This window comes from Lytechinus variegatus, chromosome 15, assembly GCF_018143015.1.
Source record: "Lytechinus variegatus isolate NC3 chromosome 15, Lvar_3.0, whole genome shotgun sequence".
NCBI lineage: Eukaryota > Metazoa > Echinodermata > Echinoidea > Temnopleuroida > Toxopneustidae > Lytechinus > Lytechinus variegatus.
Window position 1 is genome coordinate 23,895,095 of NC_054754.1, and position 60,948 is coordinate 23,956,042.

The 60,948-nt window shown below is 37.0% G+C and overlaps 1 protein-coding gene across 1 annotated transcript; it reads left to right on the forward strand.

Annotated features, from left to right (window-relative positions):
• The first annotated feature begins 25,499 nt into the window (after window positions 1–25,499).
• On the forward strand, window positions 25,500–59,333 carry LOC121428861 (ADAMTS-like protein 2). The gene is made up of 17 exons (XM_041625731.1): window positions 25,500–26,133; window positions 43,486–43,595; window positions 45,019–45,085; window positions 45,278–45,374; window positions 46,148–46,302; window positions 47,720–47,843; window positions 48,174–48,254; window positions 48,828–49,018; window positions 49,939–50,656; window positions 50,956–51,489; window positions 52,381–52,507; window positions 53,415–53,622; window positions 54,780–54,923; window positions 55,370–55,537; window positions 57,508–57,705; window positions 58,242–58,398; window positions 58,773–59,333. Exons 1-17 carry the CDS (start codon window positions 25,918–25,920, stop codon window positions 58,925–58,927), a joined length of 3,450 nt encoding a protein of 1,149 aa, XP_041481665.1. The 5' UTR covers window positions 25,500–25,917; the 3' UTR covers window positions 58,928–59,333.
• The last annotated feature ends 1,615 nt before the right edge of the window (window positions 59,334–60,948 follow it).

Genomic DNA, 60,948 nt, shown 5'->3' on the forward strand with positions numbered 1-60,948 from the left:
CAAAAGGAAGAGCTTAAAAATTTGCGAAATTACACATTTTGAAAAGATACATCACAGAGGTTTCCGTGGTTCATAGGAAGGAAAGCTATTTTTTCTTTCGAAACCATTTTTCTTAACCCAGCAATTAAGTCAATTCGAATTCGAGCTGATAGGGGTACTAGAGACGTCTTCTCTTGATTTGAATTTGATGAGACATCGAAATTCGCTCCTCATGCGGGATTCCACCCCCGGCCCCCTCCCGACCTGGAAATGTTGGCACGCTTCGCGTGTACTTACCACCTCCTCAACGCGGTCGTCATAATGTCCAGACCCACATAAGAGTCCTATAGCATGAACTGCCTTTCATGTCCTCCATAAAAAACATAAGGGGATTTAAAATGAAAACAACAAAGCAGTGGGTGATGGTCCTTCTGTTCAACCCCCCCCCCCCCGATCAATGCACTAAAATTACAGAGACCAGGGGCCCGTCTTACAAAGAGTTTGATCGATCCGATCAATCGCAAGTATGGAAAGCCAGCAAGGTCAACATCTTAAATGCATGTTTGTTTAAAAAATATTTTCCAGATGTGATGTATATATTCATAAATTCATTGTTTTCTTGGTAATTCAGTGTGTCCCCTTTTGTAAACACAAATAAGCATAGTGAATTTTCAAGAAATAACGAATGCATGAATTCAAAATCATAGTTAGAAAATATTTTGAACAAACATTCGTAGTAGATGTTGACGTTGCTGGCCGTCCATAGTCGCGATCGATCGGATCAATCGCAACTCTTTGTAAGACGGGGCCCAGCTCCAGATCTCGAATACACTGTGCAGGCCTACCTCGACACCATCCTAATTGCGCGAGCACAGACTTTTCTCATGACTCTCTCAAAAAGAGAGAAAATGATTGTCAAATATACCTTTCAGGACAAAGAAAATCCAACATTTCCTTCTCAGAAACTGGGGAATCAAAGCAGGTTCTCGTTCTTGACCCTTGACAAACGACATATTTGAAATTTTTAGTCAGCTTCGAAACTTAGGGCGAAATTGCTGGTCCGATTCACCAATTTTTACAAAACCTCCTAGCTGTTCTTTGTCATCTTACGGACATTGTCAATAAATTTACTGTGTTCTTAAATTCGTTCATGCGTCGCGCTTGCGAAAACTCGCCACTATACGCAATCCGACATCTTGCTTTCCATGATATTACTCAAATCGTGTCGGTTTTGTGAAAGAGGCGAGCCATGTAATAACAGGCGCGGATCCAGGAGGGGGCCGAGCCGGCCCCGCCCCCCCCCTATTTTTTGACAACCTGCAGAAAAAGTGTACTCTTTACCTTGATAGAAACTACGAAAAACAGAAAGAAAAGTAAGAAAGAGGTATCATACCCATGATGTGTAATTTGCAGCCGCGTATTGACCGTCCCGTCCCCGAAAGGAAACCAGAAAAAGGCGAGGGGAAGAATTGGAAAATAGACTTTATATTAAAATTTTCGCTCGCGCTTCGCGCTCGCATTGCCTGTGTAATGAATCCCAATAATATGTCCAGTTTTGATATCAATTTGCAAACAATATTTCCAGTTCGCACATCAAGCTTTCATTATTTAGTTTGATTTACATAAATTGTTAATGTCTATCATAATGTTCAGCTCGCGCTGCGCGCTTGAATTTTTTGATGTGTGAGATACCTATCCTCTTTTGAAATTCCTACCAAAATTTTTCAAAATGCTCTTTTATCATGTAAGTATATCAAAAAATTAAGCTCATGCTTCGTGCTCGCATTTAATTGTTTTAGACACACAGCTTGTTTATTTGAATAAAAACATGCTTAGACTGTCCATTTTTCAGGTCGGAAGATCAGAAATTTTGAGTTCGCGCTTCGCACTCTAATTATTTATTTGATGATACTTGTATCTTCTTCATTAATCACTAAAAACAGTCCTAATTGAGTCACTTTTCACGTTACTGTGATAAAATGTCGGCTCGCATTCTTTACTTGGATACTTATCTTTGTTCATGATTATAAAAACTGCTCTAAATCTTCAGTTCTAAGGACATAAAATATCAAAGATTTTTAGCTCGCGCTTTGCGCTCGCATTATATATTAAGATCACATGAGATTTACCTTATATTGTTTATAGCAATAAAAACTAACAATACTTAAAACTTCAGTCTTTAGTTAGGACTACCCCCTGAAAAAAAAAAAACAGATTGTAGCGGCCAATCGAGAAAAATGTTGATCAAAATATTTTTCGCCCCCCCCCCCCTCCTATTGGCGAAAGCTGGATCCGCCCCTGAATAAGGAGAACCTAGACGCGCAGGCGTTGTGTGGCACAGTGCTGTTGGGAATATTTTCATATTGTTTACATGGTCAAAACAAATCTTTTGACTGCTCTCCGACGTTGCATGCATCAATCTCTGCCTATTTTCTGTAACACGAAAGTCAAACCAACGAGCCCTACGCCAAACCGAACGATGGTGTGTGATTTGAATTAACACATTTCTTTGGTCGTTCTGGAGTTTTTTCCCCGTATGACTGGAGCATAAGGGTGACGAAAATCGATGTCTTTCCTGTTTCCACTATCGTGACAATTGAAAGTTAAATTTGCTCTAGTTCTCGTGGGTTTTTTTTCCCGGCTCGTCCAGTTGGCGTGTTGATCGCTGCTTCACAACTTAATTACACATTTAACGTTGCTTCCCGATTGGCCAAAAGTCCCACCAAAAGTGAATCATGTGATAATGGCAGGTGATTGTTGCCTGGATATAGCTACATTCAAATAGCCTTTGAAATAGTCTGTGTCATCAATGTCACCGTAATTAATAATTCAAAACTGTATTTTCTATCAAATTGTTCTTTTCAGGGAAGACCAGAGACAAACTTCCTACTGCGTGCATGTTATTTGACCGCTGTCTGCAGTGCATTGTCTGTGGCCATTCAACGCTTCATCGTCCTTCGTTTCGACCCGTTCAACACCCGAAACCTTGTGACAGCACGTAAATGTATCATCGTCTGTTTCCTGTTCTGGACGTGTACAATAATGGCTATGTATTTCAACGATTTGTTTAGACCTGTTGGAAAGGATGGTCCTGGGCTAGGAGGTCCAGGTGGATCTCCTGTGCGTAGTGGGCTGGATGGACCGGATAGGGCGGTTGGCACGGCTAGACCAGACACTAAGTTAAGACCGGGTGGTCCGCCTGACTCAGATGGATCTGATTTTGCTAATAAAGGTCTAAATAAGGGTACCGGTTTACTGCAATTACTATTCCCAACAGTAATATTTTCTGCGCACTTAGTCAGTAGCGTCTTTTATGCGGTCGTGTACTCGGCAATAGCCAACGCAGCGCGCAAGGCCGGCCTGTCCGGAAATGTGTTAGAACAGCGCATCAAGCAAAATAAAAAGATCTTAATCACCTTTGGGATCGTAGTGCTAACTAATTTGTCTTGTTGGCTCCCATTCTGTACGCTCTGGTTCCTTCAAACTACTATTAAAGATCTGACCATTTTCTCCGGAGGACCATACTCCATATCTGGGTCAATGTGGATCGGGTTAGCTAGAAATCTTGCAATGACCCTAATTGGCTTGAATGCTTGTTTGAATCCAATTATCTACTGGACACGGATAACAGAGTTCCGTCGGACGCTATTTGAGATACTTCACGGTTGTCGTAAATGCTACCAGAAAAGCGGATCGGGTAACCTAGACGCGGTGAATGTTCGAAAGAATTCACTGACCAAGAAGCGTTCCGCAACAATCCCAAATGCTGAAGTCGCAAACAAATCAAGTGTTTACACAATCACAACGTGAATTATTTCGAAGACAACAATTTGGCGTGGCTGTACAGTTGCATTTTGTTAAATATATTCGCCCAAAGCGCATATTTATTCAAGACATAAACCTAGATTTCCTTGCAATTAAGGAAACTCTGAAACCACAGCTACACAGTGACTTACGATGAGTTACGTCCGCCGCGGATACATGCGGATTAGTGGACGCAGACATCCGCAGGGTCGTAAGTAGACGTTTATCTTTGTTACTTGCCACCTTTCGCAAACCTCAGAAATGGTATACGTTGGGGTCCACTAACACAATAGATAACAATTAATCATACACTTGATTTATATGATTGATTGTACATTATAGTCAATAGAATCAAACGTAGATAATCATTGCTAAGCTTTGTGTTTAAGGCCCTTATAAATATGCTTTTCCTGTGCAAATTTCTTTCACAAGACATCCGCACCATACGTGAATCTACATTACGACTGATGGTTATCATCGTATATGCCCCGTGAGCCGGCTGCGAGCCTCTACTATGACAGCTGGCTGGAGATATTCGAAATTTTGGGCCCCACAATAGATTATGACATTAATAAGAAAGTGGTTTTTCAAACAAATCGAGTATATATTGAGTGAGGAAAAACTTACTGAATTAAGGCTTAGATATATATCATTACAGTCCATCGAATCGACATTGCATTTAATGTTGATTATTGTTGGATCACTGGCAATTGATTCCATGGATCGGATCACCTCTCCAGCCGAAACGATTTCGCACTGGCATGCGTTGATATGCATGTACACAGCATGCAGTAGGCAAAATTCGTCTGAACTTCAGTGGATTTTGTGGGGTTTTTTTTCTTTTGTTTACTCATTCTACACAAACGATATGCCTCTAATGGGCATTATGTTTACTTTCCCCAGAAATAGGGATTAGATTAAAATTCCCGGGGAACCACTTCCATTGATAAGTGGATACCAGGCACGACCATGGGGTTTCGAAAAGCACCCTAAACAAGGGAAGCAAGTCTTTTCCAGATCACGAAAAATACATCTCTTACCAAGTATTTGGCTTGTGAAACCCTACAAGTATTGAAAATATATCCCTTTTTCAGTATTTTAAACATTGACACCCTTATAACGTTATATAGGCCTATACGTAACGTACCTGCCATCTCTGTCCTCTTTTCTGGTATCCACTCATCAATGGAAGTGGGCCCTCGGGGCGGCCTCTCAAACTCTCGGAGGAACCAAATGTGGCTTTGGAAAGTCGTCCTAAATCGGATATACCGCTGTAACCATAGTAGCAACCAGAATTATGCACACGAAACGCATATTGAATGTTTCCGTTGGAGATGCTAAACGAAAAAAATCTCTTGTCACACAATTTATTTGCATTGCAGAACAGAGTTTTACGACCATGACGACGGGCCCAAAAGTCTCTTCCAAAATCAAGTAACGTCGTAAATAAGCATTCGCGATCTCCATAACGAAAGGTCCGGAGTCGTGCCAAGCCCGCAAAATTTTCAAATGTTCAAAATTTCGCAGGGTGTCGCTGCGGATGCTGACTAACGCAAGTAACCGTTAATATACGCAGCTATTCGTATGTAACAATCCGTAGCTGAGACGCAGATCATCAGTGAAAATTTTTACATCGCGTCCATTTGCGTTCATTTGTGTCCATCGTAAGGATCCGCAAGTACTCGTATCCAAGCGCTTACATCCGTTTGAAACTGAACTGAAAAAAACCCGGCATGTTTACTTTAAAACCTTTGATTATAGCTCTCAAAAGGGGGTGCATGGGCCGGCTGTGCCCCCTGGATCGGCCAGTGTTCCTATTGATAGATAGGCATATCACTTACACCTTTTATATCGAATTTTGTGATTGTTTCTATAAATGTTCCTAGCTACTGATCACATTCACTCTCTAGATGAAAAGGGTGAATAAGGAATGGCGTACGACCCTAGTTGCAGTCGAAAATTTAGAGCGTTTTGGCCCAGTGGATTAGACTAACTTTGAAACAAAGGGACGTGGGTTCGAATCCCAGGCATGGTGTAATTTCTTTCGGCAAGAAATTGATCTATATTGTGGTGCACTCAACCCATGAGAGGTGGATGGGTATCTGGAAAGAATTTATTTCCTCGAAATGCTCCCGCGCTCTTAAAGGCTGCGGAGCTCAAGCCAGTGTGACAATATCCTAGTCTTTTGGAAGCACATAGGACGTTATGTCATAATGTGATGTGCGCTATACAAAAACGCCGAAGTTATTTTTATTGTTATTATTATCATAATTTTTTTTTGAAATTGAAATGGTTTATTCAGAAAACTTCATCGCAGCCAAAGGCTGAATTGCGAAATTCTGTACAAGGTGAAATACAAAATATATACAATAACAATTGCAATAACAAAATGACATGTAAAAGTAAGTAATAAATGAATGAATGTTATATGTTGAAAATCATTATCATCATTATTATTATCATTATTTGTGAAATGAAACCCCGCTTCCAAAAATTAGTAGTCCCGCTGGTGTCTCCCCTTTCAGAATTGCCTCTAAATAGCGCGCCCTGGCGTAATCATACGGTCATAATGACTTTACATTAAAATTATGTGTGACTTCAATAAGTTGATGAGTCATCATGAAGGAAGATTCTGATCTTCATCAGTTTTTGGTATGGTAATTGTGACGTTTTTATGATAAGTCGTACTTGATACCAGTATTGGGATGTTGCCATTCTCTCCACCCCAACACACACATGCGCTCACTTACATGTGTTATCATTTACAAATCCAATGTTTATTTGATTGATTTATTGATTGATTGATTGTTAAACTGTTACATCATTGCTTCTTGTGAGTGTTTCAACTTTTCATGATTCCGACTTCGTATGCCTTTTGTAATCTAACATGCATGTATAATGTATTTACTTTGTTTATTTTTACCATTTGTATATACTTGTTTTACGCTTTTAGGGACTCTTTTAATACCAGCTTTTGCTGAAATGGCACCCTATTGAAATATTGTTCAAATAAATAAAATCAATAAATTGATTGATTTTAGATATACAACTTTTCATGATTCCAACTTCGTATGCCTTTTGTAATCTAACATGCATGTATAATCTATTTACTTTGTTTATTTTTACCATTTGTATATACTTGTTTTACGCTTTTAGGGACTCTTTTAATACCAGCTTTTGCTGAAATGGCACCCTATTGAAATATTGTTCAAATAAATAAAATCAATAAATTGATTGATTTTAGATATACAATTATTATACAATGTATTCTTCTTTTTATCAATTTCTTTCACAATGTTTTGAATGATATCGAGTTGTCATAGCTGTTGTAAAATAGAATATAAAGTAATATATTTATCTACCTATTTATGCACTTACTTTATGGAGTATATTTTTATGTCTAATTAATCGTCGTAATGATGGTTTCACTTTCGTTGTTCTATTCCCTGGATATACTATATATTCTTCTTTCTTTTTTTTCTTTCCTTGGCACTTTGAAACTTTTGTATAAAGTGCTTTATAATTTTTGTATATCATCATTATTACTATCAACTTGTCCGTGAAAGTATGAAAATGTGCAAATACAATGTAATTTCTCAATATGTATGTTTTTTCGAGGCGATCAGACGAAGTTAGCACTTGTTATAAGAAATACAGCCCACCCCTCCCCAACCTCACCCCCACCCTTCCCCCGTACTTCCGGAGTGAATGAAGGATAATTAACATCATTGTTCTTCCCAAAGGCTTAAATAATCATATTTCCAAATTTTCCACCGCTAGTTATGAATTTGTATACAACTCACGCTTATTCAATAATTGTATTGATCTAAATTAGTAGTTCGACTAGACTGTACAAAATATGAGTGTACTCAACCGAAAGAAGAATAAGAAAAGGTGGGGAGAGGAGGAGAAAGAGGGAGAGAGAGAGAATGTTTCATACACGTCATTGGTTGCCAGTAGATAATTAATGTAATTTATTGTTAAAAATTATTAATTGATTGATTGATTGCTTGATTAATTGCTGAATTTATTGATTGTCGTGCTTAGTATATACAATAAAGTAACATATTGAACAAAACGGTACTGTAATTACGTGTACAGTTGTTCAGAAGTAAAAAAAAAATAGTGATCTTTTTTTATATTTCTCACCGTTTGCGCGTCTATTGATATTACTTTAAATGGCCTTTTATACGCCCGTCCTACAAGACGTATTATAGTATCACGCTCGGTGTCCGTCCGATAGTCCAGGATAGGCCCCATAGAAAATTGACCAAACCTTGTTTTTTTATATATACAATATTTTTTTATGGTTTCTTGTCAATTCGAGGGTGCTGATTACGAATCTGGATGATGCCACTCGTGTAACCTTGAGCATTTTCCGCAAATTGGCAAAATCCAATATGGCCGCCAAAATATGCAAATTACCCATGAAAATCATAAAATTGTCCACACATTGGCTGTGAAATGCATGAAATTGCATGGCAGGAGTGAAATACAATCTTAAGAAATAATTTTGAAAGAAATATTTATCTTCCTGATATTCAAAATGGCCACCATAGGCCATTGTATACACTATCATGTACAATACGAATAGGGAAAACTAATTTTCACAAAAATTAGCACTAAACTGCAAAAATCGCGATGTATGAACGAAGTAATATATGCAAATCATCATTACTAATGAGATATATTATTTATTATGTCAAATATGGGAACATTGCTGTATTTTGATATCTAAAATAGCCGCCACTGGCCCAAAGACTATTATGTACAATGGCAATGGCCGGGCCAAAAAAATGACAAGATTGAGCATTAAAATGCATATTTTGAAGATAAACGAGTGGAATACTGACTAAAAACATTATTGTAAATATGCCGTTTGTGTGATAAATGGTGTATTTGAAATTCAAAATGGCCGCCATAGCCCCTATATTCATCATGTACAATGCGAATGGAGAAACTAATTTTCACACGAGTAAGAAACATAAAATGCATGTAATTGTGATCTATGAGTAAAATATTGCCTGCCAACATGTTTTATAGCAAGATATATCATTTCTTTAGTCATACATGTGATAAATACTGTATTATGAAATTCAAAATGGCCCATATATGCCCTAACAGTATTATTTAAAATGTGAATTGGGACATATAATTTGGATTATGCTAGACTATGACATCCATATAATCCTGTTGTATGAGTAACACGTTATTTGAAAACCTTTTTTTTAATCATCGCATTTCTTCTTCCATATAGATGATAAATACTTTTTTTGACATTAAAAATAACCTCTACTAGCCCTAACTAAATTACGTAACATGCGAACAGGGAAACTAATTTTCACAAGAGTGAGAATCATTAAATGCATATAACTGTGATGTACGAGTAAAGATATTGTCTTAAACATTATTTCTAACTAAAAACATCACATATGGGTCATGGACATGGTGGAGGTATGATAAATGCTGTACTTTGAAATCCAAAATGGCTGCCATAGGTCCTAAAAGTATTGTGTACATTGTAACATGGGACATATAATTTTGACAGAATTTGGCTTTGCTCGACTCTAAATATTGCATATAATTGTTTATTGTGATGTAGGGGTGAATTATTGTCTAAAACCATGGTTTCTAATGAGATATATCATAATGTTGTGTAATTAAGGTGATAAATGCTGCATTTTTTAAATTGAAAATGGCCACCATAGGCACTTATCGTATAATATACAATTTGGGTGGAGACAAATAATGTTCACAAAATGGGCATATGGCAGCCATTTTGAATGTTGAAATACAGTATTTAATCACCTAAATTACACAAGATATGATATATTTTGTTATAAATCATGTTTTCAGACAACATTCCAATCATACATCACCATTTGACCAAGCAAAGCTAAATTCTGTTGAAATGATTTGTTCCCTTCATATTGTGCATAATACCGTAAGGGACTGTAGCAGCCATTTTGACTTTAAAATAACCGTATTTATCAGCTAACTGGCAGAATAAATGATATATCTTAATAGAAATTATGCTTTCAGACAATATTTTACTCATAGATCACTATTACGTGCATTTATGGTGCTCACTCCTGTGAATATTGGTTTCCCACTTTGCATTGTACATAATACAGTTAATGTTGATGGCGGCCATTTTGAAAATCGAACTACAGTATTTTACACAAACTTGAAACCTGAAAGATATATTTCGATAGAAAATACGTTTTTAGACAGTATCCAGTTAATTTATCACATATATATGCATTTTAGCGCTCACTCTTGTGATTTCCTTTCTACCATTTCTCATTGTGCATTATACTTTTAGGGCCTATGGCAGCCATTTTGAATATCAAAATACAACATTCACCACATACATGGCATATAAATAATATATTTCGTTAATAATTATGTTTATAGTCAGTATTCCACCTGTTTAATCTTTATAATAAGCATTTCAGTGATCACTCTTGTGAATTTTTGGCCCCCATCGCCATTGTGCGCAATACTGTTTGGGCCAGTGGCGGCTATTTTAGATATCAAAATACAGCAATGTTCTCATATATGACATTATAAATGATATATCTCGTTAGTAATAATGATTTGCATATATTACTTCGTTCATACATCGCGATTTTTGCAGTTTAGTGCTAATTTTTGTGAAAATTAGTTTTCCCTATTCGTATTGTACATGATAGTGTATACAATGGCCTATGGCGGCCATTTTGAATATCAGGAAAATAAATATTTCTTCAAAAATTATTTCTTAAGATTGTATTTCACTCCTGCCATGCAATTTCATGCATTTCACAGCCAATGTGTGGACAATTTTATGATTTTCATGGGTAATTTGCATATTTTGGCGGCCATATTGGATTTTGCCAATTTGCGGAAAATGCTCAAGGTTACACGAGTGGCATCATCCAGATTCGTAATCAGCACCCTCGAATTGACAAGAAACCATCAAAAAATATTGTATATATAATAAAACAAGGTTATGCCTCTTCTATCCTGGACTCCGATAATTGATAAATAAATGATCAAATGAATAAATGAATAAATAAATGCTAAGCAATCAAGTAACCACTATGTCTAGCTCCCCTCAGACAGCGATCCATCTATTGGCACCCACACATCCATGCACGCGCACACAAGTAAACCAGTCTTGATCACGTCTACATTTAATTAGAGTAATTATCGAACTAGATTTATTAGCATATTAAAATACTGAAACTGACCATACAATCAACCTCTCCCTCACATTCACTCACCACTCCACCTCTATCTTTTCTATAGTCGTCAGTGATTTTACCAACCGGCACAAATCTAATTTTCGGTCAAATTTTCGAAATTTATTTTTTGGATATTCTGAAAGCCCGTGATTTACTCAATTGATTTCCCAAATTTCAGGTGACATTTCGTTTTATTTAAAGAAAAGAGAAAGAGCATATTCAGATTTCTTACGAACCAGCTCAAACCCCTCCTTTGATTTAAAGGCCTAGTCACACCGCCCGAACGTTGTTGGAGCGGTCGTGGAGCGGAGAAAAAAAAATCATCACCACTCGCTACCGTTCACCATTTTCGATTTCGATTGTTTATTTTGTTTTCGATTTTTGTTTATGATTTTTCCCCCAATTTTTGAGCGAAATTCGACCCTCTCTCCCTACCGCTCCAACAACGCTCGGGCGGTGTGACCAGGCCTTTACGAACTGGCTTAAACCACTTTTTTGTAGGTGAGCGGCCAGAAGTCCAAAAGTGGCTTATTTCTTGACTTTAATCGTCCCGGTTGGATCAAAGCAAAATCGTACATCAAATCAAAAGAAATTTTCAGATTTTTTGGAAATTGGGCATAAAAATGCCGAAATGTTTAGCATCACCATGGAAAGCAGCCTTGAATAAGCCTCGTTCATTTTAAATACTTCATGAATATTTATCATGAATATTGATTTTTTTGTACTCATTCAATTGAATTATCAGGTACTCAAAAAACATTTTCAAAGGATAAAGCCACTTTATATTGTGAGAAGAATTACTGGAAAACAACTTAGCATAAATTTTTTGAACAGTTTCTCAGAAATTGTTTCCTAGCAACATAACTTTCCTTAGCAACCATTTAGCTTCTTCAGTCAACCACTTATTTTTTTTCCATTTCAACCGAATATTTTTTAACTTAGGTGAAATTAAACCAAATAAGTTACACCAATAAAATCATAAATGATGTTATTGAAAAATAATAAAAAGAACTGAAAAAGCCATTTTATCTATATATTACAAACCTCACATAGATTTTCTAGGCTCTATATTGTTACACATATCCTGATTATGTCACATACTCTATACTAATTTGTGGTGAAAATCTTAAGGTTCATATAATGATATTTGATCAACTTGTCTTCAACAAATTGGCCATTTCATATTATCCATGGATACCAATTTGTTGCTTAGCAACACTCTTTTCCATATAGTAATGACAATTCTGACACTCTTCCCTGTGCAAATCTGTGGAATAAATAATCCATTATGAGCAATTGTACTGACACAATTATCATATATATGACCTCGTTTTCATATAATCATCCATCAAGCTTACTAATCTATTACTTCCATGGAGACAAGTGTGTAGTAACGACTATGTCGCCATCCTTCATCTCGGCCAAATTTGCTGAGAAAGTAGAGTTTCATAAAGTGAAATTACTGTAGCTGAACCGACTTTCTTTTCTGTCGAAAATTAGAATTTCCACAATATTTTCATCACAAGCACTATTTTTTGGCATCTTTTGCAAAGGGTTTTGCGCTTCGTTTATATTCTTCCTTTTCACCCGACAATGCTGACTGTGTGTGCATTTTCATCAATGTTTACTTTTTTGTTCTTTTCAACTTTATTACAAGTCCCTAGGCGGATCCAGGGTTTTTCAAGGGGGATGGGCATTTTGTTCAGGAAAATTTTAAACAACAAAAAAGTGGCTATTTTTCCTGCAAAATCGATGTCATTTGTTCAAGGAAAATTTGACAACCAAAAAAAAGGTCCCAATTGCCTATGCATGACACATTCCGTAAAAAAAAGTTTATTCAATTTCATGGGTCATCCTCTGTATAAGCATGGTGGATTTGGAAGTGTTAACTTTTAGTTTATTTATTTATCGGAAAAAAAATCCATTTACATTTTATAACATTTCAAAATATAACCAACAGGAAAAGTAGGCCTACATAATATAAAATTGCCTAATAGTCAACATATTTTAAGTGAGTTCTTGCTTAACATCTTAAATCAAATGCACTACTTCAAAACATGCCTGCCTATATACGAGAATTTGTTTGACTAATGACTATCTCATATTACCCATGGATACCAATTTGTTGCCTAGCAACACTCTTTTCCATAGCAATGACTATGCTAACACTCTTTTCCCTGTACAAATATGCGGCATAAATAATCCATTATGAGCACTTGTGCTGACACAATTATCATTATGACCCCGTTTTCATATAATCATCCAACATTCTGACTATTGTATAACTTCCATGGAGACAAGTGTATTGTCACACTATTCTCTAGCAACGACTTTGTTACCACTCTACATCTCGGCCGAATGTGCTGAAAAATAGTGTCATAAAGTGAAAATACTATAGCAGAACAGACTTTCTTTCCTGTTGAAAATTTGAATTTCCACAATTTATTGAGTTTTCATCTCAAACACAATTTTATGCAAAGGGTTTTGCGTTTCGTTCGCAAAGGCGTTGAGGACAACTATGTTTTTCCTTTTCATCTGACAATGCTGACTGTGTGGGTATTTTCATTAATGTTTGCTTTCTTCTATTTGTTCTTTTCAACTTTATAACAATTCCTTAGGGCAGATCCAGGATTTTTCAATGGGGGGGACATTTTGTTCAGGAACATTTTAAACCACCAAAAAAGTGAGATTTTTATTGGGAAATCGAGGTCATTTGTTCAAGGAAAATTTGACAAGCAAAAAAAAGGGTTTCCAATTGCCTATGCATGGCACATTCCCGTAAAAAAATATGTGCCTCTCAAAAGTGAATTGAATTAAATTTATTACAACGTCACTGGCATTCGCCAATATTTTGTTCAAAACAAGAAGTACAAAATGATACAAAACAAATATACAATTAAAGGAATATAAGCAGATAAACAAAAACAAAATTGTATTTAGTCAAAAAGAGAAACAACTGATGTTTACTTATAAACAATAAATGCCTCATGACGTAAATAATATAAGGGATTGATAAGCATCCAGGCGACATATATACAGTGCGTCCCATAAAAAAACGAAACCGAGATTGATCGATGATTTATCATAACTTATTCTTAATCAAATTTCATAAATGGCCCACCATTTTAAAGCTTAGGGTCTCTTCATGTGGGGAAACCAATGTGACCCGTACGTCAGGCATGAGTAAGTAAAAACAATTTGAAGAGAGGAAACCAAAAAGTCGTTTGACGAGCGGCATCTACAGTTTTCTTTAAAATTTACATATTCAGAAAGTTCATTTCCTGCCCTTTCATATGATACCACAACCAATAAAGATGCCTCAGAAATAAGAAATTTATGTTCATTTTAACAAGTGCTTGCAATTCAATAATTTCATTCCACAAACTCGTCTGTTAGCTAGCTTGATTAACATCGACCAACCACTTCCTTTCATTACCGATCATCCATGCATAAATTCTTTTTCTACTTCTGTCTAGTGCGAGGAAAGGCAACAGTCAAACAAATGAAATTATTGAAATGCAAGCACTCATTCAAACGAACATAACTTTCCTATTTCTGAAGCATTTTTATTGGTTGTGGTGTCATATGAAAGGGCAGGAAATGAACTTATCGAATATGAAAATTTTAAAGAGAATGTCAGAATGTCAGATATCGCTCGCCAAATGACTTTTTGGGTTCCTCTCTTTAAATTGTTTTTACGTATTCACGCGTGGCGTATGGGTTATATTGATATCTTCAAATGAATGAGGAGACGCTAAGCTTTAAAATGATGGGTCATTTATGGAATTTGATTGAGAATAAGTTATGATAAATCATCGATCAATCTCGGTTTCGTTTATTCTGGGACGCACTGTATACATAGATACATACATATAATTATACATACATACACACATACACACACACCCACACACACCCTCATTCATAATAATAATAATAATAATAATAAAGGTATATTTACCCAGGGTAGCCACTTCAGTTCCGAAAACTGTTCTCCCAGCGGGCCCTGCTATTATTACCCGGCTAAGCTAGGCTACCTTCTCGGTGCACACAGCTTTTTGAGGAATTACTTCCTGCCGGTACCCATTTACCTCACCTGGGTCGAGTGCAGCACAATGTGGATAAACTTCTTGCTGAAGGAAATTACGCCATGGCTGGGATTCGAACCCACGACCCTCTGTTTCAAAGTCCGAAGACTAATCCACTGGGCCACAACGCTCCAACGCTCCACAACGCTTCATACATACACACACACCCCCACGCATACAGACAAACACTCGAACTCACTTTTCCGATATGTATTTTTTTATTGCATTAAGCTTGACACCTTGTTACGGCACATCTTGGTTAAGGTGCACATTTCAAGATAATTAAAAAAGAAAATGCTACCAAGATGTTCCGATAGTGCACCTGTGCCTTGATGGGATATTTTATTGCCACAATGTGCAACTATAACGTCTTGTGTCTGCATATTTTGGCAACATTACTTAACAAGTAGAACGTCTCTGACAGTCTCGCCTGCATTTCGCGAGTCAATATAGCAGCAGTGCTGACTTTGAAAACGACTATTGAATGATTATTCATAAAAACACTATTCAAATGATAAAACACTATATTCATTTACCCTAAATGACCTGATCATGTTACCCAAGTCTCATGCAAAATAAGTGATACTTGATTACTCTGTCATCCTTGTTCCATTAAATAGATCCATAAACTTTCAAAATATGATAGCAATTCAACAAAAACTCTCAACATGGCCGAAGTTCGTTGACCTTATATGACCTTTGACCTTGGTTATGTGACCTGAAACTCGAAACGGGATGTTAAGTGATACTTGATTGCTCTTTTGTCCATGTTTCATGAAGTAGATCTATCAACTTTCAAAGATATGACGAAATTTCAAAAACTTATCCCTAGTTAAGATGTCGATTCCCCAACATGGTAACGTCCATTGAACCTAAATGACCTTTGACCGTCATGTGAACTCAAACTCAGACAAGAAGTTAAATACTTGATTACCGTTATGTCCGAATTTCATGAACTAGGTCCATATACTTTCTAATTTATGATGAAATTTCAAAAACTTGACCTTGGCTAAGATTTCATGTTGACGACGCCGCGCCGCGCCGCGCCGCCGTCATCAGAAAAGCGGCGCCTATAGTCTCACACGTGAGACAAAAACCAAACATGGCGGTTATTATGAAGTAAAATGTGATAATAGTGGTGCTGGGTTAGAGGAAAACAAGAAAGAATAGAGTGTTTCTGGCACTTCGTTGTCATGGTTACGACTTAATAAAGAATAAAAGAAATATTTGATGTAATTTCATGTCATTTCATATAGGATGTCGCAATACGGCGTGGCTCTATCTCGCCGGTGAGAATGAATCCTCGAATCGTCAGGGGTAGGATTTGTCTGTCTGTCTGTCTGTGGGGGTGATTTGCCTCTACGTCCAATGCCATTTCGTCCAATAGCCACTTTCCAAAAGCCACTTCGTCTAAGAGCAATTTCGTCCAAAAGTGACTTCCTCATGTCCTTAAGAGCCACTTCATCCAAATATCACTTCGTTTGATAGACAGTGTCTTCGTCCAATAGCTAGTTGGACCAAAAACCACTTCGTCCAATAGCTAGTTCGCCTAACTTCGTTGCTAGATGGTCCAGTTTTCATTTGGTCCAATTCCCAGTTAGCCCAATTGACTGTTGTTCAAATACCCACTTAATCCAGTTTACAGTCGCTCCAATACCCACTTGGTCCAATAACCATTTGGTCCAATTCTCACTAATCTATTTATTTATTCATTTATTTATTTTGTATCTATTTATGAGAAAATATTTATACAGGATAAAAACATCCGATAGATTACTGTTTTACATCAATGTCCTGATTATTTTTTTTAAACCCCATAAATTTACTATATCATGATGCAAAATAAAAATAAATATTTTTTAAAGCAGTATCCTCACTCGGATAATAAAGTGCCAATTCAACACTGTAGGAACTTCCACAGCAACGGCACCCCGAGCAGCCGATTCAAGTTAAAATTTCAATGATAAAAAACAGCTCTCCAAAGGGCTGCCATTCCACAAGCACCCAAAGCGCTAAGCTAGCACCCTATCCTCCAGAGTGTATGACACAAAATTTGCAGGTAGGGCTTATCAATTACCTTTTTTTGTTTCTTCTTTTTTGGAGGGGGAGGGGGTCCAGTCGATTGGGGGGTACATGCCCCCACCCGTAGCCACTAGATTTGGACATGAAGGTATAAGTATTAATGTGTTTGAAAATCCATGAAATTGTAACCTTTTTTTGCATTTGAAACAAATGGCAAGTAAGAAATTATTTAAGATCTGAAGAGAAAATTATTGTACAATGTATATCTGATATAAGGAAATTCAATTATGTTCACAAATGGGTCGAATGTGTAAGGGTGTGTGTGTGTTGGTGTGTACATATCGCATATAAAACAAACAAGGAAAAGAGAGAAAAGCTCGTCCGGTCTTTGTTTTCTTTCTTATGTAAAAAAAATTAGTTAATTTATCAAAAGATATAGATATTAAATTTCCAGTATTTTCATAAGTATGAAATATATACATACGTAATAAACAATAATGCGATAACCATATACAAGAATAAACGGAGAATGTCGAATTTCCGGCTCTAAAACAGGATAATCTAAAATAGCCTTTGCTCACCACCAACTGCCAAGGAGTAGCGGTAAAAGTACCTGAATAAAATTTAAATTCAGTCGCTTGTCATTTAAGGAATAGAAGAATTACAATTGGTACATGCCATAACTAATAAAATCAAAGATTTTTACGAAGACGGAGCACGGCTCTCACAGACAAACGAAAAGTCAAGAGTCACAACCTTTAATTTCACAGAGTGTGAAACTGAGTTTCATAATAAGAAAGTTACAATGTATGAAAAATGCACTGTACTTAAAAAGGCACATCGTTACACATTTAAAGGGTCCCAAACTCAATGTTGTAATGAGAGTGCCTTTAAAAGAGAAACCAACCAGCAGCCTAACGCCAGCTCAACTCACATCTGGCCAGCAAAATGAAACCTTACGGAGCTGTGTATTCTAATAGGTCATTTTCAACGATGTTACACTAATTCACCACTCAATACATGCGTACCAAACTGATTATGTTACTAAGTAGCAAAACAATTACTTTCCTCTCAAAAAATTTTAGTTTCTTTGTATGAATAAAATTATAGTCTAATTAATTCTTTGTATTGTTTAAGGTTATATTAAAACTAGTCATTTATAACACAGAGTCAATGAAAGACTACAGAACGAGTTGGCATATTTCTCGTCCTAGAGAGACTGGATAGGTCAGGCATGGTGCTACCAATATGGCAATGACATACGCTCGCTATGGAAAAAAAATGAAAACCGAAATGCTGAGGTTTTTTAACCCTCTACTTCAAGCAATACTTATAGCGCATGTGACTACAAAACTCTAATATTTATTTATTTTTGTTGTGAAAAGTATAAAAAAAATCAATAATTCATGAAAACAAAGTTTATCTGCTTCATTTTTTCTTCATATTTTGCCGATGTACGTACTTGTTTACAAACGTGTCTGCTTATCTCATGAGGAAATCGAGTTTGTGTGCACAAGTTTTAAAAGCGTGATGTCCCAGTTCTGGTTTAAGACGATGTATGACTAAGAACAACAACAACAACAAATGTTGTGAAGAGGATCAACGTGATCGACCATCATAATTGTTTCCATTTTTATCGTGAACTTTTAACCCATGAAGCATGATATGAGTTGCCCATTAGATCAGAGGATTTGGGTAACAATTATGATAAGCTGAAGAGGTCCACGCTGACAGTGGCATCGATGATACTCAGTAGATAGACCGCCTTTTCACAAAAAAAATCGTAATGTGAATGATGATTCCAGTGAAAAATAAGGCGAATGACGAATATTTAGCACATGTGGGTCCAAACTAGAACGTGATTAAAATCAGCTTGTCATTTATGTTTCTGTACATGATTTCGCATTTCAAATTCGTATAACCTTCCACTCTTATTTTCATTCGAATATGTATCGTCTATTAAAACACGAGCTCTTTCCATTAATAGAAAAATCGTAAACCAATATAGAGTATAATGCACTTACATTATAAACAGAAAATGGGCAGCTTGTTGAATCAATTTGTTGCTCAGGATCCTGGTTGTCATTATGAGACTCGAGCTCATAAGTTATGTGTTCTCATTATACAACATGCTTAGAATGGTCCATCATTTGATCTGTTTATCAAAACGTCTTGCGCTTCGCGCTCGCATTATTTGTATAGTAAATGCACAGTGCTTGTAATATCCCGTCGTGGAATAAGAAATAAAATAAATAAGAAGTTATATCAATATCAGTTATTATGACAGGCCTATACAACTTCGCGTTAAAAGCAATTAAAAAGCTGTGAATTCTGGCATAGCGCAGATAAATCAGAATTAGATTATTATTTAGTCGAAAGTGATATCATTCGAAGAATAAATATGAGCACATGAGCAGAAATACTTTGGAGTAAAGGGAGAATGGCCAAACATATTTTTATTGTTATTTATATTCTTCGAATCTCATTTTATACGCATAAACCTATGCGAGAAATAATTAGAGGTGTGCGGACTGTCCTGTTACCTTTCCTCATGTGATCCCTAGATGGCACTGTTCTACAATTGGGACATCAGCAGTTCGAGTAGAGTCGATGTTCAAAACTAATGCAACGTCACAATAACGAGGGAGACGATAGGGGGCAAGATTATTGCCAGAAAGTTCTAAAATTTATCGGAAAATCAAGGAGAGGAGAGAAAAAAGGGAGGGAGAATTCAAAGGAAAAGGGAAGGGAGCGGAAAGGAAATGGAGGAGAGGGAAGATAGAGCAATGAAATATAGAAAAAAGAAATAGGAAAGAAATAAGAAAGACAATGATTAGAGAAGAAGGGGAAGGATAAAGACAACGGAAATTGAGGAAATACGAAAGAAAAATGCGTACATGTAAGAAAGAACAAATTATCCACGAATATTAGGAAATAAGGAGCGGTAGTAAAAGAAAAAGAATGACAAAATAAAGTGGGAGATATGACGGCAAAGGAGGAACAAAACTGTGCAAGAGAAATAAGAAATGCTGGAGGTAAAAATAAATTGGCGAAATGCTGAGGGAACGGCTGAAATGAAAAATGAAAACAAAAAATCTAAACTGCATCTCAAAACTTTGTAATTGACAAACCTGAAAAATATGGAAATCAGCCAAATCCCAAGTTCAAATACTTAATAAGGAAAATTTGGAGAGCACATAATCTTATTTGCAATCTACGGAAATATCAACTATTTCCCACAACAAAGGCCAAGATAGTGTCTGTTTCATTTTAATAATCTGAAATAATCAAGAGATTGATAAACAGATATAATGATGAATACATGAACTAATATCATAACGTAATGAGAGTTTGAGTATTGGAGATGTGTGGGTGCTGTTCGCGCCCATGTGTGTGAAAAAGAGTGTGTGCGATCGTTGTAAGGGGGCGTGTGCGTGTTGGTTGTGCGATCGCGTGTGCAAGGGGTGGGTAAGGGACATAGAGACATCTCTATGGTAAGGGATGTGTGTACACAGGTTTACCACATATGGGGATGTTGAATGGGTATATTAATTGCAATGTTTCAGACGATAAATATTCAATTAACCGCCTCGATATCTGATGTGATCATGAACAAAACTCTGGTTTCAACTCTGGTCTAAAATAATGTGGTTTAGGATGTCATGGCAAATACCCAAAGATGGCGTGCTTCTCCTTCCGAGCAACTTCATGAGAAATTGCAAGACGTTTTTACTTTAAAGTTGATAGGGAAGGATTTTGTGTCCTCTTGAAATTTTGTAGGAATCGGCAATTTAAAAAAAATAGTAACACCAAATATTATTGGCTCATTACGGTGTTTAAGTTTAAAATGGTTTGTGTAATTTCTAGTGAGTGGCACATGATCTTTACAAAAAGGTGGTTTTTCTAAATGTGTTTTATACCTGCTCAGCTCTCTAAACGATTTCCACTCTCTTACACGTAGAGGGTGCATGACATGTATTCATTCAGATACTTACTGCTTTCCATGAATTTTTAGTCTTTCTAAGTCTCCCTTTGTGTACCTTCAGACACCAAGGAATTCGTTGAGAATAATATCAATTCCTCCAAGACTCAATTATTTTTTTTTTCTTCATGGTTATCTTGTCTAATCAAGTTTTATGATTACTGTTTTGACCTTCTGTTCATTAAAACCCATCCAGTTAAAAGTAGCCTAATGCTTTGGATCGAAAAGTCCCCTTTCGTAAACACACAAGTAGAAAGTATACTTTTTTCTAAGTGCTTTGCCATCTCAGGGTTGGCATCAACTGAACTTCCAAGTTCCACTAGGATTCTCTAATCCTCTTATTGTCCTTTTCATTTTTTTTACACTAAACATTATTTCCAGAGCACTTTGAGGTTCAAAATCAGTTCATAAGTCCATAATACACATTAAAAGAGGGTTCTGTTGTATTTAGAGCCTAAAACTAAAACCATGGACCTATAGGTCCATGCTAAAACTAGCGTTCTTGTCATGGTAATTTATAGAGGTTATAACTGTTTGATTGGAGAGAACTGCAATCGGATATTTGTCAGCAAATTTCCAATCTCACCAACGGAAGGTGATCGGAACCATGGATGGGTTTAGAGATTCGGAAACTGCAAAAGCGATATTATGAAGCGGAAGTTAGGTGACATGATACCCAAAAGCACAAATCAAGCTTACAGACAGTCGATCGATATTAGTTATACCAATATCATGAATATTATACACGAGACGAGGGGAACAACCACACAGAATCAGTGATCTATACACTCTAAAATTCAAATAGTGTACATAATAGGCTCATCATTATCTTGCTTTTATGGATTTCTGTAGTCTGAAACTGGTTGAGATAGGCTCTTTTCAATTCTTTGTGATTTTTTTTAAATATCCATGTTATCATTATTATTAATATTGATATAGTAATGTCGACATTATCGGCGTGACTGATCAGATTCTGCAGGGGGAATAATGTTTTTCGTTTGTCGAGTGATTACGAGATCGTTAACGCAGCCAGATCGAGACTTCCGTACAGGCAGAACGGGCAACATTTATGGAAATTTACCTGAATAGCATATAAGAAAGGTAATGGACTGATAACTTTAATCTTAATGCTTATAAGCAAAACATCGTCATTCATGGATTATGAATATTCAGTGTTCAACTGAACGATGGAAGGGAGTTGTCGATGATACTAAAAGCGTTTCAGTCTGACAATAGTATGATGTGAACAGAAAGTAAAATCAGACAAACAAAACATTCAAAGTTTCATCGAAGTCGGACACGGGATAAAAAGTTGTATCATTTTATATAGTTACGCTTTATTTCGGAGAAAAATATCTAAGCATTTATTAAGTAACATGCTATGAGCAAACTGACGACGTCATATCACCTACTTATTCTTTTCTATTTTATTATATAAATGACATGATTTATTTTTCAAATTTCGTCCACAAGAATGGAAAAATTAGGTTGATCCAAAATGATATTCGGGAAGGTGGGGTAAGTTGGGCATAGGGGTAAGTTGGGCCATCCCGCAGGCCAATAATGAATGAGTAAGACATTATGGTGGTGGTGTCATATATTGATGACCCATTACATTACCACATTGTTGTCAACGTTGAAACAAAAAATAATTTTTCAGTTGAAATATACAGATTATTTTTTTAAAGGCGTGAAATAGATAAGCGCTTTTTACCCACATGGATCTTTAAATATATTAAAGGCATAAGAACAATCTTGTTAGTCCAGGTATGGATCTTCATTCTTGTTATAGTCGTTTACATGAAGGATGAATAAGAAATGTGTTGATGTGAAAAAAAAGTTCGGACTGGGGTAGGTTGAGCCAGCCAACATGGGGTAAGTTGAGCCATGGTAATTCATATGGTAGTGTATACATTAAAAAAAAATGAAAAGCCATTGATATTCAGGCAGAAAGGACCAAATTCACAAGATAGTTGTTTTACTTTTAGGCGTTTTTTTAATTCTGTTTTTATAATAACAAATTTAAATAAATCACAAAATTTGCAAATGATTGTTAGGGACCTTTAGGGGATGTTACAGTATTTTTCATGTTTATAGAGAATTAGCAAGTGAAAAAAGACTTTAGATGAAAATTTTCATGCTTGTTCTTGTCCCATACATTTTTGTACATAATTTTTTGTGGCTCACCTATCCTAAGTGTAGGGCAGGTTGAGCCATTTTGAAATCTTTTTTTCAAAGGTGAAAGTGACTTTCAGTGTGGGGTACACTGTTACATAAAAGTAAAATAAAATGTTTCCAAAGTACTTATTTCTACAAGATTATGAATCATGTAAATTCCAACATGAACAAAAAATGGCTCAACTTACCCCGCCCTCCCCTACTCTTTAAAATGCTTTCTTACATCAACAACAGCAAAATCTTCCAAAATTTTAAGAGATCTTGTCAAATGGGCGCTTAATAGAATTTTTATTAAAAATACAAATTATGATCTTTATGATATTTATAACGGCACATGCATTCTCTGCTGAACTGAAATCACACACACTCGCAAAGTCTTTGTCGAAAGTTGGTGAATCAAAAAGTCAGTTTCTTCCTTTATTTTCAATTTTTCGTCAGCTTCGAAATTTAGGACGAAACTGCTCTCCCGGTTCAACCAATTTTCGACAAAGACCTCCCAGCTGTTCATTTTCATTGACGGTTATTTTCAATACATTGCTCTTGAATCCGTCATGCCTCGTGGAACGAAAACTTTTTTTATTGAACTTAACCTGATTGAATGAAGTAAAATTGAACAAACATTGACAAATTCAGAAAATTGAATGATTTTGACTTCTTCCTGGATGAATCAAAACATATAGACCTACATCAATTTAAATTCTTATGATATTTACTTAACTACAACGTGTGTGATAATCAAAATGAGAAAGTGATTCGTATGTCATTGTCACATGTATTTTTTTTTCTTATAAGATACAAATATCGAATAATAGTCTTGCAGATTTTGATAAAGTTGCCATTAATTTACAATGAGTTTCAGTAAAGGCAATTCACAAAAATCATATTCTGTTGGAGGCAAACAATGTTTGCATTAACGTATGAGGCATTCAAAAATTTCATATTTTATAACCATGATAATTAGATACAAAAGAAATATCGATTTTAATCTGCCATCAATTTATTTGTCTACATAGGCCTACCAACCGTGGCGTTCGTGTAACTGCATTGTGGAGTTTGAGAATGTCGTAACTTGCTCATTTGACATCCAGTTTTAAATGAAACTTGCATTATTACATTTTATTACATCGAATTTCTATTTAAAATGGACTTGGCCTGTAAACATTATTCTCACTATGAAGTCGTTAACATTCCTTTGCCCTCTTGATGTATGGTAACTTTATTTATTTGTTTTAAATTATATACAGGTCCTGTATTGTTATATATTTTGCATCGTTCTACCTACACGATCTTACGTATTTGCATAATATAATGTCAATCCTTGTAATAATAGACCAGTTCATGGGCAATTTTGGTCAAATGACCTTTCATTTCTTTCATCATGATAGGCAGATTTCAAAGCAAGATATAACGTAAGCTTGCCTTACATAGCAGGATGAAGAAATTGAATAGACCAGGTGACCAGAATAGCACACCAATGAACACTTAATGAAGGTATTTGTTGCATTCCTATACTTTGAATGCATATTACAGCATGTTGCACAATGTACTTGACAATACCAGTCGTTCGTGGAAGCATTGTTGTTTTTTGTGGATGTAAATGAAAACGACAATTCAAAAGAATAAATGAATAATCAAACATCGAGGTTGGTGCTTATCTCATTAGATTTTAAACCACCATGTCACTTTAGTACAAATGACCTTCTTCTGATTATGCGTAGAATCTTTTGATCATGCGCAGAAAGGAACTACGAACTGGCTTATTGTTTGTGAACAAAATGTTGCCTGTGTATCAATGATGTTCATATTTGGTTAAATTCCATTTGTCGCCCATCATACAGTGGCGTACCCAGGATTTTCCAAGGGGGGGGGGCAAATTCGTCCGCCAAAAAAAATCGACATTCAAGCCCCCCAAAAAGGGCTTCAACCACAAATGAAGAATTTCGTACCAGAAAAAAATTTGACAAGCAAAAAAATAAAATAAAAAAGGTCTTCAAGTTAAAAAGAGGGGGCCAGGGATCAGTTTTGACTCGTCAGGGGGGGGGGGCAGGGGTACGTCCCTTGCATGAGTACGCTATAGCGTACTTCATATATATTTTTTCCATTTTCAACTCAATAGGATAAAGGAGTAGAAAGCTAAGGTGAACATCGAACGAAACTTGTAATTATCAAAGTTTTACCTTCAAGAGCTTGCTGACTGAGTGCATTTCTTCCCAAGAAGGTACGTGAAAGACACGTGGAACCGCTTTAAACCTGTCAATCTTAGGGTCTAAAATTAATACCAGGACTGCGTGCTTGAACCCTGTTGATAAGGGCTCCCATGATGCTATTTTTCACTCGGCTGGTATCGGATGCAGAATTCCACACAACGAGAACGTCGGTCTGGAATGTTGGCATTCGGATGTAGGTTTCTCTCATCGTCCGGTAAGAGTGCGACCGGGCGCTCATTGTTTTATCATCGTCTGCCTCACAACAATGTATTTTCTCCTCACGCAGCAGACAGACAGCCCGCGCCTCTGTACTGGATATGCACGTAGTGCGTTCACTAACAACAGTTGATTGTAGGAAAGTTCGTGCCGGGTTTATTTCGTTCAACATCTCCAACGAATAGAGGATTTCTGGACTTAACTGAGGAAATATGTTACTGGGACTGTGGGCTTGGTGTGTTTTGACTGTGTTCAACTTCCGTAGACGGTATGTGAGTTGTCTCTATGTAGGTATTACTATCATCGTCCTGTTTCAGCCGGGCCAACGTCACCATCATGCCTACGCTCTGTCGTGGGGAAAGCTGTGGGGGAGAAGTGAGAGAGGACTCGCTGATAGGGATACGGTGCTACATCGCCACGTACGAGAGGTAAGTTGTATATAAAGTTATATCTATCATGATATATCAATTATATCAAACGATCCAATGTATATAGGCTTCATCAACATGATCAGTAACAAATCAAAATTATGAATCTGCAGTATTCTGGAGAGAAGTCATCATTTTTGTTTGAGATTTATTGATCTTGCAATTTTTTGCATGCAGATAGGGTCCTAAATAAAGTAAATATTTTCGAAAGTTATTCATATCCAAAAGGATGCTCCGGGCTGAGAATAAAATGATTTAATCAGGTTTAGATAAATCAGACAAACAAAATACTAAAAAAATGATCAAAATCGGACCAGGAACAATGATATGCCATTAAAGATTTGCATTTTATTCTGGTGAAACAGTTGTAGGCCTGTCTTCATTCAATGAGCAATGATGTCATATATTCCCACTTGTTCTTTTGTATTTTATTATATGAAATTAGGTTTATTCATTTTTTCATCAACAACTAATTCATTGCATTAGATATTCATTGCTGCAACTTGTTTCATTATAATTAAAGAAGAAACATTCACACATGTATGAAAAAATGAAACAAATATGATTTCATGTAATAACATAAGACTGATATGAAAGTGGGGATGTGACATCATCAGCCCACCTAATGAATATTCATGATGAGGTGCATGGAACTATTTTCACAAAATATTGCTTAACTTTAAAATTCAATTACTTTGTTGTTTGTTATCCGATTTTAATGAAATTTTCAGCATTCCCCTCAACAGGCATGCTTACATCAGAACCGGAACCTACACCACAGATTGCATGAATGTTAGGGTGTTAATATCTCTGATTTAGGCCTATGTTTACACTCTAAAAACAAATCAGTAAAAAATGAAAAGTTAATAATAATAGGGTCAGCTTGGTGCAATTGTTATTATGGTCATATTTGACTATATTCTAGTCGTATTTTACTAGAACAGAGTTATTTCTTACTAGAATATACGTCAGTAATGTGACTATTGGTGATTGTCATATTTTTAATAGTTGCACCAGCTGACTACTGGTCTAGTCAGTACTGGGTCTAGTCAGTTTGTACAAATAGGGGGGATTCTACAACCGAGGGGGAAGGGAGGAAATGAAAAGGGTAAAAAACAAATAATAAACATTCTATTAACTTGTTTTCAAATTTATCACAAAATGTGATTATCATCTTACATGTCTTCCTCTTTTTTTTTTTTACTCAATCGGGACTATTTAGAATTTTTTACCGGGCGCCGTGTTCTACATCCTCTACTCATTTTCAGTGGCCTTGGTCTTTGCTTAAAACTGTGGAAATATGAAAAAAAATAATACTGCTCCATCTTTTGTGCAAAGTACTTTAAGTATATGTAGGATTTGTGAAGGTCGTCCAGTCATTATACTATCACTGCTAGGGCACTGCGAAAGAAAAAGCGACCCCACGTGAGTAAAAAAATCACAAACTTTTTCATGAAACACGAGCCTTATCGACTTCTCAGCAATTTAAGGTCATGAAATTGACAAAAATAGGATGTTTATTTCATCTGCGTGCAATAAAATTTGGTTGTAAAAGCAGCTTAACATGTAAAAAAAATATTTTTCGAAACGTGACTTGAATTTAGAATAATTTTTCCCTTATGGAGATCTAGGATGAGGGAAGAAAAATCTTTGTTTCCATCTTTCTTTTTGGATTTCCTAGCTGGAGTTGAACAACATATATTCTGGGCCCCGTTTTACAAATAGTTGCAATTGATCCGATCGATCGCAACTATGACGGCAAGCAATGTCAACATCTATTATTATGCATGTTTGTTCAAAATATTTTCTAGCTATTATGTATATTCATCAATGTCTTAAAAATTCACTGTGCTTCTCTGTGTTTACAAACGACATTTTGCACATTTCCTGTAGAAAATATTATGACACTGATGGCTTTCCATAGAGTTACGGCTGATCGGATCAATCGTAACTCTTTGTAAGACGGGGTCCTGGGGGTGTTTCATCAACATTTTTTTCCGACAAGTTGTTAGATCTGACAACTTTCCTGGATTTTGATTGGCTGAGAAGCACTGTTACTATGGTAACTGTCGGATAAAATGGGACTTGTCGGATAAAATGTCTGACAAGTCCTTTCATGAAACGCTCCCCAGGTCTGGAGAGAATGTTCCGTTCCTGGCCTACCTCAATCAGTTCAATTCAATTACATCAGGGTTTTTTTTGCACTTTAAGAAACAAAGCATATTAAAATATCATTTAATTGCGTGGCTTTCCACGAAAGTTATACGCCTTGATCATTATTAGTAATTAAGGGTATACAAAAATTGTTCCCTTAATTGTTTTGTTGCCTCGAGTAAACAATGAAGGATGCTGATAGAGATACCAAGACACCCTCATTGAGAAAGCTGTTGGTTATCGTTTATGAATATGATTGAGTGCGTTATATTTGAGCGGAAGCATATATACACAGGAAAACACACAACGCTGTTTACTATTATGAACCTTACACAGTATTGTCTAACCGTTTAAACAACCATGTTTAATTTATTGAAGATTAGATCTTGAAAATTAAACTTTGTTGCTTAAGATTAATAAACTTGTTTAAACTGTTTAAAAAATTACTGTAAGGTTCATATAGTAAACAGAGTTGTATCATTTCTTTTTACTGTGTAAGTTTTAGGTGGCATCCAATATTAATCCCATTCCTGGGCCCCGTCTCACAAAGAATTGACCTAATCAACATTAGCTGTATGGAAATCCATCATTTTCATAATTTTTCCTTTTGGAAATTCGCACAATGTATTTTGTAAACTAAGAGGAGCACACTGAATTGTCAAGATATAAATATTGAATGTACGAGAATACACCATTCTTTTCTTTTAACAAACCTACATTTTAGATGTTTCACTGCTGGCTTTCCATAGTTGTGGTTGATCAGATCAATCAGTCTATGCATGGTCTGTCTAAGACGGAGCCCTGATAATCAAGAAGAAGCATATTAAAGGGATGGTCCGGGCTGAAAGTATCTGTGGCTTGATAAATAGAGTAGGATTCACTGAGCAAAATGCTGAAAAATTCATCAAAATTGGATAACAAATAATAAAGTTATTGAATTTTAAAATTTAGCAATATTTTGTGCAAAACAGTCGTCATGAATATTCATTAGGTTGGCTGATGATGTCACATCTCCACTTGTTCTTTTGTATTTCCTTATATGAAATTATGTTTATTCAATTTTTTTCCTCCGAGAAGTAGAAAAATTGGATTGACAACTAATTTAGTGCAATAGATATTTATTGCTGCAACTTATTTCATGATAAGGGAGAAATATTATTCACACAAGTATGAAATAATGAAAAAAATGGGATTTTATGTAATAACATAAGAAAAGGGAAAGTGGAGATGTGACATCATCAGCCCACCTAATGAATATTCATGACGACCGTTTTCACAAAATATTGCTCAACCTTAAACTTCAATAATTTTATTATTTGTTATCCCATTTTGATGAAATTTTCGGCATTTTGCTCAGTGAATTCTGCTCTATGTATTAAGATATAAATATTTTCAGCCCAGGAGAGTCAATGTTGGACCCGGGATCTCAATCTGTGATCACTCTGACAGGGTGTTTACTTTGCATAACAGTGGTCATCACAGTTCATACTATATTACGTCGATAATAATAACTGTCCGGAACATGAATTAGATAAGACAACCTGGAAACGCTTCGAGTTTATATCCGCAGCCTCACCGTAGGAGCTGGAAAAAGTACATATTTATCAGTTTAGAACAATAAAGGGCAAGTACCGCTAGTTTGTTTGAGACGAAAGTATCGGTAAAGTCATTGTTTGAATTATGTAATTTCAAGGCAGTCTTTGTTTTAGATAATGTTCCAACTTCCAAAAGTGCAAATCAAGAATTGGGCCCTATATAGGCCTACTTCCATCATAAAAGTCAATCAGCATACAGACATGACAGATGGCCATACATTTTGAATAACCAAAGCATTTATGAAACAGTGTTGAAATGGGAAAAATGAACAGTAGGGAGATCAGTGGGTTAATCTTCTGACTTTTAAACAGAGGGTCGTGGGTTCGAATCCCAGCCATGGCGTAATTTCCTTCAGCAAGAAACTCATCCACATTGTGCTGCACTCAACCCAGGTGAGGTGAATGGGTACCCGGTAGGAAGAAATTCTTTGAATGCCTGAGCGCCTAGGCAGCTCAGCTAAAGCCGGGGTATTAGGCCCGCTGGTAGTCAAAGTTTTCGAAACTGAAGTGGCTACCCTGGGTAATTATTATTATTATTTCCATTGTCCACAACTTGATGTTCTGTACATATATTAAACAGCAACCGGACTTCTTCTTCTTCTAATAATAATAATAATCTATTATTATCATTATTATTATTATTTTTTTATTATTATTATTATTGTTGTTGTTGTTGTTATTATAAAATTGGTGTAGTAGATAGAGAATGTTGGATGAATGAGGCATTAGAACGGCGCATAAACTCAACGGGTTTCGTGAAAGATATGTCTTTCAGTAAGTATGGGTATTAGTTGGAATAAAAAGATAAGATAAGCCAGTAATTATTGTTATTTTTAGAAGTCAGCATTGACATTGTTTGATCATAAAAGAAAGACTTCTGTCAATTTAAAGGTATGCATGCCCATAAGCTGGATGACTTTTTTATCTTAGATGACTGATCCTACGCCACAGAATGCCATACGAGCATCGATCCATGTTTGAATTACCATGGTTTTTGTAGGCATTTTTCGGTGTGCCATTTTTATATTATTTACTTTCCAATGTCAAGTTGTAGAAATTACTGTGGGAATCGATATGTTTGTCACCCCCACCCCATATTTGTGAGGGCAAACGCCACCTGCTCCCCCCCCCCCCCCGATTGACGCCTCTGACCATAAGAACTTGTTTAGGCGGAATTTTCCTCTTCCCATACTAGTTTGTAGTCCTTGTTATTTTGTGACTCTGTGGCTTATTCAATGTTTTGCTATGACGGTCCTGATACAGGCTTAGATTTAATCATCCATTGTTCAGATTTCATTCATACGTCAATAGAATTTAATGAAAGCCCGCCAAATTAGACCATATTTGGGTTAATTACTTAACCAATTCCTGTCATTTCACGAAAAATTAATACCCTCATAAGTGATTTTGAAATTGTCGAGATTCATTGAAGAGAACAATGGCTAAAATTCCAGGGGAATGGTGGCAAACTGTTTGGGGAAACGGCAATTCTGTTTAAATCTACTAAATTTTGACAAATAAGGATTGAATGATATAATCTGTAATATTTCAAACCGTTTTAAATCGTTAAAATTGAGATTCCTCTATTCGACTTGCACCATTTTGGTCACCATAACATTCTACCCAGGAGTACCATGGAGCAGTTCCTTTGTACTGCCAAGCTCCGGTTCTATACTACCTACCATAATGATTGAACATGTATCTGTCGAGTAGTAGGTCCATGGCGTACCTTTCATGTTGTCACCAAGGGATTTCTTCCTCTGATTTTGGGCCCGTTTCATTCAAGAGTTGAAACTTTTGTAACTTTTCCATGATGGTAACTACCAAAGTAACATAATCGCTCAGGGGCCGCGGAAGCGAGGGTGGGGGGGATGCTTCAGCCCCCCCCCCCCACTTTTTCCAAAACCGTTTAGAAAAGTGAAAATGACCATAAGTTATGATTGTGATATTTTGCATGGTCAGACCCCCCCCCCCCCCCCATTCCGTAGACCCTGTCGCTATCAAGGTTGTTATGGTAGTTGGGGCCAAGTTGCAACTTTTATGAAACAGGGCCCCTGTAAAGATTTTTTGGTGTGATTATAATGTTTGATGCACCCATGGACACGTGGGGGAGGCCATCAGGGGAGGAAGTTGGCGGACATCCGTTATTATCTACGAAACTGTGCTAATATACGTTGATATGAATTAACAGTAAAATACGGTCTATTTTGAGACTATGGAAGCTCTTTATTGTCTACTTTAAAATGTATTTACATTCCATTTTCATACACTTAGAAACGTTGGGCAAAACGAGGCAAAATGTTTAACCATTATTGGGCAAAATACTGTCCACACAAGTATCGGTTAAAATCTTCCAAATTGGGTAATAAAAACTAATAATTGGGTACTAATTTGCTCAACCAGATAATGATTGCCAATAATTATTTTACCAACATACAGTATTCAACGCAGTGGACAGTATAAACACGCTTAAAATGTGGGGGCAACAAATATGTTGCCCCAACATTTTAAGCGTGTTTATACTGACATAACAGCTAGAGGTTCGTCACAGGAGGGGGGGGGGTTTCTAGTTTGAGTGCATTTTTACACCCCTCCCCCTGAAAAAGCTGTGCAAACCCTTCACTCAAGTTAAGGGTCTGAATTGCAGCCTACTCATACCTTGTGTACTGAATGCCCTCTCGCTCAGGATTGAAAGGGGATGTTCACCCTGAAGAAAAGTTTGTTGTAAAAATAGCAGAAGAAATGATAAAAAATATTGCCGAAGGTTTGAGAAAAATCCGTTAAAGATTAAGAAAGTTATTAGAATTCAAAGTTTTGGATTTGTCACGTCATAAACGAGGAGCTGTTCCATATGTTATGTAATATAAAATGCATAAATTTCAAATTTTGTATGGTTCCTGATGACTTAATCGTGTTTTCTATTCATGATCAGGTGTGAAATGATTTGTATATTGATATACAAAAGGTACAGTATAAACCATTTTCAATTTTCTGAGAAAATGAAATTTCATTATTTCTTTACCATTCGCTATGTTGGAATGCTGCTCGCATATGACGTCACAAATCAAATAATTGAAATTCTAATAACTTTTTAATTCTTTGATGAGTTTTTCTCAAACCTTCGGCAATATTTTTTTATTATTTTTTCTGCTATTTTAACAAACTTTTTGTCAGGGTGAATTTCTCCTTTCTGGAACAGCAAGTTTTTGTATGTGCTAGTCTTTGCGTGTAGACGCACTTGTTTATCAAAGTTTCAATCAGGGTCTGTGCCTGCAGACTAACGAAAAAGGGGGTTCCCATTTGTAAGTAATATCGGCATAAAACAAATTACGACCTCAAGAAACCACTTTGAAGTTTGAACTATGGCCATTCTAAATATTGGCGTGCATTGGCGTGAAAGCACTTTAGACCTGTCTGACAAAGATGTTTCAGGTCCTACCTTGGTCCGTCCATGGACCTAGTAGTAGGTCCATGGTCCATTTTACTTCGTTGGAAAAGGGTCCTCCTAGACCTATAATTCAATCATGGACCTGTGTAGTAGGTCCATATATGGCCAGCCTAATCGAACTCACCGAAGGTCACGATTGTATATTCCGTTCATAGCAGTGTCGGGTATAGATTTGATCATGGGAAAGATAACTCATGATATTGGTTTGTAGAATCTAGTTAATTCGGATACTATATTCGAAAACTTTGAAGAAATATGTAGGAAATAGGTCTGTGGAATAGATGAAGAAAAAAAGCCGATAATAGAATTGGAATAAGTGATTGACAGGCATGGAGAGGTCAATCAACTTTAGGTCGCACAGTGGAAATTATTATTCCCGCGGTGTTCCTGGCACAGATGTTTGGTTAGTATTATTGAAATGATTTAAAAATCTAGCCTTGATGGATGAATAATAGACAAATCATCACGAACGACGTCATAGATACAATGATACCCTCGTCTGGAAAGTGGCATGGTGATATTCTTCATGATTTGATTTCTCTTGTGAAGAGATGTCTGCAGTATACTAGGAACGTGAGAGGGAGCTACCTAGCCCTTTCTTTTGCTGCTATTTTGGTTCAGACCTTGGCAATTCCAGGCCCTGGCATTGCCCAGATTTTGTAACACAGATGCCATTCCAAGCTTATTTTCCTACATAATATCCAAGGTTCACACCTAGATGATGAGAATCAAAACAATGTAGGCTTACATGATTGTCTCCACAAAAATAAACGCTGGGCCCGACAGAATTGCCATGCCTTCTTCATTTGGTGGGTTTGATATACTCCGGCTGGAAGTGCCAAAATACACCAGAAGGACATAAAGCAAGTTGATACAGACTCAGGAGATTTAGGTGATCTTTAAGGAAATCATATAAATACCCGTCGATCTTACTGGTTCATGTATGATGTACTGACCTTCAAGGTTCCTGTTGTTACTTATCCTTTGTTTTGCTACCCAGTTTAATAGATTGTTCATCCCTGAAGTAGCCTGTGATAGTAAATAGAAGGTGCTGAAGTATTTTGTCGTTCATACTGCTATAGGTGTATGTGTGCTTTCCTGATGATGTTATAGTTGTTTGTGGGAGGGGCTTTCACATGTTTCATTTGGCAATTCGTGTTTTTGTTTTGGGATATCAGCACGATGAAGTGAGCTATAATTTTAACTTGCAACTACTGCAAGGTTCAGCATATGTTCTTGCCATGTGGGGAGAGTCGTATATTCTTGAGATGGGCTTGTACAAAATAGGCTTAAATTCTGATGTTTTGTAGTTGTTTTATGTAGCATGTCATACCTGTATCGTCGAACGAGCATAGTTGGGACTTTCCAGACTCTCCACTGGGGGGCTTGGGGGTGTTTAACCCTCGCGCCGTGGGTCTCGAAACCCTTCCGTTTGATTAGTCTCAAGAATGTACGTATTAACCCCCCGTGGACTGAAGATGTGTTTTCCCTGTCGTGCTGTCGAAAATAGATATGATGAAAATCAAATATTTGAGAGAACGCACCTTGCACTCCGGAGAGCTGCAATAGATCGATCGAAGACCGTGGGCCATACCATCTCCAGACCAGGGAGTTCCCTGTCTAGACTAACCGCTTTCATGTCCGGGCACAGTGGCCCAGTGACCATGGTGTCAGAGTGTCAGCTTCATGAACAGAAGGTCGTCGGTTCGATCCCAGCCGAGGCATAAGGCACAAGACTCTAAAAGAGACTGAGAGTATATTTCTCTTGCAAGAATCTGAAAACATTCCATTCGTCAAGATTCAAAATTTAATTCATGTAGAGTTTTGGCTATCAAAGCCAAAGGGTCTATGGACCACGAAGACAGGTCACTAGAATTGGATAGTCCATTTTTCTAAAGCGCCGAATTGCCCAATGCTCAATCTCTTCTAATCGATATCTTTGGTGGCAGATGTCCTTTTTATCCATCCAATAAACTAAACATTCATGTTTTTGCAAAAATATGTATACGGATGGAATTCAGGCTAAATGATGGGTGAAGCAAAAGTCGTTTCCGGTTAAAGGAAAAGTGCATTCACTTTCAACCCCAGTCATGATGTAGTAAAATAGGACTGTTTTGGAAATTCGAATCAGAATTTAGTACTATAGACTATAGTAAACATTTACCATTTCCCCATTTCTGTTGGTCGCAGAAGTTGAAGTGAGGTAGTGAGAGACTGTATTTTACTGAAGTTTCAACTTAAATATTCACAAAGTAACAAACATTTCACACTGGTTGACATGAGTATAACATCATGGGATCAGATAAATGTTTCTCGAGATAAATATCATATGGAATACGTGTTAAACCCGTGAAGAATGAAGGGCCCTTTGTCAAAAGCAAAGCTTGTGAGTTTAGGCCCCAAATGAAAACGTGAAAATAGGTAAGGCTAAAAGATTGTCAGGAACAAGTAAATTTTAAAAAGGGACGAAAGATGTTTAGGAAATGAACCATCACATCTGTACTGACATAGGCTTTGTATTGTACTCATTGCTTCCTGACAAAACAGTTCGTCCAGTTGCCAACTCGTCTACTATCATTTGGTCTACCATCACCTCGTCCACTCACCACATGGTCTTCTTTCATTTAGTCGTATGCCATTCCGTCTAATAACCAGTTGGTCCAATAGACCAGTTCGTAGTTACTTCAGGGACAATTTTGGTCAAATGACTTTTCATTTCTTTCATTATGATAGGCAGATTTCAAAGCAAGATATTACGTAAGCTTGCCTTACATAGCAGGATGAAGAAATTGAATAGCCCAGGTGACTAGAATAGCACACCAATGAACACTTTATGAAGGTATTTGTTGCATTCCTACTTTGAATGCATATCATAGCATGTTGCACAGTGTGCTTGGCAAACTTTGAAATACCAGTCGTTCGTGGACGCATTGTTTTTTTGTGGATGTAAATGAATACCACTATTCAAAAGAATATATGAATAATCAAGACATCAAAGTTGTGGTGTTTATCTCATTAGATTTTTAAGCCACCATGTTACTTTAGTACAAATGACCTTCCTCTGATCATGCATAGAAAGGAACTACGAACTGGCTTATAGCCATTTAGTCCATATACCGTTTGGTCTAATTAAACTAGCGGCTAATTGTGAAAAATGAATGAAGAGAAAATGGGTATTAGACAAACTGGTTATTAGATGAAATGGTTACAGACGAACTGGCGATTAGACGAAGTGATAATTGAACCAAATGGTTATTGGACTAAATGGTTGTTAGACGAAATGATGGTGGACAGAATGACATGAGACTAAAAGAAGGTAGACTATGTGATGAGTGGACGAGTTGGCAGTGGACAAATTGGCAATTTACCCCTATCATGTCCGACTATAAACTGTGGTATGTTTTTCATATTTGGTAACTGAATGCCTTGGTCTTGGTTATATTCTCAATGACTTAGGCCCGTTTCGGGTACACGTGTACATGCACGGTCAAGTCAGTGCACGTGTACTAAATTCCATCACCGTGTACACGGTAACATCTGCATAAAGCTTGCGTGGGACTGTAAAGTCAGTGAACAAGCTCACAGCCTCACATAAATAATTCTTAGTCAATATATTTCAATTAACCTAGAGTGAGTTTACTTCCAAAATCGCCGATTTAATCCACATTTATTCTGGAGACTCAAGTTTTTGTACCACACGAAATGGGTATGCTCCGGTCAGTGCAGGGCCCTAGTTAGCGCCGACGTTCGTTGGATGCGCATTTTGCATACTGTACCGTACATACATGCACAGATCGCTGCAGAATTGATTGTAACTGAAGTTATCGATTGATTTTCATTATTTTATTGCCAATTTGAGGAGCGTGTGTTTGTAGGCTTGTAGCACATGTGTATGAGCGTATAACACGTAACGAGACTCTCGAAAGCGTTCTTCAATCACTTTTAGATCCAATTTGAGAATCACCAATTGCGGCAGCGATCATTGCTCCAGTTACGTGTTATACGCTCATAAACATATGCTACAAGCCTACAAACACACACTCCTCAAATTGGCAATAAAATAATGAAAATCAATCGATAACTTCAGTTACACTTAATTCTGCAGCGATCTGTGCAGCATGCATGTACGGTACAGTACGGTATGCAAAATGCGCATCCAACGAACGTCGGCGCTAACTAGGGCCCTGCACTGATTTACTTTTGCATTCTTTATTAGTTTAATGCGCTGCTAAGCTGAGTAAACTTTTTAATTGCACCAATTTTTGTGGATTGATACTTCTAACTTCTCAGGTAAGCTTTAAAACCGTGACTTATAGGCTACATGTAGGAAACACTGAAAACATACTCAGAGATGCCAAGTTCAAAAAAATGTTATGCGTGAGATTTTCATGACTCGACGTCTCTGTGCGCGCGCGGCCAGTACTTACACTCGTACGTTGCGAAAAGGCGCGCGCGCATGAGAAATGGGCTTCAAAACTATGCGATGCACGCACGCGATTCATCGTATCACGTACTAGCTGTGCGCTGACGTGCACTCTCGATTCGTCTCGCGTGCCGGGCTGGACGCGAAGGCGGTCGGCCAGTCGTATAATCTGGCGAATAATGCTACTTTTTCTCTTTTTTTTCTGTCGGGTCCCGATGCGTGAGAAAAATGGGTGCTATGCGTGAGATCGTGAGACGGACCCTGAATGCGTGAGTCTCACGCACAATGCGTGAGACTTGGTAGCTCTGCATACTGTAACTCACTCTCACTCAGTGTTTACAACGTGTACACGTGTACACGACCGAAAAACACGCCGTGTACACGACCGAAAAACACGCCGTGTACACGTGCATCAAAAAAGGACTCCTAATTCTCATACAGGTAGGCTACGCGAATGTATTACAAAGTCTGGCTCAGTGACTCAGTGAGAATGAATAATTATTGTAGGCCCACTTTCAAGCAAATAACTAAAACTTGTGTATCTGTAAATGTTATTCATATATGAAATGATTATTGTAGATAGTTGTCTGAATGAAAAAGACGCGGAGTGTCGAACATTTTGATGGAATAAACTTTTGTTGAAATACCTTGTTAGATCGTTTTCCTCATTGACCAGGTACCTCCATCGCTTGTTGCATCATTTCGATGTCATATATCCTGAAAAGTCCTATTCGATATGCCCATTAGTACTGTCGACGGAACTATTATATAATCATTTCCGAAAACAGCTTCCTTTTCAACACTTTCACATTTTTAGATCTGATTGTAATGTAGGCCGACATTGCGAATAAAAGGTTGGTAACTACATCACCTTTTCCAACCATCTCTACATTAGGCCTACATGCATGTATGCATGCATGATGAAAAGTTTGAGAATAGTTCTATGGTTTAAGCATCACTAAAATGATCTTTCTCGAAGCATGTGCAATCGATTGAAAATTTTCACTTGCAAATGGATTAATTCTGATATTCTGATGAGGTCTCAGCAAGTTGATATATTTGGGGTTTTTTTATTTGAAATAAAAAAAACAAGTGCACACCTAGTTAGCGATAATGCGTAAAGCATTTCATTTTATTTGAAAGCAGGGTAAAGAGCATATGGGCCCTATAGGTGCCGTGGCTGGGGATCGAACCCCGGACTTTCCATGTATAGCCAGGCACCTTAGACCAATCGGCCACGGCACCTATGACCGCTTTGTTGCATAATAACAGACCAGCAATCGATCGTAACTTATTTCAGGATTTATGTTTAATATGGGGAAAATGAAATATGCTGTATGGCACGCCAAATGATATATGGGGCACAGTGGAAATATCATGCCTACCATGCCTACTGTTTAGTTTATCATATATATGTTATTAAAAAAAACAGTAACTATTGAAAGTTTAATTTCGCTGATTCAGTAGCTAATTCAATCATCATTGCAAGTACGGTCAGACTAGATCTTTATGGTTGCTCATACTTAAAGGTCAAGTCTACCCCAGCAAAATATTGATTTGAATAAATAGAGAAAAATCAAACTAGCATAACACTGAAAATTTCATCAAAATCGGATGTAAAATAAGAAAGTTATGGCATTTTAAAGTTTCGCTTATTTTTCACAAAACAGTGATATGCACAACTCAGTGACATGCAAATGAGTCAGTCGATGATGTCCATCACTCACTATTTCTTTTGTTTTTATTGTTTGAATTATACAATATTTCATTTTTTACAGATTTGACCATAGGGACCAACTTCACTGAACCATATAGTATTAAACAAAGCCAATTCCACATGTTCAGGGAGGAATTAATCACTGTTTTACTTAATAATGAGGAGAACATTAGAATATTTCATAAAAAAAAATACAAAAGAAATAGTGAGTGGATGACGTCATCAGTCTCCTCATTTGCATACCAACCAGGATGTGCATATAACTGTTATGTGAAATTAAGCGAAACTTTAAAATGTCATAACTTTCTTATTTCACATCCGATTTTGATGTAATTTTCAGTGTTATGCTTGTTGGATTTTTCTCTTTTTCTTCAAATCATGTTTTTGTTGGGGTGGACTTGTCCTTTAATTTTGAGGGAAAATCAAGATTTGAAAATATCATTAGACACGGACATGGTATTTGTCCGTACATCTGAAGCTTTTCGAGATGCAATCATCGGGGTAAAATCAAATGAATGAAAAGAAAACAAATATGCCTATATTAATATAAACAGAAGCGGAAAAGAGGGAGAAACTTCTGCATAGTGGAGGCGCGATAGCTCAGTCGGTAGAGCGGGGGATTCGTATTCCGGTGACCCGGGTTCGATTCCCACTTGGTGCGCTAGTGCCCTTTGGTAAGGCATTAATCCTCAGTACCAGGTCCTTCGGAGGGGACCTTAAGCCGTCGGTCCTCTGGTTGCTTGCTTACAAGCATTCATGCTTTCTTAGCAATCAGGTAAAAAATCACCACCACCACCAAATATCATTTTGGCATTCCATATTATAGTTGTTTGTAAGTCATGCTGCGTATTTTAAGATACCTGGAACATTCCTTGGAATCAACCTGCATGGAATTGAGAACGATGGGCGACAATCAGAATCATGATAGACCATACACTTTGGTTTACATTTTTAGATGTTTGTGGAGCGTGATCATAAATCAGCATTTGAAAGACTTTACACCAAATGTCATGGATGTAAAAATGAAATCTTCCATCTTGGGAAGAAAAAAAGTCTAATGAAAACAGTAGGCCTACTCTGTTGATTTTATCACGTTGAACTCGCGAACAGGTGTGCATGATCGGGAAATATTCAGAATATGCAACCAAAGTCATGTAAGGTTCACATACTGTATATCGTTGAACTAGCCTCACATAAATCAATCCAACCAGGGAGTTATTTTTTTCCTCCATGTTCCATCCATACTACAACAAAAGACAGCGAAATGACTCCAACCGCTGTCCCACACATACACCGCAATCGGTTATTTTCACCCATGTCTACACCCTCATTCAAATATACTGGCTTCTAGTTCTCCTTGGCTCATTTTCATATAGATTTCTAACATTTGCTGATAAGCATGCATTTGGTTTTAACCCATATCTGTCAATTTTCTTTGGTCTAGCCATAGAAATATCCAACCATATTCCACATTTGGCAAGTCCTTTTGATATTATTATTGTCTAACGGGTGGCTCACGGATGCTTTAAACGTTCTTAACATGCAGTATCGTGCAGAAAACGAATATTTTAAGATTCCAGAACAAGAACATGATTGATAGTGATAAATATCACCCGATTACCCCGAATTATGCGGTTATGCTACAAGGAATTAAAAAGGAAAAGGAAAGTTTGATCTGACTTGTTGCTAGGCAACCAGAAGCTTGGCGAGTTGAACGTCACATTCCGATAATAATCACTCATCTTTAGAATGGCTGTCATTTTGTTGCGCTTTCAAGACTGTGGGGAAGACCTTGAAATGTCACTGTAAACATTTATCGCATTCACTCACTCCGCTGATTGTTAAGGTGGTCATATTCCCTGCATTTGAAATATAATCACTTTTTCAAAAAACTATCTGTTAACCGCTGATAATATTTTCTGGTAGTATTTCTCAACATGACCGAGTCCGTTCAGAAATAGCATGCCTTACAACATTATTTTGTAAGATTGAAGTATGCTGCCTTTGTGTGGGCGAGGATGGGAATACCGTTTACTAACATTATAAAATACAATGTACTGAAATGAAAGGTGTGCTTTTGAATCACACAACACCAAACGAAGTGAAGGTCTGTTATTCCTCTTGTTACTTTCGGATTACACGGAAACATTAGCTACTGCAGGAAATCACTGAAAACTTACGTTGGTCCAAAAATCGAGGTTTTCATGGTTTTTTTTAGTACTATGACAAGATGCCTCCCGCATTAAAAGTGATCAGATAGATGTGATTGTTTTAATTTGATAAATTGGATGAATGTATGACCTGCTAATTTTGATTAGTTGAAGATTAGTTGGTTACTACTTATTTGGTTATTTTGGCTTCGGTGGTTTATCGGTCATTCGGTCGCTTTGTGTTTTTTATAGATGATAAACAGGGGTTGATCAGGATTTTCCAAAAAAAGGGGCCACATTTTCCCCGAGAAAAAAATTGACAGACGCAAAAAAAGGGTTTTCAACAAAGAAATAAGGACATTTCGTCCAAGAAAAAAATTGACAAGAAAAAAAAATGATTAAAAAAAAGGTATTGACTTTCAGAGGGGGGGGGGAGGGCACACTTCTGTTTTAACGGAATTTTTACATGACAATTTTAATTGTGCCTCTCAAGGGGGGTTAGGGGCCGGCTTTGTCCCCCCCCCCCCCCCCCCGATCCGCCAGTAATGACAAAGGTTTATACCAGGGCCCTTTTTTTAAACAGATGCTATCGATTCAAATCAAACTCAAATTAACATGATTAAGATTAAGCTCATTTTCTTGAAATGAGATGGAATACACTTTCCTCAATTGAGGGGAAAGTCACAGAAACTAGTCACCCCCCCCCCCCCCCCAGTCCATTTCAGTAACTGGTAGTAGCCTACAAGTAGACTGTGTGCACTTTTGTGAATCTTTCTCTAGGTTTCTTTCGCTTTGAGGAACGTATAACTTCCTCTTCTCACAAGGTACCAAACTGGACCTAACATGATGAAAGTATCGCTTTAATACCAATAAAAGTAGTTATTTTGTTATTTATTTGATGGGGCAGTGGGTTGCTATGTAAGTGGGTGATTGTTTGGTTTAGTTATGGAATGATCACTAGCTGATATTTTGCTGTCTTTATTATAGGTGGCTTTTGAGGTGGCGGATTCGTTGGTTTGCTTTATTGAATGTCTGGGCTATTATTTTATAGCGAAATATTGCATTTATTGGCATTTGGCAATTTCACTCAAACAATCTTAAAAATAGATAGGCACAACTGTGATTCTGAACAATTTTACTCTTGTCTCTCGAGTAAACTTCCCATTTGTTTTCTGCCCACGTGAGCCCGCTGTTGTCAATCCGAGACGGGATTATCGTCTGCTTTGTCACGAAATAATTTTTGATAGGCGCGGTACAGACACGGTCGGGACACGGTTTATGAAAATCGGTTTTATTGAGAAAAGATACAAGATAGTCCAAGCTTGTTAACAACCAATCACTGCCTTTTTCACGCATTAGCTGAAGCATGGATGTAATTCACTTATCCAGTCGCTCCGAGAGTAGCAAAGATAGTTCAACCATGTATGTATACCCTCACTAACAATTCCCGAGTCGAATGAAGGACGCGCCCACGCTGCTCACAATGCATTGTCAAAAATTTAATATAAGATCTTTTTTTATAGTTACATTTTATAGTTTCATTATTCATCGTTTTTTGTCAAGTATTTCTTCGTCAGAAAAAAGAAAAGTTTTCTCAATGAACTTGTATGTTGAGCAGTGAATATGAAGTGTTAATAGAGTAACTTTTCTTCTCATTTGTTTTGTTTTCCCCCTTCCCTATTCGCCCAAAACTCTTCTCATTTTTGATTGATGGATTGATCACTTTATTGATTCATCGACTGCTTCAATGTTCCCTTCTGACCCCCCCCCCCTTCCTGTCTTCCACTTCTACTTCCCAATTGGCCCCGGAATTGGCCACTCCTACTTGACCAAACCCCCTCATGCACCCCACCTCCTTCCCTTAGCCAGTACCCGCGGGCAACTTCCACTGGAGTGACTATGGTCTCTGGACGACTTGCACGGCTTCATGTGGGACTGGAGTCGAGGGTAGACGACGGGTTTGCCTCGATGAAAGGTATGATCCCCAGCCCCTCACTCAGTGTTATTTAGGGTACGCCTATGCTCGTTCCCTTCCTTTAAGCACCCCCCATCGAAGGTTTGCCAAAATTTATGAACCCCCCTTTCGAGGGCTTTTTCCAGGCTTTTTTTGCCTTGGAGACCCCCCTAAATCTGGAACACTGCTCAGTGTAGTGAATGTAATCTCAGGTGAGCTCTCATTCCATCAAAAGGTCCTTACTTTACTTTTCAAAATGAAATAATCCTGAATGAGCTTTCAAACCTAGCAGAAATTTGATCAATTTTTCTATGTTATTCAAGATATTTTATATCCCCCTTTTAAAATTTCTCTGGGGAGCGTTTCATCAATATTTTCATCTGACAAGATGTCAGATCTGACCTCTTTCCATGATTTTGATTGGCTGAGAGGCACAGTTCCTATGGTAACTGTCGGATAAAATGGGACTTGTCAGATAAAACGTCCGACAAGTCCTTTCATGAAACGCCCCCCAGGAGTCCAAAGAAATCTTCGGGTGAAAATACAAATACACCCCCTTTTTTACAATTCGCGGGCAAGGCTTGTCCCGCAAAAAAGTACCCCTTTACCAGACATTTTGGGAACACGCGTGCGGTCCTTCTGACCCCTGAGTGGGGGGCCGGGTATGATCCAAGATGATCGAAGCTTTAATTGCACGATTTTTGTTTTATTGAAACTTCTGCCAAAATAAGTCCTTTTTAATAGGTAAATTTTAAGCTTCAATTTCAAATTGAAAAAAACGATCATTCAAGCAACCCCATAAGTTAATCCCAGTGTAAAATCTATCAGTACATATAGATTCTACCTACCCACAGGTTATCGTGATAAAAATAGTTGTATTCTTAATTGAAGTATGAAGTTTCTTGATAAATTATTGACCGCAAATAGAAAATAGATATATCTATATGTAAGTATTAAAGGGGAGTTCACCCTCTAAAGATATAGAATACAGAAAATAGGGAAATTTATTGGTGAAACTTTGAGAGAAAAATCATCATATATGAATAAAGTTATGAATATTAAAAAGATTTGAATTTGTTACATCAAAATTGTGCAAGCAGCCACCCCAATCTTAAATCATATAGTAGAAATTCCCATGATTAATGGTTTATGATCACTATATTTTACTTATATCAGAAGCAGTTTTAAAATGATATGTGTCATGATATCATTAATGCACAAGTAGAATAGTTATCTTGCTTTAGAAAATGGCATTTTATGATATTTCTATCACTTGACCAATGGAGAGCTGCTTGCATATGATGTCAAAAATCCACTTTTTTATTTACACCAGGGTGAACTTCCTTGTTAAAACTTGATCATTATTCATTCTTATGGAGAATATGGAATGTAACTCTTCTTGAAAGGAAAAGTAGATGTACCATTTTTTCTTTCTTACTTTCAGGAGTAACGAGGTAGCCCCTGAAAACTGTGCTGGTTATCAAAAAGAGTACAGACTTTGCAGAATACAGGTAAGAAACCTTTCTCATATGGTCATGTGAACTGCTTTAGTTAAGAAAATATCTGAAAATTTATTGGACAATGTACTAGTAATATTTATTGTTGCCACCGTAATTTTCTTTCAGATGTATAGATCTATGCTGGAAAAAACAATAGGTCTAGAAACCATCTATTTCATCCTGATTTTGTTCTCTTTTTTGCAGAATTGTCCTAATTCTTTTGATTTAGGATATCGTGCTGCTCGTTGTCAGGAGATTGCTCCTCCTGGTGAAAGATGGAAGGCTTACTATCCTTCAGAGAGTAAGTATCAACAAGAAAATACAGGAATCATTAAGTGCATCCCATCCTGTGTGTTTATGAATGCTTTGTCTCATTCCACCTGGAAAGCGTATCAACTTTTCTTATCTGACAAGATGTCTGACTATGATAGGATATCTTCTTTGTGATAAAACATCAGGAAAGGCATTACATGAGCCCTTCTTTACCATCGGGTAGGTGTTTCATAAAGCTCTTCGTAAGATACGAATGACTTTGCGCATGACTGGTGATCCTTTCTTGTGCTATGTGATATCCCTATGTAATTTAGTTATGACCCAAGAACCGGTTCAAGTCGTGCGTAAAGTCTTTCACAACTTTACGAACAGCTTTATGAAACACCCACACGGTCTTACCCAACTTTGTCAAGTTTCTAGATTGGTCATAACAGCTTCATTCTTGCTTAGTCAGTTTATGTCCAAGTTTACATTTTATCTCACTGGCACTAGCTCTCAAAGCTGAAAGATTTTATGACACTTCCGAGCAATATTAACATGCTTTAGTTGGTCTGATTTCCATTTCATCTAAGCTGAAGGGAAGATGATCTCTTGGCCAAATGGGTAAACCAGTTCTTAGACCAATCCCACACATCTTCATCTAATTATTTGTAAGAGATTCAAGAAAATGCTGATGGGGAGTGTTAAAGGCTTATAGATATATTAGTAGAGAGCAATAAACTGACCAAATCTGCAGAATTTGTGCCTACCATATTCAGGGTGTCTGATCTTAACTTGCTTTTTACTGTTTATCCTGTCCAGGGGATGGTCACAGCCCGTGTATTCTTGCCTGCTACAATGAACATAACCAAGGGGAGGTACGAGTCGTAGAACATGGGGTGCCATCGGGGACCAGGTGTGCCAGGTTCAGAAATGGGGTTCCAGAAACCGGGGTCTGCATTGAGGGGACATGCTGGGTAAGTTGTTGGACTCCTGGGGAGCGTTTCATGAAGTATCTTAACACGGATTTTCACTGGCAAATTTTCTCTTAGCCAATTAGACACAAGCATCTCAGTAGCATATAATAATCATCAGTGCAAAGAGCTCTGTCATAACTGTTCATGAAATGCTCACCTGACTGTTCTACTGATTAATCACCGTATTGTCTTATATGAGCGATGATTTGTTTTTATTTGAAATAAACCATAGACTCTGAAAAGCCAATGATGATGTATTTTACTGTATTTCATCACATGTGTATATATGTCCAAGTCTTGTGCACTTAAAAGATGACATATGATTTCAGTGATTGTCATTCCTCTTTTGTATGAGATATCAGATAGTTATACTATAGTTTTACACACTTGTGGAGCGTTGTGGCCCAGTGGATTAGTCTTCGGACTTTGAAACAGAGGGTCGTGGGTTCGAATCCCAGCCATGGCGTAATTTCCTTCAGCAAGAAGTTCGTCCACATTGTGCTGCACTCGACCCAGGTGAGGTAAGTGGGTACCTGGCAGGAATTTATTCCTTGAAATGCCACCGCGCTGTAAAAGGCTGCGGGGCTAAAGCCAGGGTAATAATATCCAATGAAGCGCATAGGGACGCATTTGGCAGTGATATGCGCTATATAAGCATGTTGGTATTATTATTATTATAGTTTTACACACTTAGTCACAGAGTGACTGTATCCTTACCATTGGTGGTTTGGTTTTCCAGGTCAACTTCTTCTTACCTGGTCGTTCTAGATTGGCACACTTGAAACTATCTGTGGTGTGCAGCTTCTTAAGGCTTCTGCATTGGCAGGCAGGCAGCTGACAGATGTCCTGTTGTTAGAGAAACAGCTGATGTCACAGCGTAAACGGTTCAAAGAGTGACCCACTCTTCATGGAGGAGTTCGGCTTGAAGTAGCATCTTAGAACCAGAGTTGGTGGTTACTTCCAAGATGTTTTTCTCATTTTATTTCCAATCGTTCTCTTTCAATTTGAAGCAGTTGGAGTCAACTGATGATGCTGCATGACGGCTGAAGGGATGCCACGTGCGAAGAAGTTCGGTTTTGTTTTGTGGGTATGCAGAAGTTGCTGGCCATCCTGTTGGGACTTCTTAATCAGCCTGAATATGTGATGTTCTCTCACTTCTTTGTGAAGTAAAGGGGGCGACACCTGATAGCATTGGAAGGAAGCTATATATAACATAACATATTATTATAACCCTTCTCAATTCTTTTACGAAAGGGGCCTGACAAGAAGACAGAAGTTCCCAATTGTAAATTCTTAGGATGACTCTGCGGGGGTCAATTCCACGACCTCTTGTTCACTTTGGCAGGTGCTCTACCATGAGCTCCCATGCCCATAAATGGCTCGCAATAACATTTCTTTGTTTATTTATGTTTTTCAGAGCGTTGGCTGTGATGGGTACTTGAACTCAACTAGGTATCCAGACCGATGCGGTGTATGCGGCGGCGACGGGAGCTCCTGTACCGTGGTCTTCAGTGAAATCATCTCTGAGAATCTACAAGTAGGTAAGCCTTTAATATTACATCCCCAGGTTATATCTCAAACAAAAATGTCTTTAAGAAATGCTTATATGATAGTATGATATATATTTCACAAATAATGATTGATCAACAAAACTATATCAAATATTGCTGAAACATTTATAAAAGAGATTAGTAGTAGAATAAGATACTGCTCCTATATTATTATCATTACGTAGCATCTGGAAAGAAAAAAATATATTGAACAAAATTGATGTTCATGTTCTAAATGCTGTTAGAAATTTGTGCAAATATGTGTTAAGTTTTGTTGGGTTAATGATCATGTGGACTTTACTGTATTTCTTTTCTCTGTAGGCTACACTGATTTGATAGAAGTTCCAGTTGGTGCAACAAATATAAAGATATCCGAAATTCGTAGTGTGAGGACTTATTTAGGTGAGTGGAAAATAAAAGTTTCATATATTTCATGTTATGAAGTATTACATTTTTAAATAAAAAAGCATCTTTTGCATCCTCATTTAAATCATTAAATTGTCTAAAATATGCATTTTGATTTTTCAAGCAGTATATAATCAATATAATCATATATAATCAAATTTCAAATTTATGTTTCTCTTATGACTTCTTAATTATCTGGTTTATTCCCAATTGATGAAATGAACAAGCAATGTTCACACAGACTACATTAATAATAATGCTATTTGTTTCTCAATATCATAAATGCTTGCCAGCCGCAGGTTTTGGTCTCACCATATATAAAAAAAAAATTGTAATGAGATGCAGATTTTTTTTTCAAATTTACTGTTAATTATTTATGTTTGTAAGTTCACTTGAATTTGAATTCAAAGAATATGAAACAGCACTGCTTGCATGGAGTCTATTCATCCTGGACAGCCGCAGGACTTATTGTATATTATCTGTACATTTAATGTGTCAATGCATCTTAGCCTATTTGAATTTTTGATTGAAGAGAAATTAAAACATTTATCTGAAAATTTACCATTCCAGCACTGAGAAATTTCAATGGCGATTACTTGCTCAATGGCAACTTCAGGATAGAAACTGAATTCTCAAAATATCTCCAGGCAGCTAGTTCTGGAATACGCTACCAAAGAAGGAATATATTCAATGGTTTACATTGGGAAGAAAGAGAAATTATCACTGCCAGGGGACCACTTAATGAAACTCTTCATTTACAGGTGGGTTATAAGTGATTCCATTACCTATTAAAGTCATCCTGGTAGATGATCCATAAAGATGTTTATACTAGTGAGTGACTTTACATGCGACTGGTGATCCTGTCTTTTGGTAAATGATACACACAAGATTTTCATTAGTGTTGATAAAGTTCCTATTAAGAAAGGGTCGCCTGTCACTCGCAAGTAACGAACAGCTTTATGAAATGCCTACCTTGTTTTCAGTTCAATTAATTCAATTCATTTATTTGTTTTCAGATGTTACAATATAATGTATTATAAGTATTTTTTATATACCGGTACAGCCAAAAATTAAATTGCAAATAAATATTAAAGAAACTTTGGAGTTGAAAATACTTTTAAACAATAGTATAGTAATGCAAAATATACCCCCAAGTATATTGAATAATTCTGATAGGCGAGGAACAATCACATTACTGAGGCTTTTTCATACCAGGTTTTTAATTGAATTTTTTTTCTTCCATTAAAGGAAAAGTTTGATGCTCCAACAGACCCTGATCCCTTACCTAGAATGCAACTTGTTTATCATGTAGTCTTAAATATTTTCATTATACCCACTTCCATCACATTTACAGCAAAATATGTTATTCAAGAAAAAAAAACTATCACAGATTTTTCACATTTTTCGATAATTGTAATTCATATCAAACTTCTGATGTTATGATTAATCAATTCTGTTTAAACTAGATTTATATTTATTAAGGTCAAAGCTTAATATGAAGTACATTAGTCTTTAAGAAGATTCGCTTCTGTTTGACCTACTTGAAGGACAGTTCCCATTTAAGTATTTTTTCAATTATATGATGTAATCTAACAAAAGTATGTTCCACATCTTAAATGTATTATATACATTTAAAATGGGAAACTTTTTAAGAAAGAATATTATTTCTTCACTTTAATAGATCTTCAACTTAAAAGATGGTTCGTCAAACACCTTACAATACGAATACGTTATTCCTATTGAGACATCAACGCAAACACCCTCGTCTGAAAACTCTTCGCAGCCTCATCAAAGTTTAACAAACTCAACGACTAGTATACCAAGGCACTTTGAAGCTGTAGAGTCACTCCTAGAAACAGAAAATATTAATCCTCCTTTGTATCCTGTAAATATGAGTGAAATAAATCTAGATGGTCCATTGCTATCAAAAGAGAGCTCTACAGCTAAAGTTGATGTCGTTAACAGGACAAACGTAGACTTGTTCGATGAGGATGTTGGTATTAATGTTCGTGTAAATGACACTACTGTTGGAAAGAATTCAAGAACTCAAAGACCTTTAATTCTAATTCAACAACCTGAAGAAGGATTGGAGGAATATGCACAAAGTAGTGTAGCTCAAACAAATAGTACACATAACACCTCGCGTGTGCTTGATGATGTGCATACAAGAAACACTACACAGGACATCAGCTTCCGAGCTCCGATACGCCATGTGGAAGGTCCTGTGGTTGGCCCGTGGGGTGAGGGACCGGAGGGGATGGATCCAGAATGGCCCAGAGGTTGGCCAGAGATAGCCTCACTGGAAGGGGCCGCTGATAGAGGCCAAATTGTCCTCGAGACGGACGGTGTTCAAGCAGGCAATACTTGGCCCAAGAATGATGGCGTAAGGCAAGACGGAGGTAAACATTTAAACTATTTTCCGTTAATGATGAATGTTATGTCCCGTTTGTAAGCTGCTGCTACTGATGTTGATGATGATGAGGATGATGATTCACAATATATTTTATAGGGACATAATTACAACTGTAAAAATAAAAATAAAAGGCCATGTTATCAGTATTTTGTGGGTCCAATTAGTTCAAATGTACTCGGTTCCATTTGATTTATCTTCTTGGTAAAGTGAAGGTGGCAGTACAGTGTTTATCTTAAGTCATTGTTCCTAAAAGAAGATTTATTCATTTTTATTTTGGTTAATCAGAGGGGCAACCATACGGCCCGCCATATAGAACTGAGGACTCTCCTTCAAATCCTGCACACCCTTCCCAGGAGTCAATTACTCCAGAGATGGTTACAGTCGACCTCCAGACCGAAGAATATAGGCATGCTGGTGACGTGGTCATTGACGTGATCATCGACCAGCCCATCGTCAAGCAGCATGAGGGTGACAACAAACTCGGTTTCGAATCTCAAGTCCCGGAAGATCTTGACATGTCAGAATCTGATTACGATGATTTCTTATCTTCTGACATCGAGAATGGATTGGGATATTCAACAAGAGCATCTTCTACGAGGAGGTACACCACGACGACAGCACCATCTACGACCAATATGAAGACAGAGATCCAGACAACCTACGAGATGGCCACGTTCCTCACTTCTGATGCCATTACATCAAATCCAACAACAGCCACTACTGAGCCAATGACTACGATAGCTATCACTACCCAGCCCCCACCAAAATACTTTTGGCGAATCACATCAAAGATGCCATGTAGCGCAACTTGTGGCAGAGGTAGGTATTCTTTCTTCTTTCATCCCACCGCTGCCACCAGTTGTAGGATCTACATTTTGTGATTTGTAAGCTCACAGTATTTGCGATTCTTGTCCAACATATAGCACAAGTACAGAGGTAATATGGGTAGATCTTGCTTGGTTAAAGTCCTGTGCTCAACTGCCTGATATGAGAAGAGCCTGATTTATTGTTCAAGAGAACTCTTGGTGGCCTTTGCACAAGGTACATAAATAGTCAAATTAGATTGAGAGTAACAAAGTAATATTAAGGTATGCATGGATAAGGTCCCATCACATTACAGAGTACTTACAATTTAAATATTCATGATTTAGTCAACCTGGGAGAAGGAATAGGGTAGTTGACACAGTTGAGGAGGGGAACATAGAGATAATGGAGATTGTTATCATTTACCTGATGGTAACACAAGTGGTATGGGAATGCTTACAATTGGTCTTTACATGTCATTTTTTCCATAAAAGTAAGAAAATGAACAGCAGTGATAACCATCAGATTAGCCAGTCAAGTTAGGACTTAATGTTACAGGACAGGGCTGTTCCTGAAAATGCTTAATACTAGAGTAGAATTCAGTCAAGTACATGTGTACAGGTAATGTGTTAACATAATAGAGTGCATGGACGAGGGTTTTGTTGCCTTTTTCTCAACACTATTTTATTCTAAATAATGCCATGAAATTGCAGGAAACTGTGGGAATTCTTGTTGCTGTATGGGAAGAGGGGAACTACTTTTGTTGATCGGTCTTGTTCTACTGAGTTCTCTTGTGGTATTAAGTGTTCTCTGGAACTTTCCCTTACCGTAACGTAAAGTCTGTATCAACATGATTAATATGGAAAGAATTGCTTATACATTTTGCTCAATAATTCTACTCATCAGGCATTATTCGGGACTATGCTTACTGTGTTGATGGTGATGAGGAGCAAGTGGACGATACGAAATGTGATATCGATACCAAACCTGACGTCATTGCCAAAGAGTGCAGGGGAAAACCATGTGAGCCCAGGTAATGGCTGGTGGAGGTTGGGGGGGTCGCTCCCATTGAAGAGTGGACAACGCCCTTGATAATCATCCTGAAAAAACTCCTTGAAGATGATTCAAGGGCATACCGCTAGCACAACCTTAACATGGATTTTGTGCAGATGTCCAAGATTGCAAACCCTAAACATGGATTTCATTAATCATTCAGACATACCCTAAACCAGGATGGTTCCATTTTTACACAATCACTTTGTGTATTCGGGATTTGGGTTCAGGTTTGAGATTTGGGGTTATATATACTATCCAATTTAATTTTGAATTTGGACTATTTTATCAGGCTTTTTATTGAGATGGTTTAAAGGAATTTCCATGCATGGATCTTGTTACAGTAGGTCCCCAGTCAGTGCAAATACCCTTTTTGTGTTTTAGGTTTAGTGTGATTTAGAGGGCCTCTTTTTCTCATTTTTAGTGTATTTGACACCCTATTTGTGGTCCACGACTACCCCAGAAAAATACCTTTTTTCTGTGTTTATGTTTACTCACAGATGCTGTCCATATTTCAATGGCAGTGCCCCCCCCCCTGGCTAAAACGTACACGTTATTAAGTCACAAAAGCTTGAAATAAAGATGGTTGGTAGGTTGAAAGTTTGATGACAAAAATAACTTCCAGCTCTTGATCCATGGCTGTGCACATTCTTTGATTGGCTGTCTCATGTAATGTCTGTGAGAAGTTCTTAATAATATGTAAACATGTATTAGATACAAGAAAGTATGTGTTGCTTCTATGAAAGTGACATGATGCACGTTTATACCTTAAGCTTAAGAATTCTGGACACTTGCAAGTTGGGTCGAAGAACTTGTATGCAGACAATGATATACATATCAGTCATATGTCTATACAAGTTCCTAATTGTCTGTTTTGTGTGGTACAGGTGGGAGGCTGGAAGTTGGAGCAATTGCCTTGGAGACTGTGACTCCAGCTTCCGGTTTCGTACGGTCCATTGCTGGCTCATGATGGGGCAGGGTCTTGATTCTTCGGTCCCCAATGAAAGATGTAACCAAACCACTAAACCAAGTATTAATATGCCTTGTGATGAGAATGACTGCGGGCCACAGTGGATTGTCTCTGAATGGTCTCGGGTAAAGATGTGTTTCATTTATTCTGTCCACCTTTCACGTTTGATACTTAAGTCTTTTGTGTCCTTCATATTCTTCTCTTCCCCCCGCTCTCTCTGCTATAATTTTTGCATCTTTCTTTCATTTTCTTTTAGTCATAGATTGTACTGTTCCTTGACCCTTATAGCCCCCCCCCCCCACTTGATAATCAACCATGCGATTGTGTCGAAAGTTGATATTAACAATGTTGGCAATTGTGTAATCGATGAAAGCATGTAAACTTTTGTCACTGATTTTTTAAGAGTTGCAATTACATTTATTTTACAGATTTATGCATAATTTATGCAATAAATCAAAATTCTGCTCTAAATCCAGAAATAAAACTAAAAATATAGATTTTTCTCCTTGTCATCTTCATCAACATTTGCCTGTCCCCTCCCCCAAGATATCAGACTTGGAAGGATGCAGTTACTTTAAGCACTTGTATTGTTGATGTTTTTCTTACTATATAGTTACGAAAGTACTATTCATTTTGAAAAGTGTAAAATTTCAAGGGAAGTGTTGTGTCGTTTATAATGTAAACAGCGTAAGATTTATTTACTGGATACCTAATGGTTTTTATTGAGAATGTCAAGCCATCATATTTTAATTGTATTTATTGTTATATGGAAATCAACATCTTCTCTAGTACTAAGAGATGTCTTTTTATGGCTGATATTCCTCTTTAACATCGATATCACGTTGCTATTATTTGTAATGATCTTAACCCTTTGATATTTTATAGTTTTACACGTACATTTATAACTGATTGTCGTTGTTTCACTTGATTTTCTATAATGCCATAATTATTTCATTGTCTACTATCATTTCAGTGTCGTTTTATCAGTGAATAAATTATGCAATTGGTAATTTCATAATTAGTAACTGTTCCCTTTTGGTAACTTGAATATTTCAGTTTGATTCATATTATCATTTAAGTAAGAATATTTGTTTATTTATGTTACCAAGCATTGTTATCTTTTACTCTGATTTTGACTTTTCATGTATGATATGATGATTTATGTTGTTCTTTATGTTTTCATCAGGTCATTGATGAAAAACAGTTTTAAGCTGATCTTTTGTACCTGAATAACTATTTTCTAATTAATAAATAAAATGATCATTCCAATTGTGTCCCTCAGTGTTCTGAGACCTGTGGAGAAGGTCAGGAAACCCGTCGGGTGTCATGCTCAGAAGGGAACAGATGTGATCCAGCAAAACGACCAGAGTCTCGACGATCATGTACCACTACTCCCTGCGTCTGGGCTACTACGTCATGGAGCCCGGTAAATAAAATTTCTCATTATTTGTTCTGGAAGTATGACGGTCTCCTTATTCTGGTGAATTTGTTGTCCGAACATTGTTGCTGGTTTCAAAATACTTGAGCTTCAATTGCGGCCCGGAAGTTAATGTGGCATATTGTAAGCTTTAACTTTCAAGGGTAAGGAAAAAACCTGGATCAAAAATGGGAGATATTGCTAAATGTAAAGTCCATTATTATTTGCAAATTAAAGATATTTTTCATTACCAGCTTATTTTATATGTACATTGCAATCATGGAAGTTTTATTTGTCATTTTGCATGTATTGATTTTGGAGTTGAGAATTTGAAGGATGCTTGTCAATATCTTTTTAATTCATCAATCTAGTGAATTAATTATACATGTATATGTTAGTGACAAAAATATGACTCAGACTAAGTGCAGTAATTTTTCCTATTGTGTATCTGTCAGTGCTCGGGTACATGTGACGTTCAGTCTCGCCGCGTGTTCTGCGTCGCAGAGGCCACCAACACCCGAGTACAGGACCGATCCTGTGAGGGTGTCGAGAAACCTCTCTCCATACAGATCTGCGGTGGACGTCCCTGCCCAGCGAAGTGGGTACCCCAAACTTGGGGGCAGGTAGGACATTAATACCTCCTGTAGCTTATTTTCCTAGTGTCCTTGCATAATCTGAGCATGAGCAAGTATTCTAGTGCCAGTTGGTCTACACTCGCCTATCTATCTTTTGTTAGGTCTTACATGTCTTACATGATCTGTTTTTCTACAGTCAGCTCTTCTCTCATCCGTGTGGTCTCATTGCCAATTAGTCCATTTTCCACTTTGTCTCTTTTCCAGTTAGGGTAAAACCATTTCATCTCAGTCACTTGATTTAACACTAACTATGTTTGATGAATAGATGAACTGTTTATGATCCAAATTTTCATTTGACAAAGGGAAAAAAGAATAAGTAGATGAAGTTGAAACCTGATAATTAGTCATTGGGCTTAATCACAGTCTTTTTCTCTTTCTTTAGGGGGTTCACATTATACATGCTATGCTTTTGAGTGAATCCCCAATTTCCACAGATACTTATCTTCTATCCAAACTATATATCATAATATGTTTCGTAGTATCTTTATATGCTAATTATCATGATTATCATTAATGTATTGTATATATTTGTTATAATGTAAGAAAAATGATTTGCATCAATATTTATGTCATTTCTGTTGGAAATCAATCCGAATCTGAATCTGAATTGGACCAATTCAGTCAGTAGGCAAGCCCTCAAAAAGTAGCTTCTTTTATCCAAGTGGTAATCATGACTAGAGGGATTTTGCATCGTTAGTGAGCTTGGCACAGACGAAAACATGCACCTCTTTTTATTCGGCCATTGCTGCTCTGAATATTGACCAAATTTTATGTTTTTGGTATCTTTAAAAAGAACAAAAGTCATTCTTTCAGGTCATGTGTTTGGATTTTTAAAAAGATATTGTATAGGTGAAACTTTTTATCCAAAACATGAAGCAAAGCAATCATTTTCATGCAACAAAGTTGTTGTTTTTACACTTAATTTTTGTTTGAGCCCAAATGATTTTTCGATTTTCATGAAGCTGGAGATCTAAGCTTTAATATGATATAATTTTTATAACAAATATTCAAATTATATGCAAATTCCAATGTTCCCCACACTGGGCCTCTGCAAGGTCACACCATGTGGTAATCTCTTCAAGTTATATGCGCCTGTTGTTTTGAAAACATTATTCAGCCAATCAGAACTCTGGATGTTAGGTTACTAAGAAATTTCAGAAATCTCGTCTTGCATCTTGATGGAAAAAGCTGGCTGCTGACCCATCTAAAAGGTGCCACATATCAAGAGTGACTTTGTAAGAAAGTATTAAGTTTGAGCTTTTTGATGATATAAATATTATTTGTGCCCAAAACACAAAATTTTGCACAATTTTGCAAGTGAAAACAGAGGAAGAAAATCCTCTTTTCAGGCCTGAAATTCACTTATTTATCAAAATATTTTATTCAAAAGAAATAACTATTATACAGGGGTAATGTTTACTCTTTCTTATGGTAAAAAAATAATCAATTTTACTTAAGGAGAAAGTGGTAAAATTCTTTGAACAAGAAAGTCTCACAATTCACGAGATTTTGCATGGACATGAATTTAGCCACAAGAGGACTTGGATAAATCTTGCTCATTTGCTCATTAGCATAGGGACTTGCAAACCGACTGAATTGATGGTTGTAACAAACAGTATAATTAGACTAAATTGATAGTAGATCGAGTGGGGATAGCCATTATAGACAATCAGAAAATTTGCTTGTAACCAAGTGGATACAAACCATAATCTCACATTTTCTGGACATATGAGACGAAAATGAGGTAAAACTAATCAATATGTTCTTGGATATGATGCTCAAGAACTATTGTCGATAAGAGTTGAGTCCTACCAAGGATAGAATTATTTCATTTTGTTATTAAACAAGAAAGCGCTCGATTTTTTCTGAGGTTCTGATTCGAAGTGAGTTTGAAGGCACATATACCTCTTGTCAAGCATCGCTCATGACTTGGCGTTTTCATTTGGTTTCTCCCCCAGTGCCAGGGTGACTGTCAGAGTTCATTCCATAGACGAGCCGTTGTGTGTCAGGGTATCAGTCGCTCTGGCCAGCTCATCATTTACCCTGATACATCCTGTTCGCTGAACCCTCCTGTCAAGAGGTTGCGATGCGTTATGCCCAACTGTCAGCAGCAGCGAAGAAGTGCGGCGGACTGGATGACGTCGGCCTGGAAACCAGTGAGTTGATTAGAGGATTCTAGCTGATTGTACGTGATGTTAGTGACCACCTCCTCATTGTCAAATAAATTATCTTGATTGATTTTTTTTAACCATCATCTTCACTTAAACAATACAATCATCATCAATTTCAATATCACTATCATCAACAATATGCCATCATCATCTTCAAATACAACACTGACAACGAAAACAAGCCATGATAATTAATCTTCACCATTATCAATATTGTGTTCAATATTGTCACTATCAACTTCTCAGTACCATACCATCAACCCCATTACCATTGATACACTTATCACCATTTTTACCAAGGATCATCACTGTCACTGCCACCATCCATTCATCTCACCACTCTTTTCTTCTCCTCAACCCCAAGAGAGGATTCTCTTCAGGAGAGCGAGAAATCAAAAACTCCAGTAAAGATAACAAAAATGGGCGGAGCCTTTGCCATTTCTTCCCCCTCCCCCTCCATCATATTGTCTTACTTTATTCTTCATCCACCACTGATTTTAGTGTTTTTCTTATTGTTACAGTGCTCTGTTACATGCGGTAAAGGGATGCAAACTCGGGAGGTCAGATGTCTTATCGGAGGACGGCTCAGTGATCAGTGCGATGCAAGCTTGAGGCCGAATTCAAGTCGGGAATGTTTCAAACCAGCTTGTCATTCACCTATAGTGTCCAGAAATGCAGGTAAGTGTGAATTGAGGATTGAAAAATTTCTGTGAAAAGAAACCTGTCTTACTTTGCTTTCTAAAATGGGGAAATGAACAAACACCTCGTTTTACATTGTAGCAAGAAATTTTAAAGATAAATTTATCAAGTTAGTTGCCATTTCTGCATCTTATTGGTGCTCATATAAATCACATTCTCAACGTACTACTGCAAGTAATATGTTTAAACATGACCTGCTGGAATTACCTTTAATTGTTAATGTTTGGGGAGAATGTAAACTCTGTTTCCCTCTGATCAACATTGGAAATTGATTATCAAGGTATTACAATCATTTTTGAGAGAAAAAAATATAATGGAATTTAACTATCTTACATCTGATTGTTTCGTTTTAGCTAATTCCCGGGAGAATAACTGCCATGACAGCAAGAGTGCCGACTGTGATCTCATCGTTCAGGCAAATCTCTGTCGGTTTCCACGATATAGTAAGCAGTGTTGCAGGTCATGTCGGAATGTCGCTGGACGATCAGGGTCTCGCAGTCAAAAATGACCTCAACACCGGCATCATCGTTGTGATCGCTGACAGTCTGATTGAACATTTCATTGACTTGTTAAACCGCAGTTAACCTTGATAGGATTGGATTCAGAAGTCAACAAACTTTATTCTTGTTTGAATATCAATGATATAAGGTGAATCAGTCAGTCAGGACATTTTGAACAATCTCACCAAAGAGTTGAAGCGCCTAAGAAGATTTCCAGCTGTCATACTTGTACCTAATTGAATTAAAGATGCAAGCTACCTTGACAGGGATTGCCAAGAAGTTTACAACAGGGTTGCATGTACTATTTCTTGCCATTTTCATACCCCTAATTGAAGAATTGTACTCTTTGATAACAATTTGATTTGGAGCTCTTTACATAGAATGTACTTTGTCTGCCTTGGCAACATACACCACTTGATACACCATAACATTTAAGCAAACGATATCTTTTGATACTTTGGCTACTCTGGAAGTAAAATCTCCGGAACAAATGACCCTGCGAGCTTTAATTTACCGGTAATGAAACATTTTGTGAAGGATATTCCTTTTAAGAATTACTGTCATCGGATTCAAGTAGTATTGACTTATCCATCCTTAAGCTGTTTTTATCATAATCATATCAATATAACAATCAAAATACTTTGGTTAAAATAAAGACTAAAAAAGGCTTACTGATTATACATGTAAGTGACCTTGTAGGATCCAGGGGTGGTATTCTGTAACTCTGTCATAACTTTTGTCATAAATTTTGTCATTTCTCTCCGAGATGTGACACCGCATTGATTGTCACAAATCGGTATTCTGAACATTGTCTTTTCCCTGTCATATCTCTCAAAGTTCCCGCCCATCTTTTCGGAAGCAATCCAATCAAAATCATCGTTAGTTCCCAGTGGGAGCCCTTCTAGCCAATAGGAATGCCCCGTGACAGGTAGGGGGTATTCCCAATTCTGTTGGTGGCATCGCGCAACTACGCGAATATTGATGCGCTTAATTACAAAGAGAGACAGGGAGCTGTGAAGGATTTTAGAGGAGAAGTAGAAAAATAAGGGAAACAGAGAAAAAAAAGAGAAATTAATATGTAGGGCCTAACTAATTGTAGCATGAAAAAATTATTTTAAAAATTGTCGTGGATGATGAGTGAAACTAATACCACAATCTAATCTAAATGATATCGTTATATGCTTGACATTCAGTCGGCAGGGTATCGGGATATTTGGTACTAAAAGATATGACAAAATTTATGACTGCTACCCCCTGTCATAACTTTTGTCATATCTTTTGCTTGTATAAAAGGATTACGCGCATTAAAGCCGCGTATTGTTGGTGCGCGCCAAAGAGATAAGACAAATTTTATGACAATTTTTGTGACAAAAGTTATGACATCCACCAGAATACCGATTTTGTCATATCTCTGAGATAAGATAAAATATGGAGATAAGACAATGTTCAGAATACCGCCCCAGGGTCCTATTTCATTAAAAAAGTTGCTATGATAGCAACTCTTGCTGGCATGTTCAATTCAATTGGAAGAGCCAATCAGGAAGCAGTATTTTCACTGTTGCCATGGTAGTTGACATTCCAGCAAGAGTTGCCATCATAGCAAGTGTTTATGAAATGGGAGCCTGGGCATGAAATAGTGTCAGAAATTCTCTTCTGTGCTTACTGGAGAGTCTTTAGGAATTAAAACATATCCTAAAAGAAAATATTCTCTAAATAGGATCAATACTCATGTATAAGCGACATTACTTTGACCAATTGATGTGATTTCTTTTGTTTACAAAGAGACATTGTTCATATTCCTAAATGAAGAATTATGACTTATGAAATATTATTAGAATCGCTGGGTCCATTTTCATAAAGACTTGTTATAATAAGAAATTCAGAGTTTTATAGCAAGTATACTATCAGCCAATTAAATCAAATGATTTCAGTAGTTTTAGACTGTTATAACAAATTAGTTATTATAACATGTCTCATGAAATGGGTCTCGGGGGCCTTGGTTAAGTCAAATCAGTGAATGAGTTAAGGC

What these genes read in the sequence shown, in the direction of transcription:
- LOC121428861 (XM_041625731.1), top strand. Translation starts at nt 25,918, where the DNA reads ATGTTACTGGGACTGTGGGCTTGGTGTGTTTTGACTGTGTTCAACTTC. An exon ending in TAGTGTGAGGACTTATTTAG is followed by an intron (nt 48,255 to 48,827) that starts GTGAGTGGAAAA and finishes TTACCATTCCAG; the next exon opens with CACTGAGAAATTTCAATGGC. An exon ending in TGGCGTAAGGCAAGACGGAG is followed by an intron (nt 50,657 to 50,955) that starts GTAAACATTTAA and finishes TTGGTTAATCAG; the next exon opens with AGGGGCAACCATACGGCCCG.